Genomic DNA, 72,089 nt, shown 5'->3' on the forward strand with positions numbered 1-72,089 from the left:
AATCTTTGACACTTGTCGCAAGATTTGGCAAAGGCATCAGCATCTTTCTGTAGGGTAGGCCAGAAGAAGCCCGACTGCAAAACTTTGGCCGTTGTGCGCAGGCCGGCGAAATGCCCTCCTACATGGGACCCATGACATTAATTCAAGATCATCGGGATCTCAGATTCCGCTACACAGCGATGGATTATCCCATCTGCGCTGATGTTGAACAAAAACGGTTCATCCCAAAAATAGTCCTTTGCCAAACTGAGCAATCTCTTCTTTTCCCTTTGTATAGTTTGTGCTGGAAACTGTCCTGTAGTTAAGAAATTGACCCGGTTTGCAAACCATGGCTCCTTCGCTTGCACAAGGAACAGCTTCTCATCTGGGAATTGTTCGTTGATTCCTGGAGATATGTCCTCTTCTTGCCTTAACCTACTAAGGTGATCTGCCACATGGTTCTCTTTCCCCCTCTTATCCCTGATCTCTATGTCAAATTCCTGGAGCAACAAAACCCATCTGATCAAGCGGGCCTTTGTCTTCTTCTTCTCCATCAAATACTTGATAGCTGCATGATCAGTGTGAACAATGGTCTTGCTTCCGATAAGATATTGTCGAAATTTCTCGAAAGCGAAGACAATAGCTAGCAGCTCCTTCTCGGTTGTAGTGTAATTCTTCTGAGCGGAATCCAGTGATTTACTTGCATAATATATGACGTTCAATTTAGATTCCACCCTTTGTCCTAGAACAGCGCCGACGGCATAGTCGCTTGCATCCGTCATCAGCTCGAATGGCTCACTCCACACTGGTGCTGAAATTATAGGAGCCGAGGTCAACTTCTCCTTCAGTACTCGAAAAGCCTCCTCACACTCGCTTGACCAGTAAAACTGAGAATCCTTGCACAACAGTGACGTAAGTGGTTGCGTGATTTGACTGAAGCCCTTGATGAAACGACGGTAGAACCCGCGTGTCCAAGGAAACTTCGCACTCCTTTCTCATTCGAGGGCGCTGGCATCTTTTCGATCACACTAACTTTCGATCTGTCCACCTCAATACCGGCAAATGAGATCTTATGACCTAAGACAATTCCTTCATTTACCATGAGATGACACTTCTCCCAGTTCAACATGAGATCAGACTCAATGCAGCGGAGAAGTACTTTTTCCAGATTGTTCAGGCATTTGGAGAATGTCTTGCCATAAACCGAGAACTCATCCATGAATACTTCTATGCAGGAGTCCAGGAGATCACTGAAGATATGGTACATGCATCGCTAGAAGGTGGCCGGAGCGTTGCAAAGCCCGAACGGCATCCATCTGTAAGCGAAAGTCCCATATGGACAAGTGAATGTAGTCTTCTCGCAGTCCTCTGGTTTCATGGGAATTTGATGGTAGCCTGGGTAGCCATCGAGGAAACAGTAGTATTCGTGACCTGCGAGATTCTCAAGGCATTGATCAAGGAAGGGAAGCGGTAAATGATCCTTCTTTATGGCGGAATTCAATCTTCTGTAGCCAATGCAAACCCTTCATCCCGTGACAGGTCTTGTCATGAAGACCTCCCCGTCGTCGCTTGTCTGTTCGACAAAACCTCATTTCTTGGGAACCACCTGGGTTGGGCTGACCCACTGGCTGTCGCTGATAGGGTATATGATTCCTGCATCAAACAGCTTGATCACCTCCTTCTTGACTACCTCTTGCATATTTTCATTTAGTCGCCGCTGAGGCTGTCTACATGGCTTAGCATCAGCATCCAACCTTATATGGTGCATGCACACCGCTGGGCTGATTCCTTTAATATCCGTGATCTTCCATGCAAACGCTGCTTTTCTTCTTTTGAGAAGTGAGATGAGCTGAGCCTCTTGGTCCGGCAACAGTGAGGCGGACATTATCAACGGGTAACTCTTTTCCGGGCCAAGGAATATGTATTTGAGGTGTTCAGGTAATTTCTTCAGCTCATCCTTTATGTTGGCGTCGCTGGCTGGTTCCCTTGTCGCTCGTTCAATGGATTCAGTGGGCGCTGGTGTGTCACCGCTTGTCCCAGCTGAGTCCTCCGCAGCTTCCAGCTCAAGCGACCAGTTATCTGAAATTCCTTCCAGATTTTCAAGTGTAATAAGGTTTTCAAAAGTTATTATTTCATTTAACTCATTGATAAAATCACAATTTTTCTTCCTGAGGTTGACGCAATGCTGAGTTCATTGAAAATGTGACTTTATCTCCACCAAAGCTTAATGAGATTTCGCCTTCGGCTACATTGATCGTGGCTTGGGCGGTGGCAAGGAAAGGTCTCCCTAATATTATTGGAATTTCGCGATCCTCGCTCATTTCCATTATAATGAAATCTGCAGGGAAAATAAATTTGTTTACTTGCACGAGTACATCACGAATGATTCCTTTAGGTAATCTTATTGATTTATCGGTAAGCTGAATTACAGTTCTGCATGGTTCTAATTCATAAAGTCCTGATATAGAGAAAAGCGAGAAGGGCATAAGATTGATACTTGCACCTAGATCACATAATGTCCTAATCGGCTATAAATTTCCTATAGTACAAATAATAATAAAACTCCCAGGATCGCTTAATTTCTTTAGGAGGTCCTCCTTAAAGACGGCACTGCACACACTCTCCAGCTGCACCGCTGCCGCTTCGTCAGGGAATGCCCGCTTTCGGTTGATTATATCTTTGATGAACTTAAGTGTAATTTGGCATCTGTGACAAAGCATCAGCAAAAGATATAGTAATTTAAAAACTACGAAAAGTGTGCACAAACTTATCAAATTCCTTGCAGTTGTCCTTCTTCCCAAGTCGTGTGGGAAAAGGGGCTCCAGCCAAAGGCTGAGCGGGACCCTTTTCCTTTGGTTCACGCACCCGAGTGGCTGGTATCGCTTGAGGTTGGGATGGACATTCCTCCCCAGTTGGAATCTGTACATCTTCATCCTGCACATGCGTGTTAGCAACAAAAGGGTTAGGAGAATGATTAATACCTCTGTCCGGCAGCGGTGGTGATTGTGTCCACTTCCCTCCCCTTGTTTCGATGGCCTTCGCTTGGATCGGGACAGTCTCGACTGTCCCATGCAACGTTCTTTTCTACTTCAGCTTCATAGCTTCAGCTATCTGCCCGACTTGTATTTCCAGCATTTTGATCGAGGCAGAAGTATTTCTTTGGAACTCCTGATTTGCTCGCTCTGTGCTCCTCCAGACTCAACGGAGCTTGGCCCGCTGTGGGAGGTTGAGCAAATGCAGGTGCCTGCTGCGGAAAGTGGAGGGCTTGAAAGTATTGCTGTTGATGTGGATAATATCCCCCTTGATGATATTGTTGCGCAGCGAACAATTATGGCCTCTGAAATTGTTGCTGAGGACGCGGTCTAGCGGCGCCTTGAGCCTACCCCTTTTGGAACTACTGGAATTGAGGGGCATTGCTGCCAGCCATATAGTAGACTTCCGCTGGGTTTTGAGCCTCTTCATTTGAGCACTCAGCAACCTGCGGACCTTGTTGGTCTTCAAAAGCTTTTTCCCCACATTCCGCGGCCTCTTGCAGCGCCTGTTTTCCTTTATTATGCAGGTCCTGCCTCATGAGCTTAGACAGCTCCTTGACTTGGATCGACCGATTGTCGATCCTTGCATCGTGAGAAACAGAAGCGAGAACCTGGTATCGACCCCTCGATGGCTCGGGCCTGTTGGACTCTGGCCAACTTGACTGATTGGCCGCCATTTTATCGATCAAAGCCCTCGCTTCTGAGGCACAGCGCCCCATCAGCGAGCTTCCTGCCGCTGCATCCAAGGACATTCTTAATTTAGGAGTAACTCCTGAATAGAAAATTTGAAGCTCCATGAAGTCCGGAATTTCATGATGAGGGCAGTTGCGAAGCAATTGTTTGAATCTGCTCTAGGCTTTTGGAAGGGTCTCATCACTCGCCATCTTGAAAGTGAGTATTTCATTCCTTTGGCGAATGGTCTTTGATACAGGATCATATTTACTCACGAATACCTGCGCTGCATCCTTAAAAGAGCCAGGAATGAGATAAAGGTTATCGAACCATTTCCTGGCTTCTCCAGATAGTTAAAATGGAAACAGTATCAGTTTGGCAACGTCCTCCGTGATGCCATGAGATTTGGAGGTGGTAGCGATCCTGTTAAAGTTCTGTAGATGCTCATAAGGGCTTTCGTTGAGCAGCCCATGAAATTGGCTCTGGCTCGCCAGGCTGACGAGCGCTGGTTTCACCTCATAGTGGCTAGAACCTCTGGTCGTAGAACTTGTAATTAGTGTATGATCCAGAAGGGACTGGTAATGAACGTCCATGGGGACTTAAGCAAGCGGGCGTTCAGCAGCCCTGTGTCCCTCAGCCCTCTGGTAAGGCTCAGCAATAGGTGGTGGATGAGTGATAGTAGCGGGTATCGCAGCGGTGTTGGCAGCTTGTGCCGCTTGGGAAGCGATAAACGCCCCCTGCGCAGCTTGAGCTTGCTCCACCTGAGCGAGGTGCGCTTGCAGCCCCGCCATTCCCTGTTGGATGCTACCGAGAGCTCTCATTAGTTGCTCCTCAGTCGGTATGAGCGCATGGGGAACGGCAGTAGGGACCACGGTGGGGATGTGGAGCGGCGCCTCCTGCGAAGATGCAGATGTGGCAGAGTTGGAAGATGTCCCAGCGACGGTCTGGAAAGCTGGGACGACAGTAGAAGGAGCGGCAGCATTTCCTTGGTTTGCCATAAGTTTTTCTTGGACTTGCTCTCTAAACAGACATCTCTGTGATCGAGCGGAAGGAGTAGGACATGTGGGACGCTGAAAACGCTTCGGACCCCTACATAATGATAGCCACATCAAGGAAAAAGTTATTAAAATTAGTAGAAATGCAAAAAAAAAAAAAAATCATTACAAGGAAATTAAAAGTAATTTATGGCGCTTTAAAAGATCCTCAACCAGAATACTTTTTATGAGTTTAAAATCCCCGGCAATTGCGCCAAATTATGATGAGGCTAAAAATGTGTGTTGTTTTTACACAATTCAAAGGGAATTTATGTTTGAAAACTTAGCGAGTGGAAGTTATAGAAAACGATCAGATAGAGTAATTTTTTTTGGTTGTAGACCCTGAGTAGTCATCACTATTACTTATACTCTTTTTACTGGTGAGTTTCCAGGTCGAACACAAGGATTTTAAGTCATGAATTTCAACGGTGAAGATCTTGAAAAAGCGACGGAAATACAGGAAGAGATCCGCTGTAAGCGGATCCAATCAGCTAGACTATAGAAAGCGGTAAATAATGCGATAAAGATGGAGTGAGTGGGAGTGAGCGAAGCGAAGGCGGAAGATGAAGTGCCAGCAATAACCGGATGATCGGGACATGAGCGGAAGTGGGGACTAGATGAACGGGACATGGATGAAAGACGGTTACCGAGTGAACAGGACATGGGCGAGCGGCACATTATATGTATACATATATATATAGATGAGTGACTGAGAGTGGAGGAGAGATGTTGCGTCTGAACTGTGTGTTACTAAATGGATAGATTTCCCTTGAGGCAATGAGCGAGCGATAAAGTTGTGTTATCGGAAATATATGTATTCATGGAAGCGGTGAGAAGGAAGTAGTGTAATTATATAAACTGAATATAAAGAATTCATAACACTGGAATTTTTTACCTTAAGGGATTTACAACAAGACTTCATTGACACCCGGATTCAAGATATTATAAGAAAGAAACCCTATTGTCACTAGGAATTTCTGCGACCTAATAGACCACTGCCTATGTCCCGTTAATTTTCCCGAAATCTGCCTCATTAGTGGCTTTACCCTTCTGTTACCTCTTTTTAATCAAAATTGAATTCAGAACAGCAATTAAGCAGGTCGACAAGGCTCTCGCGTACTTAACTACATTGAACTACCTTGAGACCGCTTTTGGCGCATAACAAGGCTCAAATAATCAATTCTTCTTTAGCTCTAAACCAGTGAAATAGAATTCTCTAATTTCGAACTTTATATAAGTGTGTTAAAATGGTGGAAGAATTTAGGATGAAGAACATAATGATATTTTATTATGTACTACAAATGCATGAAACGACTAACACTATAAAGTTGTAAATGAAAGCAGTGATCTAATCTAAGAAAGCTGGAAAGACTTGGCCAAGGGAGGAGAAGAACTCCTACTCCCTTGGCCATTCCTGTGGAGAACTCCCTTACAGGGTTGGAGCTCTCAAAAATAGGAAGACGATTTGCTGCGTAGTACTTGCTAAGAGTGTTTTAAAATCGAAGTATCGATTCTTTTTTACATAAAGATATCTGGCCCTATTTATAGCAGATGAAACGGGACGGTTGCAATCAGTTTTTGGGCAGTTCCAACTGCTGGGCAGTTAGGCGGTTGCTGGTAGTCATTCTGTTGAGGCAGTTGCTGGCCATAACTCCCAGGGCGCTTGCTTTGATCCCACTGAATTGTAGGGGGGCAGATCTTCCTCGCTTGCCGAAGGGCTGGAGGGCATCAGCGCAGCTAGGCTCGCTTGTGCTGGCTGGAAATGGAATGGCTGTACCGCTGCAGTTGGAACACTTTGCTGGAATCTGGTGATAGTCTGCAGCGGTGGGTGTCTGGGCTCGCTTGCAAGTGGGAGAGGCTGTCGCTTGAGGGCGGTGAAGGCTGCCGCTTGCCTCTCATGCCTTAGTATTTTCAGGATGTATTTTGGGCGCTTGCGACCGAAGGTGGCTGTCGCTTGTGGCATCTGCCTTAGCTTTTCTGGCACCAGACTACCGCTTAAAAAGGCAAAAATCGTTAATAATCTCAACAACGAATTCTGGATCATGCCAAGCGATATATATCAATAATGTATGCCATTGATGATTCATTGTGATGGTTTTTATACAAAAATTCGAGTAATACACAGTTTTGTCAAGCTAAGAATATGCTCCTATTTGGAGTTATCAATACCCACAGAGGCCAACTCCTGTAGATAAGTCAGTGTCAGGCCATCCAAGATTGAATAGTAATTAAATATATTGAATAGATTACTCATATCACCTGGGAAGTATCTCAAAGTGCGCGTGAGTGAGGACAAACGCGCTTGAAGGACTCGTGTTGTCCTGTGGGGCCAGTCTACGATCCCAACAAGCTCGGTTTTGCGTGACTTGCGGACCGGGGTGTCACATTTAATCTCCTATAATGCCTCATTTAAACCAAGCTCTTCAAACTTTCACATTCCTAACATCCTCTCAACTTCACAAAAGTCTTCATCTTAATGGTTTTGTAAAGATATATGTCACATGTTCCTTGGACCTGCAATAAACTACTTTAATCTCTTGATTACTGACTAACTCTCGTATAAAGTGATATTTGATGTCAATATGTTTGCTATGTCCATTAAAAACCGGGTTCCCTAACTCACCTATAAAGTGATATATGATGTCAATATGTTTGCTATGTACATTAAAAACCGGGTTCCTAGATAAGTCAATCCCAGATTTATCATCACAGTAGATCTTGGTACAATTAACTTGCTTGTTTTGTAACATACTAAGCATGTTATGCAACTATAAAGCATGAGCAACACTATTTGAAGCCGTTATGTATTTAGCCTCTGCTGTAGAGATTGCTACTACTAGTTGTTTCATTAAACACCAAGAAAATGTGCTTATCTAGAAGTGCTCTTTCTTTCAACTATATCACCTCCATAATCACTATCTGTGTAATTAAATGTAATCATCAACTGGGTAAAGCATTCCTTGAGAACAAGTACTTTTAACATACCTTAATATCCTCTTAGTTGCTTTTAAGTGGAATTGACGTGGATACTCCATAAATCTACTAACCAGACCTACACCAAAGTTGATGTTCGGCATTGTAGCTGTCAAATACCGTAAGCTTCCAACAAGAACTTTAAAATAAGTGGGATATACATATTCACCTGATCATTTTTTAATCAACTTTAATTTATCTTCAATATGAGTCAAACATGGCTTGGCTACATCCACATTAAACTTCTTCAACATATCATTGGCATATTTCCTTTGAGATAAGAAAATGTCATTTTTAGATTGTAGAACTTCTAGTCCCATAAAGTATGACATGAGCCCCAAATCTGTCATTTCAAATTTCTTTATCATAGCCTCTCTAACAACTTTGGAAACCACACTCAAGAAAGTAAAAATAAATTCTAGTGTACCAAGCCCTCGGCGCCTGTTTTATTTCATATAAAGCTTTTTTCAGCCTATATACCTTTTCTTCATCATCTCTTTGAACAAATTTGTTGGTTGTTTAGCATACACCTCTTCACTGAGAACTTTCAGAAAGACAGACTTGACATCCATTTCATGAATTTTCCAATTATTTGAGTGGCAAGAGAGATAATCAAATAGAGCATGTCAATTCTTGCAAAAAGTGCAAAGACTTAAAAATAATCAATGCCAAGCTGCTATTTAAAACCCTTCATAGAAATTCTCACCTTGTATTTATCAACATCTCCAACAGGCTTATACTTGGTTTTATAAACTACTTCCTCTAATGGTATGTTTATTTGGTGAAAGTGAAGTAAGTTCCTAGTTATCATTCCTTTCGATTGCGTGAATTCCTTCACATATTGCTTTCACAAAACCCTCATTACATAAAGCTTCTTCATAAACTAAAGGATCAAAATATGAAAATAAAGCAAGATTGACGGATTTATCATCTCATAGAGCATCATCAGTTGTAATCACATAATCTCATAGAGCAGCAGAGAGTTTTCGATGGCATCATGGATGCCGAGTTGAATCAATTTGACAATCTTGTTCACCTAGTGATGTTGGAGTGTCAGGCATAGAAAGTTCAGGTTGATAATTCAAAACTAATCCGAAGGATTCCCAAACCAAACACCATTCTTATCGAAAACTGCATCACTACTCACTATCACCTTTTGAGTAACATGATTGTACAATCAATAAGTTTGGAAACCATTACTAAACCCAATAAATACACATTTTTTCTCTTTATCATCAAGTTTCTTTCTCAGCCGAAAAAGAAGGTGAGAGTATGCAATACAACCAAAGACTTTGAGGTGTCCAATCAATGGTTTTCTACCACTCCAAATGTGACACCCCGGACCGCAAGTCACGCTAGTCAGGAATGTGCATATTTTTTTATATAAGTAGTCTATTAAATCCACTTAATCTCTAGAGTTCTTTCATTAGGACTTTCGAAAAAAAATATTCATATTTTTTACATAAGTAGTCTATTCAATCCACTTAATCATTATTTGAACTTGGATAACCTAGCACTGACTCATCCATATAAGGGAATTGGCCTAGCAGTGACCCAACTCAGAAGGTATCACATCCTCCACTACTTTAGAATGCAACGTCCTATCAACCGTTAGGGCCTTCAACAATCAAGTCAATGACAGCAGGCTATCGCAGGTCGGATCTGATACCAACTATGACACCTAGACCGCAACTCATGTTGGCCAGGCGTATCGGTATTAAAATGGCCCCACAGGTCAACGCGGATCCTCCAATGTGCTTTGTTCTCACTCAAGTGCACCCTGTGAGACTTTTCAGTGGGTCATCCATCCTCAAATTACTTTAGGACAAGCACGCTTAACTCTAACGTTCTTTCAGTATGGCTCCCGGAAAGGAATGTGCACATTGTTGACATGAGTAGATCCACTTATCTCTATTCAAACTCGGATGGACTAGCACTAGATCATCCATACATGAGAGTTGGTCAAGCACCAGCCCAACTTCGGGGGTATCACACCAAACTTCTTATGGAGTGTTACCAAGAAGACTTAGAGTAAGACATTTATTCAATAAATACATTAGACAAGTTGCAGCCTCTCCGTAAAAATAATTTGGCATACATTTCAATTTCAACATGCACCTGATCATAGTCATAATAGTGCGATTTTTTCTCTCGGCTACTCAATTTTGTTGAGGAATATATCTGGTAGTCAACATATGTTGTATACCATTTTTCTTAAGAAAATTGTCACATAGTAAGTATTCTTGGCATTTATCCGTCCTTAAAATTTTAATTTGGCATCCATTTTCTTTCTCCACGAAGATTTTAAAGCTTTTTAATTTCTTATACACATCCCACTTTTGCTTTAAAAAATACACCCAAGTTTTTCTACTAGAGTCGTCAATAAAAGTAATAAAGTACTTACAACAACCATTAGAAGAAACCTCCACTGTGCACAAGTCTTAATAAATAAGTTTCAGAGGACCTTTCACTCTCCGAAATTTTCCAATTTGAAAGGTATCCCAGTGTTGATTTTCCAGAGCACATATGTCACAAACTCTCTATGGATTTTGAATGTTAGGCAATCCGCAGGCCATGCTTGCTTTAGCAAGAAATTGCAAGCTTCTAAAATTCAAATGCTCAAACGCATATATCACAACCAATTATCATCATTAATGAAAATAATCAAAAGAGTACAATTTCCAGCATTCAATTTCAATGGATATAGATGGTTTGAAGTCATTGAAGCCATAGCAATGAAGCCAAGTTTTTTATTGGAGATGCTACAAACAGCCTCATAAATGTGAATCACATATTTCCTCTCTGATAGTTGTCCAACACTCAGTAGGTTATGATAAAGTCCAAGAACATAATAGACATCATAAAAAAATCTTCTAGCCCATTTTTCAAGTTGATAAGGATCTTTCCTCTTTCACGGATGAATAACATAGCGTCATTTCCAAACTTGACTTAGCACACCCAGATTTGCCAAGATCAACAAATAATTCTCTTTTATCAGACATATGATTACTACAGTCTGTATCCAAGTACCACTTATGTTCTTCAGTCATATCAATAATGTTAGATGCTAGAACAATACTTTCGTTGTTTCATGCTCTTGAAAACTATCATTAGTAATTCCAACCTGAAAATTTCTTTTTGAATTCTCCATTATGCTCTTGGAAAGTATTATTAGAAACTCCAACCTAAAAATTTCTTTTTGAATTCTCTATATACCAATATTTTGACTTTTTTTGTAACCAAATTTTCACAATTGTAAAATTGAATTTTCTGCACCACTTCATTGCTTCCTCTGTTTAAATCACTTCTCCCTCTACTAATTCCACTTTTAGAAGTAAAATGTTACATCTGTCACATCCTGAATTGACTTGCACCGTTTTACCTCTATTGTTGGTAGCATGCTAGTTGTAGTAAAATTTCATTTGATTTGATTCGTGTGACTTCTTGAGAATATGGTGTTAATTGTAACTGCAGTGTTTTTTCCACTTTTTGTTCAGAGTAATCTCCCTGCTTCCTATTTATTTTTTGCTAATGTAAAATAAGAAATCCTTGCAAATTTTCAATACTTAAATTGTCTAGATCTTTTGTTTCTGAATTACAACTATCACATGATCAAATTGCATATGTAGTGTATTGAGAACCTTTTCGACAAATGACCCGACTGGAAGATCATATGCATTTAAGACCATCTCATTTTTTAGATTTGACAAACGAGAAAAATAAGATTCAATCTTGTCCATCGTCATCAACTCAAATTTCATTTTCAACGTCATCAAATTATTTTGTTAAACTCTATTGATATTTTTGTAAGTCTTACCAAAAATATCCCAAGTCTCTTTTGCCATATTGGCCATTGAAATTTTTCCGAAGATAGACATATAACTTATTGGTGAATTTGTGATAACATCTAGTATCCTTAGTCTTCTGATCCTCACTTGCATTCTCCGGGAGTGGTACTTCAATATATCGATGTAACTGACATGCCTTCAAATGAATCAATAAAAAATCAAACTCAATACAACAAGAAATTAATCACACTATAATTTAGCTCGTTAGTTAAAATAACATTATTTGACATAAATATTATTATATTTACCTTCATTTCAGTTTGGTTTACTCTCCTATACAACTTTAACAATATATATATATATATATACATTAATTAATTAAAAAATTAAAATCAAAATTAAAATAATTATTCTTGCTATTCACAAGAAATATTTTATTTTATTATTTTAGTTACTTATAAAAAATATTTTTCATATTCTATTTATAAAACATATTTAAATTTTATTTTCCATATTCTATTTATAAAATATATTCAATTATTTTTATAAATTTTTATTTAATATTCCCTCCGTCTCAACATAGTTGATACTTTTTATTAGGGATGCGGCATTTAAGAAAATAATATTTAATTAGTTAATAATAGTGAATAATGATATAATTATTTATTTATTTAATAATATTGATGGTTTTAAAATAAATTTAATATATACTATTTTTTTAAAAAATAAATTATGTATTTAAATATTTTCAAAATTATATCGCAAATAAAAATATATGTAATATGAATATTATTTTGTAAAAAATAAAATTTTATATAAAAGAAGTAAATAAAAATATACTTTTATTTACTTATAATTAATATAAATTAATTTTATAAAACATGTGGAGCTTTAAATGTAAATAAAAATATTTATTTTGTTGATGAGAGCCATATAAATAAAAAGGGTTTTTTAAGTAGGTCCTACATGTACGATGTTATATGTTATGTAGTTAATTATATTGATTTATGTATTTGTTAAGTATGTTTTAATTTTGTAAGTTTTACCGAAAATATATAAATATGTCAATTGTTATGGAACAGACGAAAATGAAAATGAAGTCAATTGCGGTGGGACGAATGAAGTATTTTTTACGTTTCAACTAACAATATCAATTTTATTATTTTCGTACGTCTAATTTAAAAGTATATGATTTCTATTATAGTAAAAATAATTAGACATTGATTTCAAAATATCTTTTAAATTTTTAACTAAATTATATATATATTATTACATCTATAAAATTAATTTATATATAAAATACAATCCGATAAAGAAATTTATGCAACAAAAATGTCTAAATCATTGTACACATTTCTATTTGCAGGGTATTAGGTTCAGCCCAAGGTTTACCCCGTGCGCACTTTCGGGCAGGGGCTTCAGATTCCCATGTTATAAAATAAAATATTATTCTCTTTGTCCCCCTTATCTTACAATATTTTTTATTTTTGTTCATCTCATATATCCTATATTTTTAAAATAGAATTATTATTTTTTTCACTTTCGGTTACCACCTGCAGATTCCCAAAAATTAGAAATTATTTTTTAATATTTTATCGGTCCATCAAATTTATTTTCACTTTTCTTTTTTATTTGTCCGTTAAATTTACTATATTACTATATTTGAAAAAGTAAAAAATAAAATAAAATCAATATTCAATTAGTATTATTCTTAATTTAACATTTATTTATATTTATAGCAAATGTCAGTGATTTTATTATATTCTCTCTTTTTATTTTCTTTAATTACTAACTAAATTTTTAAAAAAATTTGTAATTATTTTATTTTTATTTTTTATTTTTACTTTTGAATGAAATATTTATTTATTTATTTATTTTTAAATTTCGGTGTTAAATCTAAATAAGCTAAATATGACCAATGGAGTGAGTACTTTAAATTGTTGAAGAAGAAGTACTTTAATTTATCTACATGACTAACTAATATATTCAAAATCTTTTTATTTTTATTTCTCATGTCAATAAATAAATATTTTTATATATTTTCAAATATTTTTATTTTTTATAAAATTAATTTTAAAGTAATAAATAAATAAATAAATATATTTTTTATTTATATTATATAAAATTTCATTATCTATAAAATTGTATTCATATTCAATATATTTTATTAAAATATAATAAAAAAGTATTTTTAAAATACCTAAAATACTTTTCATTAAAAAATAATAAAATAATATTATAGTTTATTATAATAGTTTATTAATTTATACTAAGGGTGTGTTTGTTTGGGAGTTTGAATTTTGAGTTGAGATTTGAATAGTAAAAATTTTAAATTTCAAATAATTATATGATGTGATATAAATAGGTGTTGAGGTGATATTTTGAATGTAAAATTAATTTTTAAAATAATATAAAAAATAAAAAATAGGTATTTGATTTGATATTTTTGAAAAAAAAAAATTGGATGAATAATGTAAATCCAATCCAATCCCCCAATCAAACACATCCTAACTATACAAATACAATACCTCTAATCAAATGGATCATATGACCAAGACGAATTAGTTACTAAGTTTAAAAATTAAATTTTATTCTTATAAAAGTACAAAAACATGGACAGCAGTAAATACTAAGGCAGTCCAGGACCACAGTTGCTACTGCTGCGATTGTCGTACTCGTCCCTCTCTCGCAAAACTACCACTTCCAATTCCAAGATTCAGCGAATTCATCCAATATTTAAAACCGGGCATCAAATCCCAGTACCGTTTCCATTCTTTGAGTAAACAAATCCCATAAAAAAAACATCCATCATTTAAGCCAAATTCTCCCGCTTTGGCCTCTTCTGGAGTGATGACGAAGAAGACTCAGCTCAGCTCAGGTCCCTAGTTAGATGTCAACATATTATTTAATGCTTGTAGGCAGATTTTCCCTACCCTTTTCCAATCTCTCTGACTTTTGAGCCTTTTCCCTCTGCAATACGCAGTTAGGAAAGCCCCAAGAAGAATAGACTGACTGCTAGCTGGAATATTTCTTTCTGAAAGAAATCCTTTGTAGGAAGAGGTAAAGGGAAAGGGAAAGGGACAGAGTCCTTATTGTTGCTTTGGATTCTAGGGTTAAATTCTCCCCCAAGAGAAGGACTTTAATGCGGGATCAGATGGTGTGGTAAAATGGGTTGTTTGATGGAATTTTGTGTGTTGTGGGCACTGCCCATGCCTTTCACCCAGCTAAAGGTCCTTTCTTTAATCATTAATCTTGTTGCTACTATTGTTCTTAGTTTTATGTAAATATCTGCGACTTTAATTACAATTTTTTTTTTTTTTTTAATCCATTGTTGTTTTCACAATAATGATATGATGGGTTCCTCTCCCTCTTTCTCTCTCTCTTCTTTTCAACTCCCCACCCTTTTTATCTGTCAAAAGTTGTATTCTTTTGACTTGGTGTTTGAGTTTCTTTTGTCTGGTGCTAAATCTACCTGGATGTTTGGTGAATTTCTCCCTATGTGAATTGTTTCTTGCTGAGGATTTGATATCGTTCCGTGTACATGTGAACTGGGTTTTCCCAAGTTCTTGATGAGGTTTTGTTCTTGAAGAGGTAATGTGGAAGTCTTTTTTTACCATTGAATTGTGTTTCAAGAGTCAGCATTATTGCTTTGATTTTGATTATACATATATATATATATTCTTTGTTTAAATTGATGATGAATATGATGATGCATTGGTTGGAATTCTTTGATCAATGCGCCATGAAGGATGCCAGTCTTTTGTTTTTTTAAAAGGAAACCGTAGAGCATGAAATCTGGCTAATTTTGAAAGAAAATAAATTGGAGGATGTTTGTGACGATGCAATGTTCTTTGTCCTTGTAGACTGTAGAGTATGTAATGTTCCTCTAATTTTTCAAACTCCGAGAGTTGGAGAATGTCTTGACGGTTAGTTTTGGAATCCAATTCGAAGATTTAATGCATATTTTGATTGATTTGTTAGGGATGCAATAACTGTGATGTGTCGGGATGAGCATTAAACATTGGTTGTACAGACAAAAGATTAGCTTGAGTTTGAAGTTGAGGAATACCATGATGAAATGCATTTGTTCCGGGGAGCAAATATTAGCGGACGAAAAAATAGCTTCATCCGAGTCTCTTGCGACGCGCGACTATTCTGCGAGCGGATATTCCTCCCGAGCGGGGGAGGTTGAGACAAAGGTCGACACCAGCAACATTGAAGAGGCAGAATCATCCCTTCGTGAAAGTGGATTCTTGAATTATGAGGTTGGCGACTCTCGACTTATTGCTGTTCTTGTATGCACTAGTGTCTGTGTAGAATGCATATTCAATGATCTAGAGAAGAAAATCAGGAGTTTTTAGCTTAGTGATAAAACTTTTTAGGAAGCGAGAGCATTGTTGGGGCGGCTCGAGTACCAAAAAGGCAACGTGGAAGCTGCACTTCGCGTTTTCGAAGGGATTGACATTGCTGCAGTGATTCCAAGAATAAAGATCTCCGTGGTTAGAAGATGCGAACTTCCCAGACGTCATTCTCAAAGCGACAATGTCCCTCAAATGTCAATGCATGCAGTTAGTTTGCTCATCGAAGCCATATTTCTCAAAGTAAAATCACTGCAGGCTCTCGGAAGGTACACAGGTATTCCATTGCATTTGTGTTTTCTAGGCTGAATGCTTTTATTACTACTTGTAAGACATTTTCGATAGTAGCTGAACCTTTGTTGCTCGTGATTTTGCAGAAGCTGCTCAATCATGTAAAGTAATATTGGATACATTTGAAACTGCTATACCGGACGGCTTGCCCGAAAACTTTGCATCCGATTGTAAACTGATGGATACGCTGAGTAAGGCTGTGGAGCTACTACCCGAGTTATGGAACCTTTCCTATGCTCCCCAAGAAGCCATCCTCGCCTACAGACGGGCGCTACTTTACCAGTGGAATCTCGACACAGAAACCAGATCCAAAATCGAAAAAGATTTTGCTATTTTTCTTCTTTATAGCGGTCATGATGCAAGCCCACCGAATCTCCGGTTGCAGAGGGAGGGTTCATTTGTGCCCAAGAACAATGTCGAAGAAGCTATTCTCTTGTTGCTACTAATTCTCAAAAACATTACGCTAGAGAGAATTGAATGGGATCCTTCGATCTTGGATCATCTCGGGTTTGCTCTATCTGTAGGCAGCGAGTGCAGGTCCCTTGCTGGCCAGATCGAAGAGCTAGCTCCCGACACCCTTGAGAGCAAGGATAAGTACACATCTCTTTCCCTTTGTTACCATGCCGAAGGTGATGACATGGTTTCTCTGAATTTGTTGAGGAACATTTTGAATAATCGAGAGAATCGTGACAATGGCTTCGAACTATTACTTGCTTCAAAGATTTGTGCAGAGGATTCGGGCTCTCTTGAGGAAGGTTTGAGCTATATCCGCAAGCTGTGTGCTCGATCGGAAACATGTTACCATAGGACTAGCTATGCAAACTACTTGCTAGGGGTTTCGCTGTCTGCCCAATCTCGGAGCACCGGGTCCAATTCCCAGCGGATCTTGAGGCAATCCCAGGCGCTGGAGGCACTCGAAACTGCTGAGGAGATGAGCGATGGGAGGAATCCCAGCATATTATATTCGCTAAGTCTGGAGAACGCTGAGCAGAGGAAGCTGGACTCAGCTCTCCATCACGCCAAGAGGTTGTTGAAACTGGAAGCCGGATGTAATGTGGAGAGCTGGATTCTTCTTGCTCGAATCTTGTCTGCCCAGAGACGGTATGTGGATGCTGAGAACATGATCGATGCTGCGCTTGATGAATCCGGGAAATGGGAACAAGGCGAGTTGCTGCGCACCAAGGCAAAACTGCAGATTGCTCAGGGAAATCTGAAGGATGCGATCGACACATATACAAAACTTCTTGCAATTCATCAAGTCCGGAGAAAGAGTTTCCGACTGCAAAAGAAGCCCATAAAAGTAGGCGATGCGTGCTACCATGAGATATAATATGTGTTGATGTATCACTAACTATGCAGTTTTGGTTGCAGGGTAAGAAGAGCAACGATGTGAGTAGTACGGAGCTGGAGACATGGCACGATCTGGTGAAGGTCTATACTAGCTTGTCTCAGTATCATGATGCCGAGATATGCCTTTCGAAGTCGGAAGCAATCAATCCTCACTCAGCTTCAAGGCTACATTCTGCAGGTACCAAGCACATTTTGCGTTTCTGTGCGGGGAAAATCTTGAAACTCCGACATGATAAAGGACTAACATTCCTAGAAATAAAATACTTGTACCTCATAGGTTTGCTCTTGGAAGCTAAAGGTCTGCACAAAGAAGCTCTAAAGTCGTTTGAGAAGGCGCTGGACATGGACCCCAATCATGTCCCGAGTTTGATATCAACTGCGGCTGTCCTGAGACAAATCAGCAACCAGTCGATGCCAGTGGTTAAGAGCTTTCTGACTGATGCATTGCGGCTTGACAGGACAAACTCGGCTGCCTGGTACAACCTTGGCCTGCTGTACAAAAGCGAAGGCAGTAGTGCCCTGGCAATGGAGGCAGCCGAATGCTTTGAGGCTGCAACACTGCTTCAAGAATCCGAGCCGGTGGAGCCTTTTAGATGAAGAGGTCTGCAACATCATCACATACAGGATTGCAACATAAAATCAATGTCAATTGTATTTTCTAGTCATTAATGCCTGCCATGAAAGCTTTTTTAGTCACAAAGATCGCATTCGATCTCCTATTCCAAGCATCGTCATACATATTTTGACATGAGAATAAACAATGTCAACATGTAGAAACAAGGAATTCTCAAAGAAGAAAGCTGCAAAATGGCAATGAAGAAAACATCTGCTAGTGTAAGGAGATGCACAGTTTGAAATTTATTTCTTGTTGAGATCGATTCCGGCTTTCTTAGCAACTGCATCAAGTCCATTCTTCTCAATGGTCTTCATAGCTTTCGTCGATAGACGCAATTTGACATAGCGCTTCCCAGCTTCCCACCATATCCGCTTGTACTGCAGGTTCACAAACTGTCGTCTCGTTGTCTTGTGGTTCGAGTGAGAAACTGCATTTGCTTTGTTTGACTTCTTTCCAGTGAAGGGGCATACTCTACCTGAAAAAAACAACATAATGTGAGACAACTCAATTCAAAAGTTAAATTGGAAGGATTAATATATAAAAGAACACCAACACATGACACCTGACACCGCTAGTTCACTTGACACCCTTCTCCTCTTTTCAAACTGGTTGATCTACAGGAAAACTTATCTGTCTATTTACTGGAGGTTTAGCTTTGGTTTTTTTGTTTAAATAATTTTTTAGATATGTTTTGTTAGAAAAAATAGAGTTTTATAGAAAATCATGAATTGCATTTGTATAATAAAGAACCTGAAACCAAATTCCAAGTAAATAAAGCATTAAAACATCACTTTCAACCCCTAAACTCTGTACAAAATATCAAAATCAGCTATTATTTTCCATTCTAAAATTTTCAACTACAAAACGCCAAAAGCATTCCAAAACACAAGAAAACAAGCAAGCTACTATGATTCATAATGAACAATTACCATACTCAAGCGTAGTTCCACATTTCTACCAAGTCTTCAAGTCTAACGTCTCCTATTATATTTCAAACTTTCTTAATTCTTGATGTATTCGTCCAACTATCACGCCTCGTATATGTAAACATTCTATGCAACTAATCCTAGGCTCAGGGCTAGTATTCTTTCGTAACAGTCCTCCCCAAGCAGGTGGTGGTGTTTGGCTGCTTCCAGTTCTGCCACCAGTCGTTTCTGGTTCTCATTTATGGCTCTCTGTTCTTGTCATAGTGGTGCTAGGCTTATGACTAAGCAGGTAATGACAATCCCCAAGCAGCACCTTACCTACAGCAATTTCAGTGTCTTCAGCACCTACTCCTGGCTGCAACAGATCCTGCTTCTCCTGTTCCAGCAGTTGCTAACAGCAGCTTTGTTTCCCCGACACTTTTGGCATGCAGGACGGCATTTCCGGTAACCAGTATCCAGTGGAAATGTCAAATCTGGTGCAACGGGCAGCACCACCTTCTAATGGATATCAAGAGTCCACTGAATAATAGCTGCAGCAGCACTAGCATCAGTTGACCTAGATGTGGGCAGGAGATCATAGTGCTACCAAGATGTCGGAAACCACTTGTCGATCCACTTGAGCATCACCTCAATAATTCCCATTGTTTTCCCATGTTGATCAGCCAGGCAGGACCATTATAAAAGTTTATATCCAAAAAATTATACATAGTAATCTGTTCAAGCCCTACAAGGATAGTATTCTCCAAATTCCAACCCAACAAACCGGAATGACCAATTGCCTTTTGCCTATTCATCCTAAATCCAGGTAACTACAATTCATTATGAAAGATATTTAACCTTAAAGGAATTCTAGTAAGCATCAAAATTTAGCTCCAAAAGACTTCCATCACACAAATTATCATAAGTCATCGAGTTTGTTTGTTTACTTTTTCCTTGCAGCATATTATTAAAGAACAAACTGGATCTTTATCCTAACAGGCTTAGCTCTAACATAACTTTCCCTAGCAGCAGTCCTTTTTGCATTTTTCACATCCCTATGAAGTAGCCTTAATAGTTCACCACTTTCATCTTATAACAACTCATTATACATCACAAAAGACCGGCTCAAAATTTAGTAGATTTCAAGTAATAGATGCATAATCAATCAAGAAACATCCCAGTGAAAAGCATTTCACATTCTTTCAGGCAATCATGATCATTCAAGCAGATTTGCTAATATGTGCCAGTATTATTCACCCAGGGAAATACAACAAATGCGCATTCACACTTTATGCCTAAATCAGCATTAGCATCAAACAAAATTATGCTAACCATATCCATATCCATCACTTGCTACCATTTTTTTGTTACATTTCATCAAAACTAGTAATGAGTCAAATTTGCAAGTAGTATTTCACATTCACCTGAACTAGAATAAATGAGATTCCACTGTAGATTCGTTGAAACTCTAGTGTGATTATTCAGATCCATAAAATATTTACGAACAATATCATTTTGATTATCTTATCAAAGAGATTTAGAAAAGTAAATTTTCTAAGCAATCAAACCTACCATTTGACAGCATTGCCAATTTTTCCACATTCTAGTATGCCATTCAAGCTATGAAGATGGCTGTAGTGTGTATAAACTGTAATAAAAATAGTAGATAAGTAGCTGTACTGACTTCTTTCAATAGGGATGATGAAACCAGTCTCAAAGTGCCAAACTACTAAATAAAGCTGGCACAGAAACAAGACAATTTCTTTGATCAGGGGAGAGTATCGACTTGATCTTTATCGTGTTGCCCAGCTTATCTGTACCTTAGACTCTTTTAAGTCTTTTTTTCTACATATCGTTGCTCAAGGAAGCGCAGCAACATTTGCACAAAGTAACAACACCAACAAATATACAGTAAATCCTCTCGCAAACCTTGTACCGGGCACCCCATTCTACAATTAACCCAAAAGCTCTCGCAAGTGGGTCTAACAAGAAATTTAGCCCATTCACCTTCAAATCATTATCTCCATAGGTCATAAATATAACCGGAAACATCAAAGCTGTTAATAAAAGGGTAAGAAGATTACGAGCAACAGGTTGAAGAGAAGGCCTCAGATGCGTAGAGAGAGGAAGACCGGCTCTCTTCTGAAATTGGACCGAGGATATCTTGATTCCACTCAACTGGGACGCAACGGAACCAATTTCGGAACTCTTAATCGTCGAGAACCTGCACAAGTTTTGGGATTTTACTGCTACTCCCGCCATGGTTGGTCCGAGTGAGGCTGCAATCGTCGCCATTTCTCACAATTCAGGATTTTCTACACCTGCTTTTGCTTTCATATACTTAAATTGTAGGAAAAGGTAAGGCGGGTATTTGAGGGGAAATTGGAGAGGATAATGGAAGCGATTTTATTTTAATATACAAATATATATTTGTGTAAAGTTTAAATTCTGTTATTCCAATATTACTTTTAAATTATGATTTTCTAAAAATAATATATAAAATATCTTTTAACAAATTAAAGAGTAAAATAAAAAATTAAATATTTAATTTAAAATAATATATTTTTTATTTTTATATAATTATTTGAACATGAATATACATATTAAAAATCAATTCTATCTTAAACTGAGTTTTAACTTTTATTCTTTTAGATTTTATTTATAATACATTAAGGGTGCATTTATCAATTAGCTTATAGCTTATAACTTTGATATTAACTGTTTATACATAAAATAACTATTAATAAGATATATTATTTTTTAAAATATTTAATTTTGTTCATTTTGGTTTGAAATTTATGAGAATTTTTGTTATTAATCATTAAAAATTATAAAAATATTATAAAATATTTATTTTTATTTTTATTATTTAGATCTGATAAAATTATTTTTACTAAAAATAATAATTCTTTATTGAAATTATGTAAAATATAAAATAATAAATCTTTCGTATATATTTTTTTATTACGTTAATTATTGTTTTAATATATATAAATAAATTAATAACTTTTGTTTTTTCTATTTGATTTAGTTTTAAAAATATATATATTTTATAAATAAAATAATTTATATGTAATAATTAATAATAGTAATTATTTTAAATTTATAAAAATAAAAATATAATTGTTGAGTACAAAATAATTGATAGGTTTTTAAGAAATGGACCTGTCAAGATTAGGTCATTCGAAATGTCTAATGGGCTTTTTGAAAGTCCAAATATGATTGCAGTAACCGGGTCGGATGAGTTTTGAGTCTGATCAAACCTGGTCGGGTAAATCCCCAAGGTCGGACGGATGAGGAGATTGGACCTGGTCAGGACCAAATAGTTCGGACGTCAAAGTCGGACCTAGTCAGGACAAAGTCCGAGGGTCGGATTTAAGAAAGTCGGACGGGTGATAAGATTGGATCTGGTCGGGACCAAATAGTTCGGATAGAGAAGTCGGACCTAGTCGGGACAAATTCCAAGGGTCGGGCATAAGAAGGTTAGGTATTAAAAGTAGTTATCCTATAGGTCGGGTAAAATGCAGTTTCTGGTAGTGGGGGTAGTTTCGACTGGCGAGCGGTTTTTAAAGTCGGACGTGACAAGACGGTTCTCATACGTGTCGATAGAAGAGAATTTTTTGGGGAGTTAACAGCGGTTATGGTAACCGACCGGATAGCGGTTCGAACCGTATCTTCAAGGGGTTATTTAAAGATTCTGTACTGTATAGAAATGACATCTTCAATCGACATCAAATTCAAAAATATCGTTTTTGGGGATCACCACTTTATTTTCCAGTCTTTATTTTATTCTACAGTGTTTAGAAGTTTCTAATTTCAGACATTCATCTATCAAATTCGGGAATATTCCTCTATTTTCGAATTTTACTTTTTATTGTTGAAAAAACGCATCAACAATAATATAATAAATTAAATATATTAAAAATAATTAATAAATACTGCTATAAAAATATATTTATATGTATAAAATAAATAATTAAGTTTTAAGGGTAAATAAGAAACAACCAAAATTAAAATGAAAAAACTCTTTCGAGCTTTTCAAAAATTAGGTTTTTTGATCCAAAAAGCTCTTTCAAAAAGCTAATTTACCGATGAAATAGCTAAAAACAGTTCAATAAGTTAAAAGCTTCTTAAAAGCTGTCAACCTCTTGAATAAAATTTCAAGCAATATTTTATTTCAAATAAAACCAAACAAACCTTATTTTTGTCCGCCACTCATTTTAACTTCTAAATTTAGCGCCTTCAAAGCAAAATTCCTTATAAATCATAGTTTGAAAATTACGTATTAGCTTTTAACTTTAGTCTCTTAAAAGTTGGCAAAATTATTTATATATTATGGTTTGAAAAGTTTTTATTATTCTCTATCATTATTTAAAAATTATATAATGTAAAAGTTTGCTATAAATTTTAGAGGCTACCAAAAAATAAATAATAATATAATTTTAGCTAACAGATACGCTATTATTTTCTTTAGCTATAAAATATCAATTAAAATATTTTTTAAATCAAAATTGAAATCACAAATCCAAATTCAAAGCCAAACGAAATAAAACAAAACAAACGTTTCTTATTTATTTTTTAATTTTTGTTTTGGCATGATTTTTTAATGTAATATTATTGTCACTAAAGTTCGAAACAGATGGCCTACTCGGTATAGGTCTATCAATATGGTGGTTGAAACGGTTTTCCGACTTTATTATCACAAAAATCCATGTCAACAGCCTAATTGACTTGGGTCTGTCGGAATCGAATTTAAATGGGTTATGCTGCCTTCTCAAAAAAACATACGAGTTACGTCTCACGGGTGATGAATTGGAATACAAGAGGTCCGAAATGAAAGCTACTACGATAAACAATTTTGAACTAAGACTAATGCGATAAAAAATCAAATAATACTAAACTACACGAACAAAATATAAAGCAAAACTAATCTGGAACTTTAAATTTAATTGAACTAAAATTTAGGAAGTTGAATTCTATAAACAAAATTTGAAAATAAAGCAATGCAAAGTATTGTTTGGAGGTTGATTTCAAGTGGAGCCTTAAGAGCACACACAAGTGCTCTTAAATCAACGACCTTGGATGGTTTAGGGCTATACAAAGTATTCAAATTGAAAAGGATTGCACTAACGTGGATGAGCTAGTGAATGCAGTGGTGTTATGTTTTAAAAAATTGATAGCAGAAAAACTAAACAAAGTTTTTTTGAGCTTATAAGGGTGCATGATTGAAATAATGAGTGGAGAAAAAAAAAAAAATTCCACATATGAAGAAGGATGCACTTATTAGGCAAGATGCTTTACCTAGACACCTGAATGTGACCAAGTATTTGGTAATTAATTGTCTCACATACCTCATGGACAAAGGAAAATAAAACTATGTTATGCTATTGCTGTCCAGACTTGGATTTGAAGTTTAAGATGCAATCATCTCTTCTTTCTCAATGATATCTCTTTCTTGAGTAAGCAAACAATGACTTTTTTGGGAACGTAGAAGTATAATATTTTGTAAATTTCATACCGTGCATATGATACGTGGATACGCATGTGACTCAGTCTTTGTTTTTGTAATGCAATATTTGATAAGAATATTCAGATCTTATTAAAGCTCATTATAGTCACACAAATGAACCAATGACATTATATTCTAACCTAAAGGCAACCACCAAACTGTGTAGAACTACTACCATCTCAATTAGAATATAGTTATTTAAACTTTATATATATTGCATAGTAGCATATCCTCATATTCATCTAATGCAAGTATGCAACGAAAGGTACCAACATATAACAATGACTCATGATACAAAAAAGTATATCTCATACAAGCAGTATATCCCACAAAATCCCTCAAACAAACATACTCAACCGTCGAAACCACCGATGGAAGAGACAATCCGATGGTCTCGGAATCGAAGTCGATTGCTCCTCCCTTCAACATCCTCGGCAACAAGGTGACGGTGACTGACCAAGATCCATAAAAAATCAGATTTGGTGGGGGGGGAGGTTAGAATCCATGGGCAAAGTCGACTACGGCTTTTGTTATGAAGGAATAAGAATTCCGAAGTCTGTTAGAATATAAAACTGAATTTCTCTATTTCAATCATAAGAATACATACATATTTATAATAATATACAAATCGTCTAAATAAGACAAGAATTCTATAAATCTCTTAAATTAGATAACTACCATACATATAATATATTGCTTCTAAATATATTTTAACACTCCTCCTCAAACTCAAGATATGATCGAACAAACTTGAGTTTGTCAGAAGTGACCGAAAAAGATATAGCCGAGATCTTCCATGTACGAATTTGAATTCGCCAAGATTGACTGAAGGTGGTGTAGCCTTCCACTAAATCAAAGTCGGAAGCAAAACACTAAACATCGTTAAAGTTGGAAACAAGACTTGCTCGCTCACAACGGAACTAGAGTCGGAAACAGGACTCGCTCACTCTATAGAGTTAGAGTCGGAAACAAGACTTGCTCGCTCACAACAGAGCTAGAGTCGGAAACATGACTCATTCGCTCTCAACAGAGCTAGAGTCGGAAACATGACTCATTCGCTCTCAATAGAGTTAGAGTCGAAAACAAGACTCTCAACAGCGTTAGAGTCGAAAGTAGACTATGTCAGTAGAGTAGTAGAGACAGAGACGACATATAAATAAAAGCATGACCAAGCATGACTGTGAATAGTAGCAGATACATTAATAAAATATCAAAATATATATGAAATATAATGGGTCATGGATGTACTCGGAGAGAATTCGACTTTGATACCGTGTTAGAATATGAAACTGAAATTCTCTGTTTCAATCATAAGAATATGTACATATTTATAATAATATACAAATCGTCTAATAAGACAAGAATCCTATAAATCTCTTAAATAAGATAACTATCATAAATATAATATATTACTTCTAAATATATGTCAATTAGGGCTTTTGTTGGGAAGAAAAAATTAATTGCAAAGCTGTTAGAATTTTTATAATTTAATTATTTGTTTTAATCATATTGTGGGTTTGGGTGGATTTGTTTATTTATATATTAAAAATAAAATATTTTACATTAATAATAGAATAAGATAATTAATTTTAATGCTTATTGTTAGTTATGTTTTGATTTGATAAATTTTACTAAAAATAGAAATAGATCATTTAAGGTGGGACAACCAAAAAAGAAAATGGTATAATTTCATGTGAGACGGACAGAGTATGTCTTTTTTATTATTATTATTATTATTATTGTTTTGTTTAATGTGTGAAAAATATGTTTAAATTTCCATTCTTTTAGAAATTTATTTTGAATGTTATTGCAATAAAGAATGATGAGTTGAATTTTGTAAAATTATATTTGGAATATTTTTTTAATACCGATTATAAGAAATTAATACATCACCCTCAGTATAACAATATGCTAATAATAATCCAATAATATTTTTTGATATCATCATTAGATCCCAGCCGTTCTAAAAATTTTGATATAAATTGATTCTTGTTAACTTAAATAATTAAATTAGGTTAGATTATGATTTTTCAAAACTATCAAATAGAGATGATTATGTAGTGTTATATTTGAAAGAGTCAGTGATTTTCAACAAGTTTTTTTGTTGATAGCTATTTGATAAAAGAAACAATGCTCTCTGTCAATAGAGCTAATGCTATTTATCAGTGGAAGTCTTTATGTGAATAGAAACATTGCTCTAAGTTAACAGAGACAGTGCTCTCTAAATTTTTTTTAACCCAGGAGTATTTTATTTTTGTACTTTTAAAAGTTAATAGTTGTGCTATTTTATAATTATTATTGTACTTTCCTGAAATTATTATCATACTTTTTAGAAAGTTATCCTACAAATAATAATAATGTATTTATTTATTTACTATTTTCATAATAGTATTGCAATTATGTACCCATTTCTATAGGTATAATCATTACGTAGTTCTGCTCTAAAACTGTTGCAGAAAATTTTATTATAATATTTTTATTATTATTAATATTTTTTTATTATTATGATTGTGCTCTTTTGAAGTAATTTTTGTACTATTTAAATATTATTATTGTGTTATTTTATAATTAATACGGTGCTTATAATTATTACCCTTTTCATATTATTTTATTAAATTTGTTTCTCTTTTTCATATGGCCAAATTATATATATATATATATATATGTATATTTATGTCTCTCTCTCAACTCAACTTAAACAAAAATGCAAGTACAAACACAAGAATAATTTATTTAAGAGCACACCTATTGAATAATGAAAGCATCGAGCACAATAATAAAAAATACTGCAGTATTTTCTTTGTAAATTGATATTGCTCTTTTATCTGCGGCACAATTATTCATTGTTTTACAAATATAGAATCAATTACTCTATTTATTCAAAAAATATACTACAATCACAAAATTAACATTATTTATTATTAGCATCGGTCATGATTTAATCAGTATCATGTCGATTCTTAAAACTTCACAGCATGGTAACCGAACCAAACTTTATTATTTGAGGTTTTCATTTTTTTTAAAATATGAAAATTTACATGATTTGATAAACAAATAAAATGTGCCAAGATTTTCGTAGATAAATAGTTTAGAATTTATTATGTAATTTTATTATTTATTTATTTTATATTCATTTATTTTATAATATGCTCTTCCGCTTCGAAATAATTGGTGTATTTGGTTAGTGTCAGTATTAAAGAAAAAATATATGGTTTGTTTCTTTAGTGTTCTGATTAAAAGAAATTTTTTTTACATGAAGTATAAAAAATTATAAAAATAATATTTTATGTTAGAATATTAAATTTTGTTAAATGATAAAATATATATTAAAAATTCTATCGAAAATAAATATTGGAAAAATAAATCCTATTGGATAATTAATGTAATTTATGATATTATTTTATTATTTTGATCTCAATGGTAATTTTGATATTTTTAAACTAAAAATTAATCTGTATAATTAAAATAAATTTAGAGTATATATTTAAATATTTTAAATATTATATGTCAATAAAATATACAAATATTATTTTATAAAAAATAAAATTTTATATAATACAATTATATAAAAAAAATATTTTTATTTATCTATGATTAATATAAACTATTATTTTAATTTTTTTAAAGTGAGTTGTAAATATAAATAAAATATTTGGGTTGAGGATAAAGATAAAATAAAGTCGTTTTGAGTGAGATTAAATAAAGATAAATAAAATAATATTAAATAGGTTTTATAAATAATTGTAATAAAAAATGAAAAAATTAATTAAATTAAATTATAATTGTTAACTGCTTAATATTGATAAATCTATTTAAAATAGAAATGTATAACTATTATAAATATACTAAAAGGTTGACTGCTATTCAATTATGATTCTGTTGAATGTAACACGGGGACCATATACAATACAATACACAAATGATCTGTCCTGCACTCCATAGATTCCATCCATCAACTGAGGCAATATTGTAGTGAAATGAATGATTCATCCTTTGAATAATTCAACGCATACGCGGTAGGATGGATTTATTATGTTACTTATTTATTTCCTTCCAATTTAATTTATCTACATGTTCTGTTCATAGTCAACTATTCATAAGATTCGAGAACAGATAAGCTGTTGTAAATTGTAATTCCTTCCAAAGCATGGCCTCAATCAGATCAGCTTCCTCTTCCAGCAGGCTCTACAAAGAATCTAATTAAATTACATAATGGCTGAATACGCACTGTTTTGTGTAAGGAGGAGTCTGAATGAACTGCTGTGCATACCTGAATTACGCGTCCGGATTGAATTGATCCAGGAGAAGCTGAGAAAACTGCAGTCCATTTTACAAGTGGTGGATGCCCGGCAAGAAGTGGATGAAGGTATCCGGAGTTGGGTCGCAGAAACCAGGGAAGTCGCCTACGACATCGAAGATCTTCTGCTTGTAGCAAACACTAGTGCTCAAAGGAAAGAAGGAACCATTTTCAGAAGGTCGCCTTCTATGTTCAAAGTTCTCCACCCCAAAATCCAGGAAATAGATGATAAGATCTCTGCCCTTGAATCGAGCCAGCGCGTTAGAAATATAAAGCCACGCCAAATAGAAATACAAAGCCCCAGACCGAAATGTCTGAAATTGCAAGAAAAAGGAAGAAGAATGTACTTGCATCTTGTCGAGGAAGATTTCATAGGGTTGGATGATGATGTTCAAAAATTGGTTGCGAGATTAGTGAAGGATGATGAAGCCTTCCCGGTAGTCTCCATCACAGGTAAGGGTGGGATAGGGAAGACCACAATAGCTAAAAAGATTTACCATCATGGTGATGTTCGGAGGCACTTCCATGGTTTTGCTTGGGCCTGTGTTTCTCAGAAATGGCAGCATGAAGATGTCCTGCAGAGGATACTCAACAAGCTTGAACCTGAGAAGAAAAATGAAATCAATGGCATGAAAGCTGATATGCTGGTCAATGAACTTTACCAAATTCAAAGGAGGAAAAGATGCTTGATTGTGCTGGATGATGTCTGGGAAATGCAAGTCTGGGATATATTTAGACCTGTTTTTGAGACAGGAGGAGAACATGTAAAGATCAAAGTTTTAATCACAACCCGCGATAAAGAAATCGCACGATATGTAGATATGGGTGCTCCTTGCTACCTCTATGAGCAAAGAACTTTGAATGAGAAAGAGAGTTGGGAACTGCTCAAGAAGAAAGTCAGTCGTGGTGGATTAAATATCGCAGGTAATAATTTCTTCTAATTTCTTTCAGTTTTAGGAATCAAATCTCTATAACATTCATGAAAGATAAATAGATTGAGAGGAGCAGCAGGTTCTTTAAATTTCCTCATTCATCAATAACAGTGAGTCAGAAATAAGATCATTCTTAGTTAGTTTAATTGAGCATTTTAGTGAGTTCATTTCTCCAAGATTCGCTTTGTATCTACCCTGAAAAAAGAATGTTTATTAGTTAGTACGTTTTCCTGGAGAACATAACTAGCGTAAAATCACATAAAATTTTAATATGCCATTTTACCTGCATTTTAGGTATTTCATTTGACAGAGGTGATCAAGGTAATGGCAGATCCATGGAAGAAAATGAGTCATCCACAAGCTTTGAAGAGGATGATGATGCATCATCAAGTGCAGGAAGCTTCTACTCTTGCTTAACTGAAGAAGAAGATGAGGATGAAATTACAAGTCAGCTTGACACACCACGCTCTGTAGATTACATTCAAGGTAATTAAGAGGATTCAATGGCTTGAAATGAATTGATTCTCTATATTGTGGACATCTATCTATCTATCTATCTATCTATCTTATGTCAAGTCTCATACAAGTGTTTAGTAAGAGCTACCTAAAGATATTAATCAGATATGCCAAACTATTCAAGTATGATGATACGTATATATGTTAATTGGTACAGACAAGAGAAACCAGATGGACATTGAGAGACTAGGAAGGGAGATGGTGGCGCAATGCGAAGGACTGCCTTTAGCCATCGTGGTGCTTGGGGGACTATTGATGACAAAATTGACAGTATGTGAGTGGAGAACTGTGCATCAGAATTTGAATGCATACTTAAGGAGGGGGAGAGGTTTCCGCGAGAGTGGAGCAGGAGCAGGAGCAGGAGCAGGAGCAGTGCATGAGGTGTTGGCCTTAAGTTATCATGATCTACCCTATCAGCTAAAACCATGCTTTCTACATCTTGGAAACTTCCCTGAGGATTTCAAAATACCCACTCGAAAACTATATCAGTTGTGGTCAGCTGAAGGCTTCATATCACCAGAAGGTGAGGAGCACGAATCAATCATGGATATATCAGAACGTTACTTAGGCGAACTGGTGCAAAGGTGCATGGTTCAAGTACATGTTGACAAAGCAACCGGAAGGTTCAAGTCCTGTCAGCTACATGACCTTACAAGAGACTTGTGCCTAGTAAAGGGTAAAGAGGAAAATTTCTTGAAGAAGGTCCCTCCGCGGTACGAACCTAAGATAATAATTCCTCCTTCTCCATTAGCAATAGCAACATCAGTCAGCAATGCACGCAGACTTTCGATAACAGTGGATTATGATTTTGGTAGCTACTTCCCCTCAGGGAAAGAGATCAGTAATAAGCATGTTCGATCAGCGCTCTTCTTTTCCAGGCTCAGTAAAAGAAGAAACCTTCAGGCTGCCTTGGACTTTCTCTGCGAGGAATTCCATCTCCTTCGAGTCTTAGACCTCGAGAGGTTCGACTTTGGTGAAAGGCTGTCCAAAGAAATAGGGAATTTAGTATACCTAAGATATCTGAGCTTAAGGGGTTCTAAATTCAGTAAGCTGCCATCATCCATATGCAATTTGAGGTGTTTACAGACACTTGATCTAAGGGTATCCTTTCTTGTATGTCTGAGCATTCCCGACGTAATATGGAAGCTGAATCATTTGAAGCATCTGTATCTCCCTCCAAACCACACATGTAAAGCTAAACTGCAGATAGGCACCTTAAACCAGCTGGAAACCTTAAAAAACTTCGACACAAGTGTTTCAGACTACAGAGATCTCTTCAAGTTGACAAAGCTTCAGAAGCTAGCAGCAATTCTGGCTCTAGAGCTTGAAAATTTAGAACCATTAATTAGCAGCCTCAAGTCGATGAGCCAACACATCAAAGGCTCATCTTTCCGTATCCGCTATGATTTTAAGTCTGAGAAAGAGTTTACTGTACTAAGGGAATTAGTGGGGTTTACCCATCTCCGGAAGCTGGATTTGATTGGAGTCATGCATAGCCTACCAGATCACAGTGATTTTGCACAGAGCCTCAACAAATTAACTCTGAGAACAAACAGACTCAACGAAGATCCTATGGCTACTCTAGAGAAGCTTTCAAATTTGTATTCCTTGATATTACGGAAAAATGTGTTCGAGGTGAAGCAGATTCGGTGCACTCCTCAGGGTTTTCCTCAGCTCACAAATCTCGAACTTCAGGGGCTTACGAGCTTAGAGTCATGGACAATAGAGGAAGGGGCTATGCCTAATCTTTTTAGTCTAAAGATTGATGAGTGCATCAATCTTAAAATGCTTCCAGAAGGTATAAAGTTTATCACCACGCTCAAGGAATTGGTGATTGTCAACATGCCTGAACCATTCAAGAAGAGAATTCAGAAAGTGCAGGGGGAAGGAGGAGAGGATAGTCATAAAGTCGAACACATTTCGTCCATCACCATTACTGTGACAAACATCCCCCACACCAAACAACGAGGGAAACAATTACCAGGTCCTTAACATTAACTTCTTATCCCTATCCCTATGGTACCAGATTTTTCTTACAAAGACAGTGAGATTCTGCATGTTATATATACTATTCAACTTTTCCTACTGTTATCCTCCTGATAGTTCACCCTATCTGCCTTGTAAGTATCTTAGTTTAGGTATGACTTCATATATCTTAGATTCCTCTGATGACATTTTCTTCATGTGCAGGAAGTTCGTATTCTGGACTACTTCATAGTGTTTCTCCAGCACTGGTACCAAAAGTATGGCAGAATTCATGAATGTCGTGACATTAGGATGCTTTTAGCAGATTATATATTAGAGGTCTTTGTATTGTGTCTCCTACAGGTTGCTCAGGTCCATTCCATAATCTCGAGCAATCCTAAGTTGAGAGATAATTGTTAGGAAATTATTCTAGAACTTGAGCTTCAAATATCTGCCAAGAAGTGAGAGACTCTGCACAAAGTAGGAATGTAATGTTGTAGAATTATATAGTTTTGCTAATCAACAAGTTCTGATCCTATCCTTATTCATGCAAGTTATTTCATACGGTCTATTACAAGAGATTAAATACAAAAACCAAGTCAGATAAATTAGCTAATCCAATCCCTTTATCTATGCGCCAAAAAATAGACTCGAAGACCTAATATATTACAGTAGGCGAGCTTCATTCAGATCCAGCTATTTACTTGTTTATGACCATCCCAGCATTAATTCCAGACAGAAGACTCAGGGATCTGACACATAATATTGACAGAATTTTTCATACTGATAAGTACATTTGATTTGTTTCAAGTATGAAAACTAAGAACTTGCCATAACAAATTCACAATGCCGTTGAAGCAGATACAACAATTTCAAATAATGGCATTACCAAAATCTACAATATATATAAATATATATATATATATATCTACAAGTTCAACCAAGCACATGCTAATAGGACCAAAACCAAATAAGATCCTCATATACAACAACAACCAAAAGCATGTATTATAACTACAAGTTTCATAACTTCAATATGTGATTATGACTGTAGGACCTTTAACTTAATGAGCAGGCCTGAGTGTAAGCAGGTACTGGTAGTGTCGTGGGCTTGCAGCTGATTATAAGAATTTCATAATTTTATTTTGGTATCACGTGTGAACTTGATACAATGCCAATAGTTTTGAAACTTCAATGCAGTTAGTTAGCATCTATAACCTGTTTTGTTTCCTTATTTTCTTTTCAATATGATATGATTTAATTTGATATTTACCATATATCTACTTGTTCTATTCCAAGAGTAGGTTATATGTATTTTTTTATTAATATTCTTCATGATATATAAAACTATATTGTCATCCAATTTCTAATTTTTTATTACAGCTTAAGGAAAGATAAATTCACTGCTTCGTTTAGCTGAAAACTCTAGCATCCACCCTCTCTTCTCCTTACATTTCCTCAGTCCTTGTTTTAATCATTACTGAGAAAGCAGATTCCCGATAGCAACAAGAAATCTATGGTGATTGTTCATGAGATCTCTTTTCCAATGATTTATGTCATGGTGCAGATTATCATTTTTAGACTCAAATTACAGAGATGCATACTGCTAGCAGGTGGAAAGAGGAAAATATTACTGGAAAAAAGGCTGCTCCAACAAAAGTTGACCCAAGATATGATGAATGGGAGGCTGAAGATGAGTTGGTAAAGTCTTTGCTCATCAACTCAATGACTGATAAGTTAATGGCAGGCACATTTGTGCATTGTGCATTTAGTAGCCTCATGAACATGCACACCAATCCAGCATCCAACTTTTCTTTGACAAAATGTCTATATCTCAATGTCCTTTGTCTTCTGGTGTTGCACTGGGTTATGCCCAATGTTTATAGCAAACTCGTTGTTGCTATACAACTTTGTAGGGCCTTTAAGTTTAACCTTCGAATGATTTTTAGCCAAATCAATTCACATATTCCTTGGGCAATAGCTTTGAATTCAGATTCTGCTGATGACCGTGCTACAACATTTGGTTTCTTGCTTTTCCATGTTCCTAAATTTCCTCTAAGAAAAGTGCAGTACCCAGCAGTAGATCTTCTATCCACTAGAGACCTAGCATAGTCTGCTTCTGTGTAGGCTTCTAGAGTAAGAGCATTGTGTCTACTAAACAAAATTCATTTCCTGGAGCTCTTCAAATAGTGTAATACTTTGTATGCGGGCTGTAGATGTGATTCTCTAGAGTCGCACATAAATTGGCTCATATCACTCACAGAATAAGCTATATTAGGTCTAGTATGGGCAAGATAGATAACACATAGCTTTATCAACAACCAGTTCTTCCTTTGCTGCACTCAACTTAAGAGGGCATTTGGTAGCCATTGCACACAAATAAAAGTAGAAAATGAAATTAATGACAAAAGCTATTCACTCGATAATCAGAATTAATTTATTTGCTTGGTAAAAATAGAATTTAGTTGAGAAATGCAAAATAAATGCTGCGATCTGGATAAATTTATAAGAAGAAATAACTAATTAGTAAGAGAAAGTTTTAATGACTTAGAATCCACATAGAAATATTTAATAATGACATTGAGAAATATTTTTAATGATTTTTTTGGTGACTTTTTTTATTTGAATAATAAATAAGATGTAGTGTTTTGTAAAATCTAATTTCAGTGTAATTTTTTAAAAATTCGTAAGAGTTAAATAGTTAAATAATAGATGAGATGTGATTTTTTATAAGACTGAAATAATATATTGTTTAAAAAAATAATTGAAATTAAATAGTACCAAAAAATATAAAAATAATGCATCTAAATTCATTTATCTTAATTTCTCTAGATATGGAAAAAAATTAAAATATATAAATAAAAATGAATATTTCTCGAGTTTGATTTCTCTAACTCAAATAAACAAGAGAAATATTTTTATTTCACTGCTCTCATTTCCCTATGCCAAAATAACATAAAGTTTGGATTTGTGGGAGAATAAACAACTTTACATAGTGCTTTTCAAAATTTCATCAATACACTGGTAACATAGTTTTGCTATGATACAAAGATTGCTTGGGATAAGTATGAAATTTACTGCCAATAAAATATTTTAATTTATCGAAATCTTTTACTTCAAACTTCTATAGTAATTTACATTTTTAGCTTCATCTTCTCTTTTTCATCATTTCCAATGACTATGATACCATCTACATAAACTAGAAGAACATTAATTCATTAGGGGATGAGAATTAATTCATGAGAAATTGATGAGGAAATTTTTTTACTAATAATAAGAATTAATTCAGTTGTTTGGTAATTTGGTTGAAAACATGTAAAATAAATGCAAAGATAGGGATGAATTGATCAAGAAGAAATAGTTAATTGGTAAGAGAAATTTTATTGAGTGAGATTCCATTAAGAAATATTTTTGGTGTAATGTTTTGTAAGATCAAAGCTATGTCCTCTTAAAAATATTTTAAAAATATTTTAATGACTGAGATTCCATTAAGAAATATTTTTGGTGAAATAAAAATTTTAATTAGTGAGATTCCATAGGGTGTGTTTGTTTGGGGGTTTGGATTTTGAGTTGAGATTTGAATAGTAAAAATTTTGAATTTGAATAGTTATACAATGTGATATAAATAGGTGATGATGTGATGTTTTGAATGTAAAATTGATTTTTAGTATAATATAAAAAATGAAAAATAGGTGTTTGATTTGATGTTTTTGGGGGGAAAATTTTGGATGAATAGTAGGATTTTGTTAAAAACCTACAAACGAACACACCCTAAGAAAATTTTATAATAAATATTAAAATCTCCATTTCTAAACCCCTAAAATTATAAATATATTAATTTTTATTATATTTAGCTTAAAAAAATAGTAAATATATTTAAAAATAATTATTTTTCTCTGGTTTTAAAATTTATTTTTACTGTTTTTTTAGGCTAAATATAAAAAATATAAATATATATTTGTAATTTTAGGGATTTAAAAATTGAGATTTTAAAATTTATTTGCAATTTGGACGCATTTACGTCAAATACTGTTAAATAAGGACCGTTGAGGTGGTTAGACGCAGAGTTTATGAAACCTCGAAGGAATTTGACGCAGTTTTAAAAGTATAAGGGATTTGGTGCAATTTCGTGAAACGTGGATTTTGTGCAATTTAGCCTTAATTTTATTTCTCTAATCTATTAATTCTAATTCTTCTAATTCAATTTTTGGGTAAATTGTTGGATTATGGATTGCAGGACTGCACGCTGCATGCCACATTCGCGCTACCTGCACGCAGCTGTGCACTGTCCAACGCCGCACCTTGATGTTTCTCCCGTGCAGAGGATTTCAATCTAGGTTTTATTATTCCTTATTTGTAACAATTTACAAATTAAAAAATAAATTATGTCTCCTAAAAAGAAATATGGGTAGGGATATGAAAAATGCAAAAAGCACAAAAAAAATTAATAAGCTAATTCAATCTCAAAGTAGAGCAATTAATAAATTTGTTATGGACTTTATTATTATAGTTTGAAAATACATTTAATTATATGTTTATAGGACCTGTATTTTGTTTTTGCTTAGGGCTTTAAAAGTTTCCGAGTCTGCCCTGTTTCTACACCTTTGTTGTTCGTTCTTCTTCGTCTCATTCTTCCTTCCTTCTATTTTTTGGTTTCTTGTTTCTTCGCATTTGTTCTTCCTCTTCTCCTTCTACTTCTAGGTTGTGCTGCCATCTGTCCCCTCGGAGACAAAATTGCTCCACCTGCTGGAACATCCATGAATAGGATGAAGGGTGTTTCTTATTTTTTAAATAAATTTCGATATAATCGGTATATACCAGTGTCGTACTGAAAATTTAAAAAGATGTGAAATTTTCGTTATAAATTGTATATACTGATATCATACCAAAAGTTTCGATATATTGAATTTTGGTATACCGAACGTATTGGTACAATATCAGTATATGTTCCTACCATACCGATATGTTTGGTAAAGTACGCGGTATAAGTAGAAATCTTCAGTACGGTACGGTATGCTATCCCTAATTAGGAATAACAATAGTATTTAGATTCACAAGAGAACTTTAATGGGTTGGAGACGACTGGTTAAGAGTGACATAATTAGATAATGGGTATAATCCACTCTCTAGTGCCTTTTCTTATTGTTGATGTATTTTTTCAACAAACAAAAATTAAAATTCAAAGATATGGAAAATATCTTTAAACTTGATTAATTAGCGTCTGAGATTAGAAATTTCTAAACACTGTACAGTACATAAGATAATTGACTAGAAATTAAAAATGTTGGAAATTTAAAGTGGTGATCCCCGAATCTGACTTTGCTTTGTTGAAGTTGATTGAAGATCATTTCTCCAGAAAAATCCAAATCCTTAAATATCCCTTGAGAAACAGTACTGGAAACCGTCGGCCGAACGGTTACAACGTCTCTTTTTCAACCATCTGCTAACCCTTCTCCTGCTGACACGTGCCCTCAACCGACCACAATATCATTCGTACTTACTCTCAACAATGTCTAACTCCTTGAACCGACCGCAGACTGTCCGTCTTTTTGGCCCGACCGCAAATCTCCCGACTTGTAGACCACCCGACTTATTTGGTCCAGTCACAAACCTCCCGACCTACAGACCATCCGACTTGTTAGTCCAGCCGCAAACCTCCCGACTTAAAGACCATCCAACTTATTGGTCCGTCCGCAGACCTCCCGACTTAGAGACCATCCGACTTATTGGTCCAGCTGCAGACCTCCCGACTTAAAGACCATCCGACTTATTGGTCCAGCCACAGACCTCCCGACTTAAAGACCATCCGACCTACGGACCTCCCGACCTGAGGACCTTCCGACCTGCGGACTTTCCAACCTGAGGAGTTTCCGACCTGAGGACCTTCCGACCTGCGGACTTCTCGACCTGAGGATCTTCCGACCTGAGGACTTTCCGTCCTGAGGACCTTCCGACTTGAGGACCTTCCGACCTGCGGACTTCCCGACCTGAGGACCTTCCGTCCTGAGGACTTTCCGACCTGAGGACCTTCAAGCCTGCTATTTCCTTAGAAATATGTCTATTTTACCTGAGTTTCCTACAGTGCCCCTCGGCCAGTTCGATCAACTCGATTGTCAGGCCCAATTTTCTTTTTACCTTGGGCTTTTTAACCTAATTCTAAATTTCATACGTAACAACTTGCCCGCCGCCAAGGGACTTTCAAACGCCATTCATCAATCATCGTTTGGAAGTTCACAAATCACAACCCTACTGAGAAATCACCTTGGCAACTGCACCAGTTACTGCAACAGTCCTATTTCCTCAAAACTTTCATTTCTTCCAAACACTTTTGTGAATCATAATCTCTACAAATTTAACCATGACAAATCGATACATCCCCGCACTCCCTGTTGACGGATCAATCCCTGAAACCACTCTCGTGTCAACGAAAATGCGCACTCCAACTGTTCGCCCATATTGCACAACTGCTGAAGACTCCAACCGTATGAGAGAAGTCTTGGAAGCAAGGAATCTGCTGGCGATCAACAACCCAAACTACAATGCAACCCGTCTTCATGACAGCATCAAAACACACTTGACAGATCCCAAGGATCCCTATCGCACCTGGTACCAGAGAGTAGCAGAACATTACCAGGGGCAATGGAAAACTCAACAAATCGATCAGGCCATACTACTGTCAACTCTCCCATGTTATTTACATGAGAAAGTCCTCCTGGCCATGGCGGCGTTCTGGCACCCTGAGGTTTGTACCTTCCTTCTTCCAACAGCCCCTATCGGCCCCACCCTCATGGATGTGGCCATGATCGCGCACCTGCCAATTGTTGGGGAAGACCCTGTAATGGGTGCCCTAGATGGGCAAAAACCCAACTCAGACCACTTGGGCTGGTCTCTGACAGACGTGAAAGAATGAAGCTGGAATAAATTTCTAATCGACCAACAAGGAGCAGACGGGACCCCTGTAACCGACCGAGAACACACAAACTTTATGCTCTTTTGGCTCTGTAAGTATGTAGTAGTTTCCCCTTCGAAATGTGTCCTCCCTTCTCATCTTGATCTTGCTATACACATAGCCTCGGGTCGGTTCTTATCATTAGGCACTCTTTTCCTTGCCAATCTCTGTGAAGGGCTCTCCAGGGTCAGTGCCCGCCTTACTGATAAAGATGGTAAAAAATTAGACACTTCTGCGTCGGGTCCTTTTTGGTTCTTGGAACTATGGTTCCATCTCTATTTTCCGGATGCCTTCCAACTTGGTCATCCTCCCATTGCCCCTACACTTGAGAAGTTTCTAGGAGTAGCCTTGAACCGACTTTGCTTAGGTCGTAATAACCTCCAGGCGTCTGATCCGATTAAACTGCCATTCTTATTGATAATCGAACTGATACCCACTTCTATATACATAAAAGGTATATTGGTTATGCATCTGGCCTGTTTTGACCATTCCCTGTTCTGTCACCCTTGTCCCAACCAGATCCACTTCCACATCCCACTTATCCTTTCTCTTGGGATGTTGCTCTTAAACCCAGGTCATTATTCACCAGTAAGAAAATCGATAAAAAGGGTCCCAAAATCTTCTATACATTCATCTACCAGCCTCAATTTTTTGCCCATCAATTCAGATGCCAACAAGGCCTGCCTGGTCCTATTGCTTATCCCCATCTAATAATTCAAAGTCCGGATGGGAGAGCTATCCTTGATGCAATCGCCCCATACATATCCCAACTCATAAATTACATCACTTCCAACTATTACATTCCTTACAAATCTTCTCCAACTTCAGTTGAGTCTTTTCGGGAGTGGTGGTCGGTTACTTGGGCCTTGATTGCCCCTGACAAGGATTGTTTGCTGGGCATCCTTCTTCCCCCACCTGCAATAACATTAGGGGCGACCCCTCTGACCAACATCCGAAGGAACTTGATTACTCAAGGCACTGAGTCGGGTACTCCACAGAGGAAGAGAAGAGCCTCTCAGACTCAAACTATTCCCCCTTCTGGGGACAGTCAACCGTCCCCAACAAAACGCCCATCAGGTCGGCCCCCTATGAGGACCCGACCCCGTCCAGGTATACTCTCAATTTAACCTGATTCTTTCCTTAACATGGTATTAATCCTTATTCTTATACTCAGCTATGGCTTCGGCTCGAGCGACCGCCCAACTTGCTTCCAGACCAACTAAAACAACGAAGCCACCAACCGACCAACTACAAGAAACTGAGCCCCCGACCAAGCGCCGGGTCTCGAATAAAATACCTTCATCCACCGAGCAGGCAACAACAAGGGTCTCATCTCCCACTGAGGCGACTGCTTCAAAGATGGGAAGGCTACCTCATGTTGCTTCAGACCCATCCCTGCCCACTATGGCACCGGTGGCCACACCTATGCCTGTTTCTGCTGCCTCTGATGCAACCGTCCCAGACACATCAAACCAAAGAGTAGCCGACTTGGAGGTTGCCAACCCAGGGGCAGCTGACTTGGAGGTTGCCGACCCAGGGGCAGCCGACCTGGAAGTTGCCGACCTAGGGGCAGCCGACCTGGAGGTTGTTGACCCTCCTCCAGCGGCGGGCAGACATGATGAAGAACCTGTACCTGCCCAACCAAGGGGACTCTTACAGGAGTTACAAGAGATTCCCTCTTCTGAATCAGAGACCTCTGTCAATTTGGTAAACACTTGAGATCTTTTCTTCCAAAATACCAAAATACAAACTAGTATTAACATGACCTTTGACACACTATCTTTCCATCATTCAGGGACCTAGATCCATACCTCAGCATCCATTTGAAGCAGCCGAAGAATCAGCTATCGAGGTACCAGCCGCCCAACCCCCCAGACTTATGGCTATTTTGGCACCTTCAACGACCACCATCCGTCCAAAGGTATGTGCAACCTTTCACAATCAATTTTCAATATTCATTCTTCATTCAGTCTGAGATAAACATCTTTCATTTCAGGGATGTTCTGATCTAGCCCTCTTGTCGGCTGTCCCCATTCCAACGGACGTCCGAATTGTAATTGCACAGACTGTCGACCAATCTTTCCCCAACCTGGGGTCAGACTTGCTTGACAGCCTTCTTCAAGCCATTGGTGGTCTCTTGTTCTAAATGTCTTCAGAGTCAGCTGCTGCCCCCATTCTTCACCAATTGATGGAGTGACTATCCGAACTCAGAAATGACGTTCTTTTCGCCCAACTTTTGACAGCTGAGACACCCTTGCCTGATTTGGATCGAATAAGTCTTGAGGCTTCCTTGACAAAAAATAAGGAATCCATTCAACAGGAATTGGCCGACTAGAAGGCCTGAATAATGCTAAGGCACAAATAGAGGGGTCAATCCACAAAAAGAGGCAGAGCTGAGGGCGCTTCATCAAGAAAGGTCTGTCCTGGAAGGACATATCAACGACGAGCAACGCCTGATTGATCGGTACCAAAGCAATCCAGCCGACCTGGACCAGGAGTTGAAGATTCACGCCCAATCCCAACTCATAAAGCAGTACCAGTCGGCTGCTAATAACAGGCGACGCTCCAGAATAGAAGATAAATGGTCTTAAATAAAAATTGTTTTAGGATCTCTTTTGTAAATTTTGACTTGGTAAATAAAATTTCTCTCATTTTATTGAGGATCACCTCCCAAATTTCCAACTCTTCGGGAACCAAACAATTCATCTTCTATATAAACACTTGCAGTCCTTGCACATCCTCAGATAAATATTTACTCACAAATCAACCTTGCACACGCCTACCAAACAGTATTAAAATGCCTTCTCACCATCCTCATGTTCCTGTAAACAATTGGCAAGGTGTTATCCAACCCTTTTTTATGGGTAATCATCCAGTTGGAGGTCATGCTGAAGACCTGCTATTCATCCTCAAACAATTAGATTTCAAATTCAGGTTTTCCCAACGAGGCAGAAAGACCATCCATCGTGTCATTCGTCTAATGGAAAACATGTTAGAAGGATATGAGGCCCTTCGGGATATCCAAAGTCACCTTCCCGACATTGATCATCACATGGATTTGATTGAACACCATGTGACAGCCATACTTCCAGACCTTGGCTGGGATAACAGCTTCTCCAACCAACGAGTGGTCTTTTAAAGATTACGCACTCTTGTTGATCGTGAACGCCAAGCTTTGACAGACATGAAAGCCCGAACTGACTATGATCTTGAAAAAATGCAAGATCAGTGGGAGAAGTACCGACCTGACTTAGAGGACCTTATTGATGAAGACCCAGAAGTAATCCCTAATCATTGGAATGAAGCTTCTGACTCAGAATAAAATAATCCTCTGCACGACTCAACATCTGAAAATGAATGAACCCTTGTTAGGTTCGAACCCTTGGCAAATGGGTTCTGAAAACTTACTGTTTCATGCTTTCTTGTAGTCTGAAAAGGCAGGAAAGTACCTTTTCAGATATCTAGAATTAATACAATCATGTACCCTTTTACCCTCTTGATTTATGATAATAAAGACACCATTTCCAATTTCCTTTTGAATTATGAATGGCCCCTCCCAATTCGGGGACCACTTTTCTAATTGATCAACCTTCTTATAAGTTGGAAGAATAGTCTTCCAGACCAGGTCTCCTTCTTTGAATGTTCTGTAAAAGATTTTCTTTCCATAAGTCTTGGCCCTGATCTCATTCTGTTTCACAATCTGATCAATTGCATGAAGTCGGTTGACATCCAAACTTTCCAATTGCTGCAACATCATTTGTTGATACTCCTTAGTAAATTCATCATTGGTGAAACTTGTGCGTCCGGATGAGACCTGCACTTCGGCTGGCAACACAGCATCTTGTCCAAAAGTGAGTTGATATGGTGAAAACCCTGTGGCAGAACTTCTATTATTCCTATGCGCCCATAAGGCTCGGGGTAACAACAAATGCCATTTCCTTGGGTTCCCCTTAATTGTTTTCTTGATGATCCCAATGATAATTTTGTTAGCTGCTTCTGCCTGTCCATTAGTTTGGGGATAATAAGGTGAAGAATGATTCAAACGAATACCAAACTCTGCCAAGAAGCTTAAAAACTTCTCCCCAGTAAAGACCAGACCTTGGTCGGTTGTTACTGAATGAGGTATACCATATTTATATATGATCTGATTCAGCACAAAATCGATCACCTCCTTCTGATCTACATTTTTCAAAGCAATCGCCTCCACCCATTTTGTGAAATAATCTGTTGCAACCAAAATAAAACAATGATTCTTGGACAAAGGAGGATGAATTTTACCAATAACATCCATAGCCCAAGATTTAAAGGGCCATGGTTTCACCATCGCTTGCAATTCTGTTACTGGTAAATGAATTAGTTGCCCATGCCTTTGACATTCTTGGCAGCCCTTGGCAAATTATATGCAGTCTTCGTAAATCTTTGGCCAAAAGAAACCTAAACGATGAATAGCCCATCTCATGTTCAGACCTGCTCGATGAGCTCCACATATTCCACTATGTACTTCTGTCATCACCTCCAAAGCCTGCTCAGGACCCAAACATTTCAAAAGCAATCCTTCGAATGTCCTTTTATATAACACTCCTTCTACCAATTGGAATTGCAAAGCTTTCAATCGAATTCCAATTGGTACATTTGCTCCTCGATCTTGCAAATACATGACAAGTTCTGTCCTCCAGTCGGTTCCTGCTTCAATCCTCTAGTCGGCTCCTGTTTCAGTCTCAGGGCCGACCTCTGCGCACATATCTTTTAGAATTCCCTTGCAAGCTTTTTGAGCTAAATCATCTGCAAACTGATTCTCCTCTCTAGGGATGAACTCGATTATCACTTCGGAGATCTTTAATAGCAACCGACCTACCAAATCCCTGTACCTCCGTAGGTGGGGATAATTGCAAACATATTTTTTGTTTACATGGTTAATCACCAATTGAGAGTCCCCTTTTATAATAACCGACTGAACTTTTCTGGCTATCAAAGCCTCCAATCCCAAGATCAAAGCTTCATATTCTGTTGAATTATGGGTCATATCTTCCAATTGCAGCTGCAATGACCCTTTGGCCGTCTGGTCCTTCCAATAGGACGCCTGCACCAGATCTGTTTCCTGAGGTAGAACCATCAAAAAACATTAACCAATTTCGGGTGCTTACATAAGATACACACCCAGTCGGCTGCTCCTCACGACCTGCAAAATCTGCAAAAAAGTCTGCTACTGCTTGGCCTTTGACCGCCCTCAAAGGAGAATGATACAAATCGAAGGGCGCTAATTTAATGGCCCACTTCATGAGTCTGCCTTGCATCGTAGGTCTTTGCAGAATCAACTTGATGAGATCAATCTTTGAGATAACCTTAACTCTTCTAGGCAACATATAATGTTCAAGTTTGGTGCATGCAAACACCAGTGAATAACACATCTTCTCTGGAATTGTATAATTCGATTATGGTCATGTGAGAGTCTTGCTCAAATAATAAATTGCCCTTTCCTTTCCATCATCTCCATCTTGAGCTAATAAGTAACTGACCACTTCATGGGTATTTTCCAAATAAAGTTTGAGGGGCCGACCTTCCTTGGGAGGCATCAACACAGGTGGTTGAGCTAATGCTTGCTTTATAGCCTCTAAGGCTGTCTATTGGTCTGGTCCCCACTAAAAAACGACTCCTCCTACCTTCAATAATTTAGTAATTGGTCTGACATTGCCAGCAGCATTGGAAATGAACCGCCTGAGATAATTTACTTTCCCCAACAGACTTTGAATTTCTTTAATCGTCTGAGGTGGTCGGTTGGTAAGAATTGCCTTGGCTTTATTAGCATCGACCTCAATACCCCTCTCATGAACCAAGAACCCCAAAAAACTTCCAGCTGTTATACCAAAAGCACACTTAGTCGGGTTCATTTTCAATTTGTACTTCTTCATCCGACTGAAAGCATCCTTAAGATCCCTCAAATCTTCCTCAAAACTAGAAGACTTGACAATAACATCATCAATGTAGACTTCCATAGACTTACCAATGAGATCATGAAAAATTGAGTTCATGGCTCTCTAGTAAGTCGCCCCAGCATTCTTCAAACCAAAAGGCATAACTGTCCACTCATAAATGCCTAATGCTCTTGGACATCTAAATGTTGTCTTGTGGATGTCTTCCTCTGCCAAAAATATTTGGTTATATCCTGCATAACCATCCATCAAACTGAGAATCTTGTGCCCTGCTGCTGAGTCAATTAGCATGTCGGCCATAGGCATCACATATTCGTCTTTAGGGGTGGCCATATTAAGATCTCTGAAATCGATGCATATCCTGATCTTACCATTTTTCTTAACCACTGGTACAATATTGGCCAACCAATTTGCATAACGGCAAGGTCGGATGAAACCCACTTTAAGGAGCTTCTGAATCTCTTCTTTGATCTGAGGCATCAAGTCAGGACTCATACGTCTTGGAGATTGCTTACAAGGTTTGAAATCCTTCTTGATGGGCAATCGATGTTCTATCAGATTTCGCTCCAGACCAGACATTTATGAATAGTCCCAAGCCAAACAATCAATATTGTTTCTTATAACCTCGAGCATCAATGTTTGTTGCTCTTTGGACAAATAACCACTCATCTTGATTACTTTTGGAACCAAGTCGGTTCCTAAATTAAATTCCAGCAAAGGATCTTGTGCTGAGAAAGTTGGCTCTGTTTTTTCTAACAAATCAGGCCAACGAAATTGTTCATCTTCTTGGAAATAAAGATCAAAATTTTTTATTTTTTCTAATTTTTTCAAAAGCTGATCTAAATAATACTTATTAATAAATAAACTACAATCTTGTAATTCTGCTTATTCCATAAGAAATGTATTATATAAAGTAGGTCTGGCTTACTAAATAGCCATATAGTACAATTGTTCTTTTAAAAGAACATTGAATTCTGGCCAATGAATTTAAAACCCTTCTTTGGGTAGTCATTAGCCATAAAAAACTGATACATTGGAGGTACATGACCAGAATAGAAAACTGATTCTTCTACTTGTTCTGATGCTCCAAAAGGATTGTCATTTGCCTCCATTTTGAAGACCTGATTGCCTTCTCAGAACATCAATTGTTGATACAGTGTTGATGGCACACATTTAGATGCATGAATCCAATCTCGTCCAAGCAGGATTGAATATGTGGTATCTGCATCCACCACGAAGAAGACAGAAGAAATCTTCTTTGGACCGACTTCAATGGAGGCGACCAGCATGCCTTCTGGTCTAGTCGGCTGCCCTGTAAAGCTAGTCATCTCAAAATCCACATGAGATAGATCATGAATTCCCTTTCCTAACTTCTTGAGGGTCTTTAATGGTATTGAAAACGGCCCCATTATCTATGAAAACCTTTGTGATTGGTTTCCCACAAATATGAGCATTAACGTACAGAGGCTTCAAATGAGATGCCACACCTTCTGGAATGGGAGGGAAGACTATTGGAGGAGCCTCTGATTGAAAGTCTGGATCTGCAATTTTTGCCAATTCTGGCGCTTCTATAGACTCATCCACCAGACTTGCCCACAAAGGCTCTTCCTCAACCCAATTAATCTCTGTCATTCGGCAGGGGATACGTGGCCCTAGTCGAGATTTGACAGACCTTGAATCCTTCTCTGGAATTTTGTCTCCGACTTCCATTTCGGGTTGAACAGTCAGAGATTCCAAATGAAATTCCTCCAATGATGGGTTAATGTTAACCTTCTCATAATATTGACATTTGAAACCCTTAACTCTTTCATCAGACAAGCCTTTACCCTTCTTTTGTATGGACCGACCTTCCTCATTGTCCCGAACACTGGTCGGCTGCTTTGCTAAGGCAGCCCTAATGAACTGACCTTCCTCTGCCTCATTCGGCTGCTCAAACGAAACGACCCTGATAAACCGACCTTCCTCTTAATACTTAGCCACGCCTCGGGTGTCATTCGATTGCTTTGACGAGGCGACCTTGTCTCTGTATCTCACAGCATACCTGCGCTTGGCATTCCGAATCTGAGTACGATTCATGCCTGGGAAGCGAGGATCCACATCAATTGGTAAAGATTTCTTATTTCGAGTCCATTTGCTTCCGACCGCACCCGTCTTCCTGGTCGGGTGGTCCCGAACTACAACCTGGTCTTTTAACTCCACATTAAAAGAACCATCTTGGTTGTCCCATTTTTTAGCCACTATTTTTTCACAAACCTTGAGTTTCTCCTCTGGTCGGCCACTGTTTGATGAATTCCCTTTTTCTTTTCTGGAGGTTGCTTGTATATTAACCATTGTTGTGGTTACTTTTGGAAATGGTTGCTGCTCCACTGCCAAGGTAATATACTTGAGCCGACCTGCCTTAATAGCCTTTTGGATCTCATTTCTAAAATGAGTGCATTGACTTGTATTATGTGTGAAGGAGTTATGCCACTTGCAGTACGACCTCCCTTTGATTTCTTCCTTGGTAGCCAACCTCTGCCCCTTTGGAATTCGGATTTGACCATCAATTAGCAGAATGTCAATTATCTCATCGGCCTTTGAATTGTCAAAGGTCGGTTGCCCTTTAGCTTCTGTTCCTGGTGCTGCCTTTAACTTAGAGCATACATAAGGTTTCCCTGAAATTATTTCGGCTGCCATCTCTTCTGTTTGATCATAATCAAAATTGTATGCCTCTGTTTCCATACTAACCATATGTTGGCCTTTATTACACCTGAAATTCTGTTCTCTTTCCCTAAAAAGTGATTCCAAACATCCAGCCTTGGATGCAAGACTTGCCAAATCCTCGACATCGTGTGCAGTGGGCACATCCCTTAGGCGACCATGCATATTTCTGACCACTAAGTTGGTCATCTCTTTTTCATTGATTATAGTAGGACATTGTCCTTTCATCAATCGCACCCTCTCAATAAATTGTGAAGCTGATTCATCTGGATATTGTTTCATCTCCAATAAATTAGTCAGAGAAACCGTTGGGAGAGGATTGAAAAATCTGGCATGAAATGCCATCTCTAAACCTTCTCAAGTTCGTATTTGCGTATGTGGCAGACTTACAAACTATGAAAAAACGGTTCTAGTTAAAGACAATCCAAACAATTGTAACTTGTAAAAGAGATTGTTACCAATTTCCCCCAATTGTGCTGTAAAACGCCCCACATGCTCTATAGTGGAGGACCCATCCTCTCCAGAAAAAGCATGAAAATCTGGTGGCTTGTAATTCCTTGGGAGAGGATATTCATTAATAATCCTTTCTGGAAACGGTCTCTGATAAGCAGGTCAGCCATCTGAGGATTTAAACCAAACTGAACCTTCAATACGTGAGCAATTTCATCATCCAAACGAAACTGTTGATGGTCAGGAACATCAATGGGATTTTGCACAGGAATAAGAATGGGATCCTGCATGTGTCCCCCTGGTCTTTCCTCTCTTGTAATGCTCGGTTGCACATTTTCAACCCTGGGTCCCAAAGGAATATTATTTGGGAAAGTCAGAGGAGTCTTTCCCCTATCTGTTCGGTTGAAATTTGTGGCGCTTGGAAGTGTGTTGTCCACATATGATGGCCCTGCAAAATTTGCTTGCATTCTTGATGGTGACACCCCTGGTGGCGTCTGAGTAGGTTGAAGAGTAACGCTTGATAATGCTTGATCTAACATGTTCTGCATAAGATTTTGTTGTTTGCGCAACATGATGTTCTGTTGCTCGCGCAACATGTTCTGCATCGCTGAAGTATGCTGATTGTTCAATTGTTGAACATACGACAACCAATCGGTAGGTGGTTGAGGGATCTCCCCTGGATTTGACATGACTGGTGGTGAAATATTTTCTCCCACCGGTGCTGATGATGATTGAGGTTGTGTGCTTGCCATATTGATTTTTCTGATGATTCGGCCGGACCTCAGTCGTATGAAATTCTCTGGTACTGTTGGATCAGCAATCTTACCTTACTCCCACTGTGGTCGCCAATTTGTTGATGTGTTTTTTCAACAAACAAAAAGTAAAATTCAAAGATATGGAAAATATCTTTAAACTTGATTAATTAGCGTTTGAGATTAGGAATCTCTAAACACTGTACGGTACATAAGATAATTGACTAGAAATTAAAAATGCTGGAAATTTAAAGTGGTGATCCCCGAATCTGACTTTGCTTTGTTGAAGTTGATTGAAGATCATTTCTCCAGAAAAATCCAAATCCTTAAATATCTCTTGAGAAACAGTATTGGAAACCGTCACCCGAACGGTTACAACGTCTCTTTTTCAACCGTCTGCTAACCCTTCTCCTGCTGACACGTGCCCTCAACCGACCACAGTATCATTCTGACTTACTGTCAACAATGTCTAACTCCTTGAACCGACCACAGACTTTCCGTCTCTTTGGCCTGACCGCAAATCTCCCGACTTGTAGACCACCCGACTTATTTGGTCCAGTCACAAACCTCCCGACCTACAGACCATCCAACTTGTTAGTCCAGCCGCAAACCTCCCGACTTAAAGACCATCCGACTTATTGGTCCGTCCGCAGACCTCCCGACTTAGAGACCATCCGACTTATTGGTCCAGCCGCAGACCTCCCTACTTAAAGACCATCCGACTTATTGGTCCAGCCGCAGACCTCCCAACTTAAAGACCATCCGACCTGCGGACCTCCCGACCGGAGGACCTTCCGACCTGCGGACTTTCCGTTCTGAGGACTTTCCAACCTGAGGACTTTCTGACCTGAGGACCTTCCGACTTGCGGACTTCCCGACCTGAAGACCTTCCGACCTGCGGACTTTCCGTCCTGAGGACTTTACGTCCTGAGGACCTTCCGACCTGCGGACTTCCCGACCTGAGGACCTTCTGTCCTGAGGACTTTCCGACCTGAGGACCTTCCGACCTTCTATTTCCTTGGAAATATGTCTATTTTACCTGAGTTTCCTACGGTGTCCCTCGGCCAGTTCGATCAACTCGATTGTCAGGCCCAATTTTATTTTAACCTTTGGCTTTTTAACCTAATTCTAAATTTCATACGTAATACTTATTTCTATAGGAAGGTCTAAATCACTTTCATAAGGGGTTGTAAATTCAACAAGTAAAAGAGAGCTTACCGGGGCTTCATTCACAATTTCTTAGTTAGATTCTTGGATTTTAAATAATTTAAAGACAACCTCCTTGAGCCCTTTTAAAGCTAGGAAACTTTTGTGTAGTATCAGTGGAAATTGGAGTGTGAAGATAAGTGAGATTAGGTGCAATAGGAGTCTTCAAAATATTTGCTTCATAACTACAAGGAAGATCAAGGTTCTTTTAGGGTTTAAAATATTCTTTACTTTCTTGCGTAGGCAACTGTCCTTATTGAGGTAGGGTTATGGAAGAAATGAGTAGTTTCAGCAAATGTCACATCAGTTTAAATATAAATTTTTCTTAAGGAAGGATGGTAAAGTACTTTTTTGAAGCATTTCCTTGAAAAAGTAGTGCACGGGTAGTATTTAGAAAGTGTTTATTCTTTCTTTTTCCTACTTTGTTTTGTTGGGGGTAATTCACACATGAAGAATCATGAATAATTCCAAAAAAAATGAGGATAAAGTTTGGTTGAAGTAATACTTGGCATTATTTGTTCTAAATTTTTTCATTTTCACCCCAAACTGATTTTGTAGCATATATATAAATTTAGAATAATGAAACTGACATCAAATTTTTGTTTAAGATAGGTCACGTAACAACATGACTCTCAAAACTTTAAATGAAGGATGAACAATTCTAAAGTGAAACATCCAAATAAATTTTTATTGGAAGTATTTAGGTACAATAGAGAGAAAGATAGGTTATATTTTATTTTTTCCTTCGGATGGTTCAAGATAATATAGGTTACCTTTTTCGTTAGCAATTCGAATCTTCTTCCCCGTGCCTTGTTCCTTACAAACACAATGATTGGGGGAACAAAAAGGTAACATAACAATTAAGTACATTAGTGATTTCTCGGATAGACTAAAGATTGGTTGTGTTAGATTTATTAGATTTATATTTATATATCTATATCTATATCAATATATATAGCGGCTTAAATTTAGCACTGTGCTGAAAAGCAGATCATATGCTGCTGACAACATACAATATTATTACAGACAACACATTGTATATTTTAATATAATACAAATACAACACATGAACTAACATATGTTATAGTCACACACAACACACACAACAATTTATTTTAGCACATGACATACTCTTATACAACAAATATGTAATTATGAACAAAACATCACATGTCTTTATTACACACAACATGTAGTGTGTGAATTTTCCAAATCAGCATTGCAACAGTTCCCATATATATATATATACTTATATCCATATCTATGATTTAGCTAGTTGTTAGGATAAAATTTCTAAATGTCTCTCTCTATATATATTTATATATATAATTTTCCATTTTTTTTCTTTGGAATAATTTAACAATATTTTTCACTCATCAATCTATATTGTATCAGAGCCAATTAGGTTTAGGTAAAATCTTGTTTTTAGCCGCCGGCGCCGTTGCCTTTCAAACCCTAATTCAACGAAAATCCTAAATTTTTTTTTTTATTTCAATTCAAGTCATCTTTCCACCCAACCAAAACCATAATCCATCTCCCAACATATCGGTACCTCAAACTACGGTGACAGAGCCGCCGTCCGCTAGCCCATGCACCCCTATGCATCGTCATCGTAGGATGACCCAGATTCGATTTCGGTCATTTTTTTACCCTTTTTCGGGAGCTTTTTCAAACATGTTCCACACCGGCATGTTCATCTCCTCAAAACGTATCAGGTAACATTGCTCTCCACTGCTGACGCTGCGCGTGAGACTCGTATCGCCAACAGTCTGCCAATTTTTTCTCAAGGAGCTTTTTCGTGTTGTTTCTATGGCTAATCAAGTTCAAAATTTTCAACCTATTATTTCCGATAAATTACAACGTTTCTGAAAGAAACGGAAGGTTATTTGGATTCCTTGAAAACCCCCCGCTTGTATCCAATTATAAGTCATGGGCTACATCTATACGACTTTGGTTCAAAAGACAAGGGTAATCAGACCATCTTACAAATAAAGAGTCAGAAATTAAAGAACTTCGATCTGAATGAGAAAAAGTTGATGCCCAATTATGTGCCTTAATGTGGAATTCCTTAGATCCAACCATACTTCTCACATATTAGTTATTTGAGACATGCTATGAAGTTTGGAATAATGCTGCTTCAATTTACAACAATGATATTCAACGCTACTATGATGTAGTCTCAAGTCTCATTTTACTTAAAGATCACACACTTGATCTTCCTACTTATGTAAGTAAACCAGAAGCTATTCGACAGGAGTTTTGTTCTCATATTTCTACCAGTTTTGCAGATCTAGAGGTTGCTTGGGACAAATTCTTCGCCGTATTAGCTCTTGTTCATCTTAAGCCTGATCTTTATCATCTTCGAGACCAGATAGTAGGAAGTCCCATTGTACCCACACTGGATGATGTTATTTTTTGTCTAATATGACTCTCCTCTAGTAATAACACCCTATGGCTGCCCCCTCTACTAATACTACTGATAGTTCAACTTTGGTTTCTCAAAGTCCTAGCTCCAGTAATCATAAAAAAAGTTGTAGAGTACGAGGGAGTCATAATCGCAGTGGACGTCGTCCAAAATGTAGTTATTGTCATAAGATGGGCCATACACGACAATATTGCTTCAGCTTAGATGAATGACCCCCTCGCACGACGAATGTTGTTGCTACTCATTCGCTTGGAAATTCATCTAACACTATTTCCTTACGTGGAACAGATTATACTGCATTCCTTCTGTATCACAAATCTCAGCAGTCATCTTGCACCAGTTCTGCAGACTCATCTTATACCCATACTCTCGTTATTGGCGTCTCTCAGACTTCTCTTAGTCCATAGGTCCTAGTAGTCAAACACACCAGTTTCTTCAAGAATATCCAATGCGTACTTTTGTTTTGAAAGAATAATACCATCACATGATTGAGCAATCTCAATACCAAAAAGTACTTCAGTGGTCCTACATCTTTGGTTTGAAAATGCTTAAATAGGTGTTGTTTTAACTGAGTTACCTCTTCTTGATCATTTCCACTGAGAACAATATCATCAACATACATGTATTAAAATTTACCACTTGATGTGTGCTTATTAAAGACATAACAGTCTAATGCATTTCGGATCATGTCAAATTCCTTTGTAATACTGTTGAATTGACCAAACCACGCAAGTGGAAATTTTTTCAATTCATATAAAGACTGGTGCAATTTGCAAATGAGACCAGACTCCCCCTGAGCAACAAATCCAAGTAGTTGCTCCATATAAATTTCATCCTGAAGTTTGCCATGAATAAAAGCATTCTTAATATCAAGCTGATGAAGAGCCATGAGTGCATAGAAGCCAAGCAATAAGTAGACGAATGAAAGACATTTTGGTAACATGCAAGAAGGTTTCAGTATAATCCTCTCCAAAGACTTGTGTGAATCTCTTAGCCACTAAATGGGCCTTGAGACGAGCAACTTGATCATCTGAACCAACCATAATTGCATAGACCCAATGGAAAGCCAAAGAAGACTTACCTAAAGGCAGAGATACCACGTCCCAAGTACCATTAGTATGCAAAGCAGTCATTTCATCAACCATTGCATGTCGCCAACCTATATGACAAAGAGCTTCACGAAGGAATTTAGGAAGGGAGACATAGGATAAGTTTGACACAAAGGTATAGTATGTGAGAGACAAATTATGAAAACTAAGAAAATTGTAAATGAAATGAGGTTATAAGAAGAATGGTACCTCGGCGTAATGCTGCAGGATCCAGTAGGATAAGAGCCGAACAAAATAAATACGATGGCAAATTCTTGAGAGCCGGGACAGTCGAAAAATGCTAGAGGAACATAAGCGATAGATCCATCGGAATGAGACACTAGCGGGCAAGGACAACGACTATAAACTTGGAGAAGTGGGCGTACAAGTAAAGATAAAGAGAAAAGAATAGGTAGTACACAGAGGTGTAAATGATATAAAGGATCTTGAGGGAACAAAATATGAAGAGAAATTTTATTATGGAGGACCGAAGACAGCATGTGGTTGATAAAATAAAATGCAGTAAGAACAAAATCAACCAAAATTGGAAAGGAACTTGACGGTGTACAAGCAGAGTACGAGCAGTCTCAATTAGGTGGCTATTTTTGCGTTTAGCAAGCCCATTTTGCTGAGTATAAGCACAAGAGAAATGATATAAAATACCATAAGATGACATAAAATGAGTCATAAGAGTAGAGAAATATTCAATGGTATTATCAATCTAAAGTATTTTAAGAGAAACATCAAACTGATTTTGAATTTCAACATAAAATATTTCAAAGACAAAAAATAGTTTAGAGTGGGCTTTCATCAATAAGGCCAAGTACATCTTGAGAAATAATCAACAAAAGTAACAAAGTACTGAAAACCAAATACAAAAGTAGTTTGACGTGGATCCCATATATCATAGTGAACTAAAGAAAAATACATAGCAACCCAATTATTAACCTATCGGGGAAACAAAATGCGAGTTTGTTTTCCCAACTAACAAGACTCACAAAATAATGAAGATAAACTAGAAAGGCTTGGAACAAGCAACTTAGAGAGACTCGGATGATACGACCGTTGGTGTAGTAGTTGAGGACAATTGGCATTGGAACATGCGATTAGAAGCGAAGGTGGTGGAGGATGGTCAAGGTGATACAATCTATGGAACTCAAGTCCATTTCCAATCGTTCGTCCCATGATGCGGTCCTAAATAGAGGTGTAACAACCCAGTTGGCTCATACTGAAAATGCTACCGTCACACTGCATCATGAGGTTGTCCCCTCTTACTTCGGGTCCCATAATATATTGTTAAGACTAAAATTAACTATAAAAACATCTTATTATTTAATACTCTCTGATTTATGAATATTTACAAATAGGAGGTTTTCCACTTAGAAAATTACATATAATACACAAGAACAAGTTCACTCACTTAGTCTATCTTTCTATATCGCGAGATGTCCCCCTGTCCCGGTCGTGCCATGCATATCTGAACCAAATATTTTCTTAAAAATAGTCTAAAATTAAATCAATTTTAAAAACTAACATTAAATATGTTATGTTATACTTTAAAATGAAATATAATCTCGGTCATCCACCAAATAAGTATCATGCTATGTCAACAGTGAAATAATGAACCAATGATTGTCGAACTCAATTAACCATGCACATACATATATATATATTTCAAAGTGAGTAGCCGGAATAATATCGGCTCTATGATAATAGGCTTCCTATATCTGTCTAAGTGAGCAGCTGGAATCACCTCAGCCCCAGACTCACTAGACCATCATCAATAAATAGTCCGAAAACCCTCGGCTCAAAGAAAAAACCTGATAAACCCATAATAATATAACGGTCATCCGGTCACTCCCATATACCCATCATACGACCTCAAATACATGGATAGCCAACGTTTTTGCCATTAACCACAAGACATTCCATTTTAAGTGATAATGAAGATAGGATCCTGTCTAGCTTTACCCCGTGTAATGTAGTAGAATATGTGCAACCTGAAATCACCTAAGGAAAACCCGGAACTCTACTCCTCGCGCGCCCTAACGGGATCATGTTTGGAGTTTGGTGTATGATCCTCAACAATCGGTAGACCTCATCAGTGGCTAGCCCTAGTGGAACAACACCTAACACAAATGATTATCAAAATACGTCTAAACTATATAATAAGTCTAATCTCTGAATGACCGTGCGACTAAGTGATCCAGTTGTCCGACTACCATCGTCTACACTCATCAAAGTGTTATGGTACATCAGGGTCGAATATCTTAACCCAGATGATGTCCTCGCCTAGCATTACCGCATACGGCGACTAAACGATAGATCTACAAAATATATCCAATAAATCGTGCAATATGTGTGTAGTATGTTAAATAAGTGAATTTACCAAAAAAAGGTTGGTGAAACAGCTCATCTATCCTTTTTTTTTTATATATAAATTCACCAACACGACAAATACATATATCAAATATCATAAATTGTGAAGTCTCACACATACATACGCACACACATATATATATACATGTAGTGACAATATTATCTACATGATATCACATTAATATATAATCAGATGAAATGTGAAGTCTCACACATGCATATCTAATTTCTTACTACTTACCTCTTTATCAACGCACATTAGCTTTTGCAATTTCACCGTAATCGCCCTCAACGTACACCTGTCCGATTATTATTTAAAATCAGATGAGTTATATGCTTATTCATAGGAGCTATCTTCCTATTCAAAAGCTAATTTTTATAACTAACTCGTTGGGTTTCAAACCTTTTCATTTAGTAGAATATGATATTTGTTATGAAACCTTTACACCTTATAATCTTTGTATTACCCGATTAGTAAATAAAAATTCTTAAATATATGAAGAAACAGGTAGGTGCAATACACTGCTGTTTTTTCAATTCTATTTTGATCGATACGAAATTCTCAGAATATAATACTAAGGATACGAATAGGCTATTAGCTACATAAATTTGTCAATTATATAGCTAAATAACCAATGATGAATTTTTGAAGAATTTCTAATTTAATACACCAATATTCAAATTTATATTAAAATTATAATTAAACTTTAGTTATGGCGAGGAATACAATGCCGAAGTCGGAATGAAAATCGAATCACTAAATATTTTTCTTTCTCCATTTCTTTCCATAGGGTTTTCTTCGTCTGTTTGTTCTTTCATTTGGTCAGTTTATGTAAATTCTTTTGTATATATATATATATGTATTATTATCATAAATATCGTCATTATCGTTTACTATATTATGCTTCATCGGACCACTTAATAAGTTTATATTTACCTTTTGCATCATTGTACTTGACATTAAAAATAGAAAAAATTGCAAAAATTATCCATTATGTATCTCAAATTATCATTTTTAGACATTTTTTTTTTCCGGTTTCGCAAAGTAGGACAGTAAGTGTTCCGAATGCCTTATTTATGTCCTCCGTCATTGGAAAATGTCACGTGCCGGGCACGGGCGCAGACGTGGAATCGCCATTGCCTACGTGTACATGGCCGGCGCAGATGTGTACCACGACGTGTCATTTTCCCTGTGGCTGATGTGACATTTGTTTAAAAAATAAAACAAGAAAAATTAAAATTACTTTTTTTATTCTAATTTGGCACGATTGGACCAAATTGCAAATAACATACAATTTGGTCCAATTAAACATGTGACCTCATGGTCACAAGTCCAACACCCATACCACCAGGTCATTCCTTACGGGACTACATAATTTACATTTGAGATTATATGATAGGGTGATAGCATCTCTCACATAATTTGCTTCCTTACATAATTTACATTTGATATGATATGATTTGATATATTTACCATATATACTTCTCTATTTCTAAAATAAGTCATAAGTAATCTCTATAAAATATTCCTCACGATATATAAAATTATATACTTTTGAAAAATAATTACTAATTTAGCAGCTTCCCCAAGTTTTGACTTGCAGAAGAAATACTTACAAGGAACTTAATCAAACTTGCATCCAAATGATACTGATATGACTGTCCGACAGGGCATGCCTACCTGAAATCATTGCAACAAACATAATAATTTGTTTACAACTAGATGATCACAACCTCATTTATTTAATCAGACAAACTATGAATTTCTATGGAGTTCCTCGGAGTACAATACAGATACTATGAGTAGGAAATACTAGTAGCGCACAAAACAGCATGCATTCAACACAAGAAGCAACAGCAGGGTGAAGTTCACTATGGTTTTCTGTCTTGGTTGTCTTGGGTTCTCAACCTTGATGCCATATGTTCAGTTTTCTGCACAGAAAAACAGAGGCAAAAACAGTAACACAGAGCAGCTTGCAGATGCCAATCACAGTTACTTATCACCTTACTAACATTAATGATAGTAAAATAACATGGTAATAATAAAAAATAAAAATCCCAAAACAAAACGTTTCAGTATCTAAATGTTAAGTACATATTGCATAACCACCATGCATTCACGAAGATAAGATAGACAGTTTCCCAGCATTTCTTGTGTGAAGAATCTTTTGACATACTAACTGATATCCTCGTGAAAACATATCATAAAAAATAATGTTGTCATGGCTGCTATATATTACAACATGAGGAATCCCCCTAATATTATTCAGATTTATATAATTATAGTTCTTGGGATGGATTTAAAATCTCTTCTTATTTTGAGGCGTTTCAAATGATTTAAAAAATTCTTCTTTAAACCCTAAATTATTTAATCCAAATGAGACCTTGAATATTTCATGGATTTATTTTTTGAACCAAGTCAAATTATAAAAATTACATCATGTCGTTTCATTGCTTTATGAATGCAGTAAATCTTCTCTTTTCATCATGTCAGAGTAACAAGCTGCTTCAAGATAAGGAACCACGTGTGAAATGGCAATATGGACTGCTAACCTGCTCGGTGTATGGCAAATACTTCCCATCAAATGTTATAACAACACGGTCTTTTCCATCCACACCTTTAACTTTATCCACAGAGCAATAGAAGTCAATCGCTGACATGCTAGACATTAGAGTCACCACATAAGAGAAATAAATATAAAGGTTATCAAATTCACAGAAAAAGATAAGTAGAAAATCAAAATGAAATATTGTTATGGCACGGAATATGTGGTTAAAAGATCTCTTGTCATATATAGATATAACAAATCAATTCACCAAAAATGTGCAAAAAAACAGACATAAGAGAGTAAGAGACAATAAAACTACATAAGTTAAGCAATTGGAAAGATTATGTACTATTTTAAATTCCATGTTTATGGGAATTTTGTTGAACCTGGATAAAAATTTGGTTATTAACTGGGATTGTCAACATGTGTACTGCTTTCATGGGGTTGGAAAGCAGGTTTCACACCATGGTTATATAGGGAATTTTTGGGTGTTGACAAATGGAATTCTTATGGGTGGTTGAGTCCAAAACCGCTGTTGAGCGAAGAAAATCGGAAGCCTGTAATTTGAGAATAGATATTTCCTATTGACAGAAGTCAGGTTACATATATATATACACCTAGAAGTCTATCCACAGACAATTGATAAACTCTAATAATTTAATCCTAATATAGCTCTATCTAAACTATACAGTCAATTGGTGATAACATGTATGTACTGATTTATTGTTTGCCCATCTTGTTCTTGATAATGCTAAGGATAAAAAAAGCATGATTAAGTGAGGTGGTGAAGGTAGAATGACACCCTTAATTGATCTAAGCCTTTGGTATATTCTGGGGATTGGCATTTTCCATCTAAGTTAGTGTTTGACATAACTTCATTTGTTAAATTATCTTGAGTGGGTTGTACTAGTAATTTAGGATAGAATTCCAAGTTAAATAACCATCTTGGAATAGAGTTAAATGAAGGTTTTCCTTGACTAACTCAACTATATCCAAGAAAATGATTTAAAATAATAATAATAATAATAATAATAATAATTATTATTATAATAATAATAATAATAATAAGATTTGCTTAACAGTTCCTTAATCAGTTTGAGATGAAGGATCTTGGATCTCTGATTCCATTAATCATTGAGCTCATTGGATTTAGCTGGATGAGTATGGTTCCACTTTAAAATCATTTGGCTGTGTAATTGAATTTTAATCCTTTAAAAATGCTTATATGTTATTTACTTTCTTAGTCATTGTTGCTAATCATCATAAAATGTTTAAATTTTAAGTTCGTATGGCCCTTCTGCAAAATGGGATTTTCTCTGCATTTAGACGGGGATTTTTTGTGAGTCAATAGCCAACCTCATGTGATTATTTTTCCTGAACTAAAAGATGCTTTAAATCTCACCATAACCACTTTTTCCTTCAATGTATGTTCTGTAAGCTATTTGGCTATTTTCTTTTTAAGAGACTTTTCAGTTTCTTTACTATGCACTTCCCACCGTTTTTTTTCTTACAAAATATGACATCAAATCACTATTTAATACAAAAAACAAACCAAGCACACCCTTAGCATTTTAAAAACTGATTGATTTGGATATAGTGTTAATGGAATATCATGTGATCTTTTTGGGTAAAGTACAAACCTTACAGAACAACGTGGTAGTGATATTCCAGTGTAAGTTGAGTACAGTAATAGGGTATTACAACAAAGCTCGAAATGAATCCAGATGCTTTGTAGGATAATTGGTGGTAGGGTTTTCTTGTTTCGATTCTTGCATTTTAACTTAAAATAACTAGAAAATCACATAAATATACTTGTGGACTCCCGTTGAAGATGTCATTTTAGTTTTTATTTTTTACTGTATTGGTTTAAAGTTCCTAATGAATAGGAATGGGATTCCTTCAATAAAATAAAGATATAACATAGAAGTGATAAACATTTAACAATAAGGTGATATTAGCTAACAAAAAAAAAAGACAATTTGTATTTACCTATTATTACACATGATAGAGTGTTTGACAATGTTTACATGATCTAAAACTTTATAATTGGCATCATACAAGATAGGGGGTATTAAAAGAAACCAATTAGGTTTTTGTAAAGTTTTGCTCCTCAATGTAGTACCCAAACAACAAGCTAACAGGCAATAGTGATCTTATCTCCTTTTTCAGAGTGATAAAACAAGAGTACTGTAGACAAACTTAAAAAATTTTGGAATTCGGATTCATTCTCAATTTTCTCATCATATTTGTATGAGGACCTTGAAGAGGACAGAAAAGTACTTCAAGCTTTTCAATTGTTCTTTTTTCTTACGAAGTGTTTTGTTAAATATGACATCATCAGCCTGCATGCTGCATTAGTGTTACTTATGTTTCAATTTGAATAAATTATCGAACTAAAATGGCATGCTTCTTGGGCAAATTTGGGATATAGGTTTCATGATTTTTAACCCCACAAATCAAGAGGACATGAAATTCGTATGTGAAGGACACTTTTTGAACAATTCTCTCAGATAAGGAACCATAACAAAATTTCCTAGCAGAGAAACACATCTCTTGAGAATGAAGCTACCAACCTCACTGTCTAAACAAATAATCATGTGATCTTCACAGACTTTGGGAAATGGCATAGCAAATATGTATAAAATAAAAAATAAAAATGTAAGAACCTTGAACTACAGAAAATGGGAAGAAGAGCCTTACATGCCATCGCCAAATTCTTCATTAATTATTTCCTTGATACTCTCCCCAAAGTGCATAACTGCTTCGTTCAATCTGAAAACAAGTATCACACTGCTTTAAACATGAGAATTTATAAAGAAACAATCATATTAGCTGGTTGATCAGACTATCTAAGGCAAATCAATTAGATCCGGTATCACTACTTGATAAGAATCAACTTTTGCTTTCAGCAGTTATTTTTTTCATACCATACAACAAATCAGTGCCCCATAAATAAAACCAGAGGGGGAAGGCCTGACGGGGAATTCAACTTTTCCTTAAATATGTAGATATTAAGAGAACAATTTCATTAACCACTACCAATTCCAAAAATTATACTTACACCAATTCCATTAATGAACGATTAGCACGATTAACCATGCCTTTGAGAGGGTAAGAAAAGTTCATCAAAAGTAGAGGGTGTGTTCGTTTGATGGATTTGCAAGAGATTTCACTATTTATACAAAATTTTCCCCTCAAAAACATCAAATCAAACACCTATTTTTCATTTTTTATATTATACTAAAAATCAATTTTACATTCAAAACATCACGTCATCATCATACAACTATTCAAATTCAAAATTTTTACTATTCAAATCTCAAATCAAAATCCAAACCCCCAAACAAACCCTTAAACCCAGAAAAGTAATAATAAATAATCAACAGAAAATACGCAGAACGCATTTCCAACTAGTGAAGAGGAAAACGAGCAAGGAGATAAAACAACAGAACAGTACAAACCAAAAATGACCTGTAGACAGTAGGCTCCTGAATTAAGTTGGGATCATAGGAACGCAAGGGCGCCTGCATCATCTCATGGAGAAGCTCATCAGTGAGCCCTGGAAGGGCTGCCCGTAGAAGAGGGACAGCATCCTGCTTGAGCTGCGCTTGCCGCTTGAGGAGCTGAGCCACGTACACATTTGTCAAGCCAGTCTCCTCCGCTATCTGAGCGTAAGTTTTGCCCGATTTGCGCTTGACAGATTGGAGTTCAGCCGCCGTCCTAGCTTTGACGCCGAAGCTGCTGCTTGAGGCATCCATACTTACAGTACTTGAGCTTGCGTTGCGCTTTTCGCTTCCGCAAGTGGATATATAGCCTATATTTGATGAAATTAGGTAATGAAGTGACGAAGAAAATTTTGGTCCATCTTCTTTTCTGTTCTCTCTCTTTTTTGCTTTCTTTTTCTTTTTAAATAAAATTGTCTATCTAAGTATAAAAATTTGAAAAAAATATTATTAAGATAAATTAAAAATATATCAATAATAATAATTATATAATAAAAATAATTATAAATTAATATTAAAATATAATTAAACTATATAATTATTTTTAAAAATTAAAAATAAAAATTATGGAGATTCTGTAAGTCCTAATTTTGTAATTTAAGACCATTCTCAAGGAGATACATTTAAATATTTTTACTATTTTTTACCTCATCGTCACTTTCTATCTCCACGTAATAGCAGAGACAATATTTTACTCCCTTTTCCCTCTAAGGTTGCATTTACATAGTAAGACACTGATGGAAGTATTTTTGTAATTTTTTTAAAAAAATTTATACTATGTTTTGATATAAAAATTAATATTCAAATATCAACACGTAAAAGTAAATAAGACTCTTAGAGTCCGAACGAGTATATTTTATACTCACAATAAACATAATTTTTATTCTCCTTTGTATTATTTAATTGTGTTAAAATTTATAATTATATTTATTCAATAAATTGAATTATTTTTGGTAATATTAATTTGAATGATAGAATTAAATAATATTTGTATTTATATATTTTAAATTTTTAATTAATAAAAATATATTTAATATTGGTAGCATTTTGTAGTACAAAATTTTATCAATTATAAAAATATTACAAACTTAAAATAAAATAAAAAAAATATATATATAAATATAATATATATATCATATAATATGTCATGTGTCTAAATTATGATAGGGCACATAACAAAAGTAAGACATTTGATGCCAGGGAGATGAAATCTCTCTTTTTTAAAAAATAAAAAAATAAATATAATGTACTTGGCGAGATCTCTATTACAAAAATATTGTCATTGAAGATGCTCTAAGGTTTACCATAAAGTTGAAATGTTCAAGAGGGGCCACTATAGGCGGAGGGCTCAGGATTGATCAGCCCATTTTCAGCCCCGAACAAACGTTTGAGTAACTAAAGCTGAAGCACATTTGAACTGCAGTAGCCGAATTCAAATAAATTTGGTCCGTTTCAGGACGGTTGATCAAAATGTGCCCAAGCACTAGCGGTTTAATTTGCAATGCCCGTTGTAACTGCTTATCTGAATACATGGGTCACAAAGTAATAAATTATCAATAGTTGACACACGATCAGCTTAATAGAATGATGGGAGTTGAAAGACCGTTCCAAAAAAGTGTTTATATGGATAGCGATGATGGGAGAAAGGATATTCAATTAGATAGAAATTTCAAAGGAAATTCATTGGGATCACCTTTTTACTTTTATTGTATAATTTTATTTGTCTATTTAGTTATGGTGCTTATCATAATGCTTGTATTTTTTCATGAAGTACTTTTTATAAATTATTTTACAATGAATTTTTTGCGAAATTAATTCCAAACAATAATTTCAAATAAATGAAAAACGCATTTTGCGACAGAATTTATACCTTTGAAAAATTAGATTTATATATTAGATTGAATTTTACAAAGGGCTATTCCATCTGTTGGATCTTAAAATTTGGAGATTCCAAAACCGTTCGTCGATTTGTCGGTGTGGGTTCCGTAAGTACTCCAAAGATCCTGTCTGTCAGATTTTGGGCGGCTCTTTCGGTGGAGCCTGCATGGCTTCGAGCCTAAGCGAGACTTCGAGCCTAAACGATCAATTTCGATGGATTTAAACTAACATCTACTAAAACTCAGATAAATCTACTGGAAAGCGAATAAAAAAAACATGTAATTCGAATTAAAATGCATAACGAAACTAAAAAATTAAAAGAAAATAGAGAAAAATACAAGTTCATCTTCTTGTGAAATGTGTTTTTTCCTCGTTTTAATCCTAAGATAAAATAACCGCCTCTTCCCACTAAAAAGGCAGTTCCAATTATTCCTCCACCACTCTCAACCGCCTGGTAACCTCCCACTACTATCTCCAACTGTCTGTAACCTCCTTCCATCAGCTTCCTGGTAACCTCATTCCATCAGCTCCTAACCACCTGGTAATCTCGTTCTATCAGTTCCCAACCGCTTTCATTGCCTCTGGACCGGGTTCCACTTGCTCTAAACTTCTTCCATTGCCTCTGGACCAGATCTTCCGCTTACTCCAACTTGTTTCCATCGTACTCCTAGCCGGTCCATGGGATGTATCCTCAACAGCCTCGTGTTAAGTGGAATCTTCGGTTTTCCTCTTGTTGGCTTGTTACATAGAGCTTTTTAAATAAAGTATAAAAGTGCATAGGCCCTCCACTAATGTTAAGTACGAAATATTTAACCCAGGGCCAATGGAGGTAGTTATCCCATGATCTGTGGAAGCTGTTGCTTTATATCTTGTGGAAGCAACCTTCTTTTCCTTTGTGGAAGCACCACAGTCCAATAGAGGTAATTGTTTTCAACCCAATGAGGATAACACTTTCTGGCCTTATGGAAACATTGTTCCAGGATGGAGGCGCCATAGTCCAAGGAGTTGCTGCCCTAAGTTCCATGGAGGGTGCTGCTTTCGGCCCTGTGGAAGCACCACAATCCAATGAAAACTGTTGCCTTCGGCTCTGTGGAGGCAATAGTCTTTGGCTGCGAGGCTTGAAGCTCCATTGCTGTTGAGCGGCTCTATGGCCAATGAGCTTTGGCTCCACTTTTATCTTTGAGTCTCCTTCACGTTCAGGTGCTTTTGGACCCATGTCCAACAATGCCCTCCTCAAAAGGGCTGGGTGATTGCTTCTATTGAGCCCATGTCCTTTTGCTTTGAGACGTTCACTTGAATCAACTGTGGTCACTTCTGTCGACAAGGGATCCTCCTCGGCCTTCACTTCTTGGGCTTATTTTCCATCCCAAAACATCAATGTTTTATGGAGTGTCGAAGGCACACACTCGCATGCATAAATCCAATTCCGTCCCAAGAGAGCCGAATAGAATGGCCTACTATCAATCACCATGAAATTTAATGATATTTCCTTTGTCCCCATCCGCACATTCAAAGTGATCATACCTGCCGGTTTGTAAGAATTTCCCACAAAATCGGTAAGCGGTACAAATGTAGAAATCAAATCGTCACTAGTCTTTCCGAACTTCCATAGGGTCTCAATTGGCAACACATTCACAGAAGCTCCACTATCCACCAGAACTTGGTCAAGCAGATAGCCATTCATTGAGACCCGAATGTGCAAAGGCTTGACATGTTAGTTTTGGCCAGGCCCGAGCCTCTTAAATTCTATTATCGTTGCCACATCATTCCATTTGAAGATAGGGTCTTCATCAACGACTCTAACTCTTGAACTTCTTCCGGAGGCTCCTCTACTAGTTTCCTTTTAGGAAAAGGCTCCATAGCCTGATTCCTTAGTGGGTCTTAAATTCTATCATCGTTGCCACATCATTCCTCTAACTCTTGAACTTCTTCCGGAGGCTCCTCTACTTGTTTCCTTTTAGGAAAAGGCTCCATAGCCTGGTTCCTTAACGGCTCTTAAATTCTATCATCGTTGCCACATCATTCCTCTAACTCTTGAACTTCTTCCGGAGGCTCCTCTACTTGTTTCCTTTTAGGAAAAGACTCCATAGCCTGGTTCCTTAGCGGCTCCACAACCTACTTTCTTTCTGGAAGTGGCTCCACAACCTGCTTCCTTTTTGAAAGCGGCTCCAGAACTTGTTTCCTTAGCGGCTCCACAACCTACTTTCTTTCTGGAAGTGGCTCCACAACCTGCTTCCTTTCTGAAAGCGGCTCCAGAACTTGTTTCCTTAGCGGCTCCACAACCTACTTTCTTTCTGGAAGTGGCTCCACAACCTGCTTCCTTTCTGAAAGCGGCTCCAGAACTTGTTTCCTTAGCGGTTCCACAGCTTGCTTTATTTCTTGAAGCGGCTCCACAACATGCTTTTTCTCTGTGCTTCCTTTCTGAAAACGGATCCACAGCCTCCATTCTCTCTGAAAGCGGCTTCACAACTTGCTTCCTTGGTAGCTCCATGACTTGCTTTCTTTCTGGAAGCGGCTCCATAGCCTGCTTCTTTTCTTGAAGCGGATCCACAACCTCCTTTTTCTCTGAAATCGGTTCCACAGCCTGTTTTATCTCTGAAAGTGGCTCCACAGCCTGCTTCATTGGCGCCTCCATTGCCTGCTTCCTTTCTGGAAGCGGCTCTACAACTTGTTTCTTTTTTTAAGGCGGCTCCATGGCCTGCTTCCTTAGCGCCCCCATAGCCTACTTCCTTAGCTGCTCTGCAGCCTGCTTTCTTTTTGGAAGCGGCTCCATAGCCTGCTTCTTTTTTGGAGGCAGCTTCATGACCTACTTCTTTGGTGGCTCCATAGCGTGATTTCTTTCTAGAAGCGGCTCAATAGTCTGCTTCTTTTTTGGAGGCGGCTCCATGGTCTGCTTCCTTAGCGGCTTCACAGCCTGCTTCCTTAGCGGCTCTGCAACCTGCTTTCTTTCTGGAAGTGGCTTTATAGCCTGGTTCTTTTTTGGAGGTGGCTCCATGGCTTGCTTTCTTTCTGGAAGCGGCTCCACAACCTGCTTCCTTAGCGGCTCCATAGCCTGCTTCTTTAGCGGCTCTGCAGCTTGCCTTCTTTTTGGAAGCGGCTCTATAGTCTACTTCTATTGTGGAGGCGGCTCCACAACATACTTCTTTGGTGGCTCCATAGCTTGATTTCTTTCTGGAAGCGGCTCCATAGCCTGCTTCTTTTTTGGAGGCGGCTCCATGGCCCGCTTCCTTGGCGGCTCCGTGGCTTCTGGAACATCTGCCTCAACAGACTCCTTTTCGACTGTAGCCTCCAAAACCTCTGGAGTCTCTGCCTCCACAAGCTCTGGAGCTTACATGGCTTCTGGAATCTCTGCCTCCGCAGACTCTTTTTCAACTGGAGCCTCCACAGCCTCTAGAGTCTCTGCCTTCACAGGCTCTGGAGCTTCCATGGCTTCTGGAACCTCTGCCTCCGCAGACTCATTTTCAACTAGAGCCTCCACAGCCTTTGGAGTCTCTGCCTCCACAAGCTATGGAGCTTCCATGGCTTTTGGATCCTTTGCCTCCTCAGACTCCTTTTCGGCCGGAGCCTCTACAGCCTCTGGAGTCTCTGCCTCCACAAGCTCTAAAGCTTACATGACTTCTGGAACTTCTGCCTCCGCAGGCTCTTTTTCGACTGGAGCCTTCACAACCTCTAGAGTCTCTGCCTCCACAAACTCTAGAGCTTCCATGGCTTTTGGAACCTTTGCCTCCGCAGACTCCTTTTCAACTGGAGCCTCCACAGCCTCTGGAGTCTCTACCTCCACAACCTCTTTTTCATATGGAGGTGAATTTACGAAGCTCAAAGTGGCACTAGTTTTCTTTCCAAACCTTGTTTTTGAAAATGCCCTCATTATGCAATCTGCAATGACAACAACGTCCATTAGAGGCTTGGCCTCCTGTTGATTTAGCGTTAGCGGCTGCCGTCCGGCTGCCTGCTGATGGAAAGTTGGCGGCTGCATCTATGTGGCCTGCCCTCATTGACCCTGTGTTTCGATGATCCTCTTCCATTGGAGATTAGCCACGTTCGGACCGTGACATCCCAATGGTGGTGTTGGTGCATTCCACATAGGTTGTCGGCTTAATCGCCCTGGTGGGATCATGCCAAATGCTGCAAATTTGCTTGCCCCTCGTGGAGGCTCAGCACTGCTATTCAAAACTCTAACGGCCAAGGGGTTCCAGCCCTTCACAGCCTGTTGGCTCCAGTGCTCTGCAGGCTGTTGCCAGTCTTCCACAGGCTTTTGGCTCCAGCCATCTGCAGGCTGTTGGTTCCAGTTTTTCGCAAACTGGTGGTTCCAGCCCTCCGCAGGCTGTTGCCAGCCTTCCACAGGCTGTTGGCTCCAGCCATCCGCAGGTTGTTGGAACCAGCCTTCCGCAGAGTGGTGGTAGCAGCCCTCCGCAGGCTGTTGCTTCTAGCTTCCTGCAGGCTGTTTGTTCCAGCCTGATCTTGCCTGCTCTGGCCCTAAGGTCTGAAGCATTGGATGTTTTGAAAAAATTCCGTAGCTTTTTTTAGGCGGTACAAACAAACCCTATGTCAACCTTGACATCACTTTTCGAAAAATCCGACTTTGGTCCCACTGGGCGTGCCAATTGTTGGATCCTAAAATTCGAAGGTTCCAAGACCGTTCGTCAATTTGTTGGTGTGGGTTCTGGAAGTACTCCAAAGAGCCTGTTCGTCGTCGGATTTTGGGCGGCTCCTTCAGTGGAGCCTGCATGGCTTCGAGCCTAAGCGAGGCTTTGAGCCTAAACGATCGATTTCGATGGATTTAAACTAACATATACTAAAACTCGGATAAATCTACTGGAAAATGAATAAAAAAAGTATATAATTCGAATTAAAATGCATAAAACGAAACTAAAACATGAAAAGAAAATAGAAAAAAATACGAGTTCATCTTCTTGTGCGTGTGTGTGATGTATTTTTTCCTAGTTTTAATCCTAAGATAGAATAATCGCTTCTTCCCACTAAAAGGGGCAGTTCCAATTATTCCTTCACCACTCTCAACCGCCTGGTAACCTCCCACTACTATCTTCAACTGCTTGGGAACCTCCTTCCACTACCTCCAACTGTCTGGTAACCTCCTTCCATCAGTTCCCTGGTAACCTCCTTCCATCAGCTCCCTGGTAATCTCCTTCCATCAGCTCCTAACCACCTGGTAACCTCCTTCCATCAGCTCCCAACCGCTTCCATTGCCTCTAGACTGGGTTCCACTTGCTCTGAACGTCTTCCATTGCCTCTGGACAAGATCTGCCGCTTACTCCGACTTGTTTTCATCGTACTTCTAGCCGGTCCACGGGGATGTATCCCCAACAGCCTCGAGTTAAATGAAATCTTCAATTTTGCTCTTGTTGGCTTGTTCCATGGAAATTTTTGAATAAAGTATGAAAGTGCATAGGCCCTCCACTAATGTTAAGTACGAAAAATTATCAATCCAGTGCCAACGGAGGTAGTTATCCTATTATTCGTGGAAGCTGTTGCATTTTATCTTGTGGAGGCAACCTTCCTCTTCTTTGTGGAAGCACCGCAGTCCAATGGAGGTAGTTGTTTTCAATCCAATGGGGACAACACTTTCTGACCTTATGGAAACATTGTTCTAGGATGGAGGCGCCATAGTCCAAGGAGTGTTGCCCTAAGGTTCATAGAGGTTGCTGCTTTCGGCCCTGTGGAAGCACCACAATCCAATGAAAACTGTTGCCTTCGGCTCTGTGGAGGCAACAATCTTTGGCTCCGAGGCTTGAAGCTTCATTGCTATTGAGCAGCTCCATAGCCAATGAGCTCTGGCTCCACTTTTATCTTTGAGTCTCCTTCACGTTCAAGTGCTTTTGGACCCGTGTCCAACACCATCGCAAAATTTCTGATTGAATAGCCCTTCAGAAAAATCCCTTGTTGTTTTTGCGAGGCAGTGTTTTCTCATATCTGAATTAGGTAGCACATGTATGACGGTGGATTTTATTCCTTCACAATTTCCTTTGCCAACTTATTTAGAGAGAAAAATAATTTGATTTGCAAATGAATTTTTTCTTCGTAAATCAATGGTTTTTATTTTTGTAGTGGCCACTTCCAATAAAAGAGGTCAACGGGCATTTAAAATTGTAGCAACTTTGAAAATATGTTTTATAAAAGATACAAAATAAATAAAAATATATATAGTTCTTAAGTAATATATATAGAGAGAAATAATAGTTTTGGTTGAATAAAGTATAACCAAGGCTATGAACAAGTACTTTCAATACTTTTTAAGAGTATTAGTCGTCCTATAAAAAATATGTAACACTATCTACAATGCAAAATTAAAAAGAACTGTTTTTATATTTTCTCCCTCAGCCACGTTATGCCACGTCAAGTTTAAGAATTTATCAGAAGTTTATTCAATTTTTACCTCACATTGTAGAACCCAAGTAAAAGTTCTTAAAATTTCTCTTTTTCCACTTCAATAAATTTATTATTTTATTTAATATAAGTATTATATATTTTATATATAATTAATATAATTTATAAATTATTAATAAAATATATAAATTGATTATAAGACAAATTTGTTTTAAAAAAATTATTCAAATTTAATATTAAAATGATATTTAATCAAATATTTTAATAAAAAATATATTTATATATACAATTTTCTACAATATAAAAATATTAGTAATAAAAAAATAATATTAATTATATACTACCTCCGTCTTATAAGAAGGATACCATTTTTCATTTTTGTTGGTCCCAAAAAAAAAAAGATATCATGTCCTAATTTAGTAATTGTACTACCTACCTAACATAATTAATACTCTTACAACTTTCAATACATTACACAAATGTCATTACTTTTCTATTGCACAATCTAATATGGGTATTTTTATCTTTTCCATTATAAACCAATATAACACTAATATTAAAAAATGTGCACGCAAAAAATAAATGTAAGTTTTTTTGCGAGACGGAGGTAGTATAATATTTAATATAATAAAAAAAAAAGAAAAAAGACATTACCTTCCTTCTTTCCCGTAGAACCGTTCCTCTTTCAAGAGCGATTTTAGGAGTAAAGAGGAACGGTTCTAGGAGTTTATTATATATATATTTTTTATATTGTAATGATGTGGCATTGTCACATCATTGTGTAGGGTTCTTATATTGATAAGAATCTTGCATTGCAGATGCTCTATACTGAAGTTCATAAATACCAATATTCTTTTGAGAATTATTTATTTATTTATTTTTAATATAGAAAGTACAAAGAGAAATTGAACCATTGTCGAGTCAATGTAATTAATTGTTGTGGTAATTAATTGTTGTGATGGTGCAACTTTTAACACAACCCTTGCAATTTATTTGTGTTTATTTTCAATATATAAAGTTGAATACCTTATGTATGAGTTATGGTGCAATAATGAAAGAAAAATAATCATGAGTACTTATTTTGGGATGGTGTATGGTGACAATGATGATGGCCGGATAGCTTCTCGTATCGTAAAATATTCATTTTTTTTATATGACATTTCGATTCTTTATTTCTTCAAGTTATGCAAAATTCGTATTTTAGATAATGAGATAAGACAATATCAAATTCAAACAATAAGAATTGAGATCATAGAACTCACGCCTCCGTTACCTTTTGGGAGGCCTACGGCCCATCGGCTTATGATTCAATTTCCATGTATTTAGCTATTGAGCCTCCCCCGAACAGTGGGAATACGCCTTCAAAGTACTTTGCTCATATAGCACTGAGGCCTGTTAACTCTCACAGAAAATAAATAGCAATAAAGTAAAAGATTTCTGGATTGTGTATATATTTTCCTTGTAAAGAAAGATTTCTTCGTTACACAATTCTGCAAATGAATTAAATATGTAGTCTTCTTGGTGAGAGAAATTAATTATGGAGAGAATGAATATGTATATAGTCTGCCTCTAGGAGTCCTCTATTTATAGATAGAGAGACACCCCTAGCAATTTAGTAGATACTTCTTCATTATGAAGTACTTTTTTACTTCATGCATGTCCCTTTTGATTTAATTTATGCAGACACATCTTCTTAGTGGAATTCACATACCTTTTGA

The 72,089-nt window shown here is 37.1% G+C and overlaps 4 protein-coding genes across 7 annotated transcripts; 2 read left to right on the forward strand and 2 right to left on the reverse strand.

Moving 5' to 3' along the window:
- Window positions 1-14,155: 14,155 nt before the first annotated feature.
- On the forward strand, window positions 14,156-18,355 carry LOC127248530 (protein NPGR2-like). 4 transcript variants are annotated; one of them, XM_051270906.1, is made up of 7 exons: window positions 14,156-14,356; window positions 14,462-14,708; window positions 15,460-15,743; window positions 15,861-16,113; window positions 16,214-17,427; window positions 17,487-17,655; window positions 17,755-18,355. In XM_051270906.1, the coding sequence occupies exons 3-7, from the start codon at window positions 15,486-15,488 to the stop codon at window positions 18,072-18,074; spliced, it is 2,214 nt and encodes a 737-aa protein (XP_051126863.1). In that variant the 5' UTR covers window positions 14,156-14,356; window positions 14,462-14,708; window positions 15,460-15,485; the 3' UTR covers window positions 18,075-18,355. The 4 variants fall into 4 exon arrangements, with proteins under 4 accessions (XP_051126863.1, XP_051126872.1, XP_051126888.1 ...); XM_051270931.1 differs by having other exon boundaries at window positions 14,159-14,356; window positions 17,499-17,655; XM_051270915.1 differs by having other exon boundaries at window positions 14,156-14,708.
- Window positions 18,117-21,364, reverse strand: LOC127248552 (50S ribosomal protein L28, chloroplastic). The gene is made up of 2 exons (XM_051270943.1): window positions 21,083-21,364; window positions 18,117-18,568 (listed from the first exon to the last, which is right to left on the reverse strand). Exons 1-2 carry the CDS (start codon window positions 21,291-21,293, stop codon window positions 18,336-18,338), a joined length of 444 nt encoding a protein of 147 aa, XP_051126900.1. The 5' UTR covers window positions 21,294-21,364; the 3' UTR covers window positions 18,117-18,335.
- A 7,106-nt stretch (window positions 21,365-28,470) lies between these two features.
- Window positions 28,471-32,753, forward strand: LOC127250141 (probable disease resistance RPP8-like protein 2). The gene is made up of 4 exons (XM_051273307.1): window positions 28,471-29,728; window positions 30,031-30,222; window positions 30,410-32,236; window positions 32,443-32,753. Exons 1-4 carry the CDS (start codon window positions 28,720-28,722, stop codon window positions 32,511-32,513), a joined length of 3,099 nt encoding a protein of 1,032 aa, XP_051129264.1. The 5' UTR covers window positions 28,471-28,719; the 3' UTR covers window positions 32,514-32,753.
- A 24,991-nt stretch (window positions 32,754-57,744) lies between these two features.
- On the reverse strand, window positions 57,745-62,491 carry LOC127250895 (cyanate hydratase). Its single transcript, XM_051274371.1, has 4 exons — window positions 62,117-62,491; window positions 61,346-61,417; window positions 58,650-58,758; window positions 57,745-58,028 (listed from the first exon to the last, which is right to left on the reverse strand). Exons 1-4 carry the CDS (start codon window positions 62,401-62,403, stop codon window positions 57,969-57,971), a joined length of 528 nt encoding a protein of 175 aa, XP_051130328.1. The 5' UTR covers window positions 62,404-62,491; the 3' UTR covers window positions 57,745-57,968.
- Between the last annotated feature and the right edge of the window lie 9,598 nt (window positions 62,492-72,089).

Source organism: Andrographis paniculata, unplaced genomic scaffold, assembly GCF_009805555.1.
Source record: "Andrographis paniculata isolate CXL003 unplaced genomic scaffold, ASM980555v1 Contig11END, whole genome shotgun sequence".
Classification (NCBI taxonomy): domain Eukaryota; kingdom Viridiplantae; phylum Streptophyta; class Magnoliopsida; order Lamiales; family Acanthaceae; genus Andrographis; species Andrographis paniculata.

Coding starts and splice junctions, on each gene's coding strand:
- LOC127250141 (XM_051273307.1), top strand. CDS start 28,720: ATGGCTGAATACGCACTGTTTTGTGTAAGGAGGAGTCTGAATGAACTG. Junction 30,223..30,409: donor CTCTGTAGATTACATTCAAG/GTAATTAAGAGG, acceptor TAATTGGTACAG/ACAAGAGAAACCAGATGGAC. Junction 32,237..32,442: donor ACGAGGGAAACAATTACCAG/GTCCTTAACATT, acceptor CTTCATGTGCAG/GAAGTTCGTATTCTGGACTA.
- LOC127250895 (XM_051274371.1), bottom strand. CDS start 62,403: ATGGATGCCTCAAGCAGCAGCTTCGGCGTCAAAGCTAGGACGGCGGCT. Junction 58,759..61,345: donor GAAGAATTTGGCGATGGCAT/GTAAGGCTCTTC, acceptor TCTAATGTCTAG/CATGTCAGCGATTGACTTCT. Junction 58,029..58,649: donor ATTTGCCATACACCGAGCAG/GTTAGCAGTCCA, acceptor TTTTCTGTGCAG/AAAACTGAACATATGGCATC.
- LOC127248552 (XM_051270943.1), bottom strand. CDS start 21,293: ATGGCGACGATTGCAGCCTCACTCGGACCAACCATGGCGGGAGTAGCA. Junction 18,569..21,082: donor TTCTCTTCAACCTGTTGCTC/GTAATCTTCTTA, acceptor TGTTTTTTTCAG/GTAGAGTATGCCCCTTCACT.
- LOC127248530 (XM_051270915.1), top strand. CDS start 15,486: ATGAGCATTAAACATTGGTTGTACAGACAAAAGATTAGCTTGAGTTTG. Junction 17,428..17,486: donor TGCAAAAGAAGCCCATAAAA/GTAGGCGATGCG, acceptor CTAACTATGCAG/TTTTGGTTGCAGGGTAAGAA. Junction 17,656..17,754: donor TTCAAGGCTACATTCTGCAG/GTACCAAGCACA, acceptor TGTACCTCATAG/GTTTGCTCTTGGAAGCTAAA.